At 37.1% G+C, this 72,089-nt stretch overlaps 1 protein-coding gene across 1 annotated transcript; it reads left to right on the forward strand.

Annotated features, from left to right (window-relative positions):
- Positions 1-3,128: 3,128 nt before the first annotated feature.
- VPS35 (VPS35 retromer complex component) lies at positions 3,129-33,818 on the forward strand (the record flags this gene model as incomplete). Its single annotated transcript, XM_080703540.1, has 17 exons — positions 3,129-3,137; positions 5,435-5,533; positions 7,785-7,881; positions 9,669-9,792; positions 10,408-10,590; positions 13,845-14,058; positions 15,907-15,990; positions 16,497-16,606; positions 20,176-20,272; positions 20,810-20,958; positions 23,237-23,444; positions 24,269-24,424; positions 26,774-26,896; positions 31,641-31,820; positions 32,327-32,566; positions 32,953-33,096; positions 33,639-33,818. 17 exons carry the CDS (start codon positions 3,129-3,131, stop codon positions 33,816-33,818), a joined length of 2,397 nt encoding a protein of 798 aa, XP_080559666.1.
- Positions 33,819-72,089: the final 38,271 nt, after the last annotated feature.

Raw genomic sequence — 72,089 nt, forward strand, 5'->3', positions numbered from 1 at the left:
TGTGTGTGTGTGTGTGTGTGTGTGTGTGTGTGGAACTGGGGATTGAACCCAGGGGCATTCTACCTTCTGAGCTACACCCCAGCCCTATTTTTTATTGTTTATTTTGAAACAGGGTTTCACTAAGTTGCAGATGGCCTCACTAGCCGAGGCTGACCAGGAACCTGTGATCCTCCTGTCTCAGCCTCCCAAGTACTGGGATTACAAGCGTGTGCCACCATGCCTGGCTACAAGGTCATCTTTATTTCTCAGAATTTTTACAGTTGGGAAATGATATATAAGACCAGTGTAAAAATCTAACTTTAGAATATGTCTGTTGCTCGATGTGTATGGGTCATTTTAATGTTTGTAATGGAAAGCACTTAATTGAGGGTACACTCTGTTGTTGTACTGGGTGAACCATACTGGAGCAGTGAGCCAGACATGGTCCAGTCTTCATAAATTTGAGAAAGGAAACTTAGGTATCAGTCATGTCTCAAGCCACTGTCTCTGATTTGGGAAAGTACTCAGTCTTTGAGTCCACTTTTGCTTCTGAAAATATGTTGGTCTCTTTGGCCCTTGACCGTACTAAAAAATCTAGAGACCAATTAAGTCTTTTATGTGCTGCTTTCAGTGTCATGAATTGTGGTAGGCACTGGAGATAAGCTAGTGGAAGAGACATGCTTGTGGAACTTATTGTCAGATGATGTGAGGATTGCTTCATAGCATTGTCAATTCAGTGCTTTGGGGATAGTTTTGCCTAGGGAGCTTGGGAAAAGTACAGGAAACAATGTGAACAGTGTTCGTTCGTTCTTTCTTTCTTTCTTTCTTTCTTTCTTTCTTTCTTTCTTTCTTTCATTTTGGTGGTACTGGGGATGGAACCCTTCTCCCTCCAGGCTACAGTCCCAGAGCTATTTTATATTTTATTTGGAAACAGGGTCTCTTAAGCCAGCAAGGCTGGCTTTGAACCAGTGCGATCCTCCTGTCTCCGCCTCCCAAGCACGGGGATTACAAGCGTGTGCTTGTGAACAGATTCTAGAAGAGTAGGCAGAAATTTTCTGCACAGAGAGAAAGGGTATTGCCTAAAGATGAAGCTAGAAGTGAAGGTTCATGATGTGCTTTATCATAGGGAATTTGTTAGTAAATTAGCACCAGTTTGGCATTCAAATTTGTGTGTGTGTGTGTGTGTGTGTGTGTGTGTGTGTGTGTGTGTGTGTGTTTGCAGTGCTGGGGATCAAATCCAGGGCTTCAAGCATTCTATGGCAATACTCTACAACTGAGCTGTACCCCTAACCCAAATTATGTTTTGAAGTTCCTGTCACCTCATCATTCTTAATTTTCCCTACAAATTGTTAATTTGTGCCATGTCATCATTTTTAAAGTAGCACTTTTGTTAACATGTTAAAATTCTGTATCTTTGTGGGATAAGTTTTTATTTTACAGTTGATTTGCATTATATTGTAAGATTACATATGCTGCCTATAAGTGGGGATATTGATCAACAATAGATTCTTCAGTGGTTGGAGATTATTGCTTGTATGAAGGGGACATAATAAAGATTGTAACAATTACTAAGTGATTACTAAGTACCAGGCATACCTTATCTGCGTCCATATCATTTATTCCTCATAATGTGATCAGTTCATGGTAATCTTTGCCCTTCTTTGTATCTTGTAACAGTGTAGACTTTCAGGGAGCCATTTGTGGGTTTCAGGGTAACATGGGGCTAATCACAATGTTAATTTGATCCTAATTCTATAGTGTACCTTTTGTGTGTGATTGGGGGTGGAACTAGGGGTTGAATCCAGAAGCTTCTACCTCCACTCCACAGCCCCAACTGTATATTTTATTTTTTATTTTGAAACAGGGCTCACTAAATTGCTGAGGCTGTCCTAGAACCTTCTGTCTCAGTTTCCCAAGTACTGGGAGTTGCAGGCATGAGCTACCACACCTAGCTATGATTCCCCTTTTCTCTGATCTAGGAGCTGTTAAGTACAGAGGTATTTGCAGATAAAAACACTTCCATGAATGAGGAGACATTGGTTATTTGAGTTGTGTTTAATGATAAAAGATTCTTGATAAAACTTCCTGCTCAATGTGACACTTCCCTGAAAGGACATCAAAAAGATGCTACAGTACCCAATCATAGTTACACTGTCTTAGGTAATATGTGAAAATATATTTCTTTATTATAGCTTTCTTTTTTCATTTTGTAGTATACTTTGTAACAATTTGTCTTCTGTAAATTTCTACTTTTTGTATTTATATTTCTGTTAACTTGAAGCACAATTGATACAGAAGAACTTTGGTAAAATTTGGTTTGTTTATAGATTACTGAATCTTTTTTTTTGTGTGTGTGTGGTACTGGAGATGGAACCCAGGGGCATTCTACCTCTGAACTAAACTCCCAGCCCTATATTTTATTCTTTACTTTGAAACAGGGTCTCACTGAGTTGCAGAGGGCCTCACTAAATAGTTGAGGCTGTCCATGAACTTTGATTCTCCTGTCTCAGCCTCCCAAATGCTGGGATTACAAGCAGGTGCCACCATGCCCTGCTTCATTGAATCTTTTTACTCATTATTTGCAAATTACTAGAAATATTTGTAATATATATATATATGTGTGTGTGTGTGTGTGTGTGTGTGTGTGTGTGTGTGTGTGTGTGTCTGGGGATGGAACCCAGGGGCATTCAACCTCCGAGGTACACCCCCTGCCCTATTTTTTATTCTTTATTTTGAAACAGGGTCTCACTGAGTTGCAAAGGGCTCAAGTAGCTGAGGCTGGCCATGAGCTGCAATCCCCCGATCTCAGCCTCCCAAATGCTGGGATTATAAGCGTGCACCACCACGCCCGGCTAGAACTATTTGTAATCTCTTTATAGCCCAGTTTTATTTACTATATAAGGTGGAAATAACTCATTTCCATAGATGCATGAATGAATAAACCAAATGTGACAAACATACAGTAGAATGTTACCCAACTTTAAAAAGGAGTGAAATTCTGACATATGCTAAAACATAGATGAACCTTGATGCTATTATGTTAAGAGAAATAAACAAGACACAAATGGAAAAATATCATATGACTCCACTTATATGAAGTACCTAGAGCAGTCAAACATAGGGAAAAAAAAAAGGAATTGCCATAGGTTATGGGTATGGTATGGTGTAGTGGTGGTATTGTAGTTTTATGGATAGTTTCCATTGTTTAGTTTTCTTTCTTTTTGGCGCTGGGGATTGAACCCCGAGGGCTTTCTACCTCCAATCTAAATCCCCAGCTTTTTTTTTTTTTTTTTGTGGCACTGGGGGTGGAACCCAGGGGTTTTTCTACCTCTGGGCTATATTCCCAAACCTGTTTTATACTTTATTTGGAAACAGGGTCTCACTAAGTTTCTGAGAGCCTCACTAAAGCCTCACTGGCTTTGAACCTGTGCGATCCTCCTGTCTCAGCTTCCCAAGTGCTGGGATTACAAGCATGTGCCACCATGCCTGGCTTAAATCCCCAGCTTTTTAAAATTGTTTTGAATTAGGGTTTTGCCAAGTTGCTGAGTCTGGCCTTGAACCTGTAACTCTCCTGTCTCAGCCTTCCAAGTACTGGGATTATGGACACAGCTATTATACCTGGCTGATAGTTTCCATTTAGAAAGCTGAAAAAGTTGTGGAAGTGGCAGATGTTGATGATTGTACAGCATGGTGAATGTACTTGCTGCTACAACACTATACATAAAAGTATTGAAAATGCTAAATTTCATGTATATCTTACCACAATGAAAAACAAGTATTACAAGAATGTCCTGATAACACTACTAATCTCTAAATTGACCATTTGACGTTAATGAAAACCATTGATTCTAATTATTATGAAACGATTCCATCCAGAGATGAGGAGCTAAAAAAAATCTAAACAATAGGTTGATTTCACTAAAGTTCTCATGAAGCAGACAAGAAGATTGCAGTTTTGAGGACAACCTTAGCAAATAGTGAGACTCTCAACCTAGTGTGATCCTTCTTTGTTCCCCTTCTCACCCTCTAGTATTGGGGGTCAACCCCAGAGGCATTCTACCTCCAAGCTGCACTCCCAGACCTATTTTTTATTTATTTTGAAACAGGATCTCACTGTTATGGATGACCTCAGTAAGTAGCTGAGGCTGGCCATAAGCCTGTGATCTTCCTATCTCTGGCTCCCAAGTACTGGAATTACAGCATGGGCCATCATGCCTGGCTTGCCAGACCCTCTTTAAAGTAAAATAGGACATAAAGATTATCATTATTCAAGCTGGGCAGTATGATGAACATCTGTAATGCCAGTAGTTGGGAGGTTGAGAAAGGAGGATTAAAGGTTTGAGGCCACCATATGATAATTTAGCAAGACCCTGTTTCAAGCTGGGCGTGGTGGTGCACGCTTGTAATCCCAGCATTTGGGAGGCTGAGACCGGAGGTTTGTGGTTCGCGGACAGCCTCAGCTACTTAGTGAGGCCCTCCACAACTTAGTGAGACCCAGTTTCAAATTAAAGAATAAAAAGCTAGGGCAGGTGGTATAGCTTGGAGGTCAAAAGCTCCCGGGTTCCATCCCCAGACCTGCAAAAAAAAAAAAAAACAAAAAAAAAAACAAAAAAAAACCCTGTTTCGAAATAAAAAATAAAATAGGGCTGGAGATGTAGCTCAGTGTTAGAACACCACTAGGTTAATAAATCTCCAGTAGCTCTCTCTCCTCCCCACAAAAATGATCATCATTTATAATTGTAATGTAATGCATGTTGTCATAGGGATTTAAACATGGTATTTAAACAGCGTGGAGGAGTGGTTAGTTATACTTGACAGCAAGAAGTGATCTGTTGTACAGTCAGATTTTTGCTGATGGCAAAGAAGGGTAGATATATTTTGTCCATTATAGCTGTACATCTGTGTATTTTAAATGATACAAAGTAGGTATTTGAGGAAAGAACTATTGTTTTCTACTATAAGCCACTAATAATAATTTAAGATATTTTATTTCTAAGCTGTTTAGCTCCTTATATATGGTGGTGGTGAAGTCAGTATTTTCATAAACCAGTTTCTTGGTCTACCACTAGCCTAAAGTACAGTTGAAAAGTAGTCTAAAGGGAAAGAGGCTGTTTGAGAATTGAGTTATGCTTTTCCTGTCACAAGTATTAGATTGCCCGGATGGCTAACTTCTGCTTGGATTCAGAGTGTTTTAGCAGAATACAGCCATAAAGTACCACAAGTTTCTTTGAGGCCAACCTGCTATAAGAATGTTGAATCAGTTTAGTTGTCAAAAATTGATAAATTAGTTTGAGCTGTAGAGCTGGAATGATCCTTGGAAGCAGACTATGGTTGGATGGTTGTAGCTAAAGAATTAAGAAATTTGCTAGAAGAAAATGCTTCTGAGACATTAATGGAAAAATAATCCTCTTCCCTTTTTTTTTTTTTTTTTTTGGTGGTCCTGGGAAAATTCCAGCCTACAACACAGCAGTCACCTCAGGATGAGCAGGAAAAGCTCTTGGATGAAGCCATACAGGCTGTGAAGGTCCAGTCATTCCAGATGAAGAGATGCCTGGTAAGAAAGAAAACTTGAGAGTCACAGTCGTAGACTACTAGTCCTTAAGAAAGCATCTGTAGTGCTTTCTAATGCTGCTGCTTCTGGTAAATCTAATCTTTTCAGTGCCACTAGCATCTTTCTTTAATCCTACCTATTTCAAGCACTATGTAGAACAGTTCAACAGAAAACCCTGTTTACTCATAGTTGTATTTATAGTTTAAGATTGCCTGTCTTTCATATTCAAATGTATGCTTTTTACTTACACATCATCATCTCATTAATATCTGACCCGAATTACTAGCCTTTCTGATATTATACCTCAAATCCGAGAAGTACTTGGCCTATAACAGGTGTTCAGTAAATATTTGTTGAAGAAATGGATTTAAATGATTTTAGTTTGAATTATTCAGCTCCCCAATATCTTGAAACCTTTTATTTTCATCCTGAATATATATTTACGTATTATTTACATATTATATACATATATTATACATTTACATCTATATTGTACATTTTATATATATATATATATATATATATATATATATATTTATTTATTTATTTATTTTGGTGGTACTGGGGTTCCTGGAAACCCTTCTACCTCCCGGTAACAGTCCTAGACCATTGTTTTCTTTTTTTTTTTTTTTTTTAAACAGGGTCTCTTAAGCCAGCGTGGCTGGCTTCAAACCTGCACGATCCTCCTGTCTTTGCCTCCCAAGCGCGGGGATTATAAGCGTGTGCCACCACGCCTGGCTATATTATATATTTTTAATATATTTTATTTTTTGTGGCATTGGGGGATTGAACCAGAGGCATTCCACCTCTGAGCTACATACTCCAGCTCTATTTATTTATTTATTTGTTTGTTTGTTTATTTATTTATGATGGCAACTAGCTTAAAAATTATACCTGTTTGTTCCAGTATTTGGGAAACTGAGACAGGAGGATCCAGGTTTGAGGCCAGCCTAGGCAATTTAGTGAGACTTTCAAAACAAAAAAGTAAAATAGGGCTAAGGGTGTAACTCAGACGTAGAATGTCCCTGGATTCAATCCTCAATACCACCAAAAAAAGGAAAGAAAGAAATTATACCTCTTTATGTATTTTTATATTCTGAAAGGAAATAATCTGTATAGATACTGTGGATCTTCTGGATTAAAATGAAGGAATCAAATGGGTTATTTCAATGCATAAATTGCTGTGGTAATGATGATACTCTCTTACCTCTGCAAAGTGTCTTATGTTTTCTTTTTTTTTGGTACTGGGGATTGAACCTAGAGGCATTCTACCTCCAAGATACACCCCCCCAGCCCAATTTTACTTCTTTATTTGAAAGCAGGATCTCACTAGGTTTCTGAGTTATGTTGCCAAGGCTAGTTTTGAACCTGTTGATCCTCCTGTCTCAGCCTCCCAAGTACTGGGATTATAAGGGTGTGTCACCAGGCCTGGCATCTTATGTTTTCTAAAGTGTAGTATTGTGCTCTTATATTATACTCTTTTGGTTTCCTTACAAATTTAGAAAGAAAATAGATTTCTTAGAATGGAGAAAGTCGGTTTTTTATTGCTTGCTTCTTTCTTTTTCTGTGGATGAATAGTGTTTCTTGTATCTCAAGAATTATCTGTATGAGTTAAACAGGACATGGGACATTATGAGGGTCTGGAGAGTACAGGAGGAATGCACACTTAAATGGATAGTTAGTGTGTCAGTTCTCTTAATTGCAGGTTAGACTGCAAATTAATGAAGGTAGTTTTCTAGTCTCTGAAATTTGAAAAGATTAAAGTTATACCAAGAAGCCTGTAGTCCCAGATAGATAATGCTTATTAAGCTTTGCATCACTGGTGAGAAACCATGTATCATTTTCTTTTCCACAGAAAGAAGGGAAAACTATCTAAAGTTAACTTTTATGTTGCTAAAATAACTTTAAGTGCTATATGCTTTTTTTTGGAGGGGTGGTTTTGGGGATTGAACCTCAGGACATTCTACCTCTGAGTTACACCCCTCCCCCTGTTTTAGTATTTATTTTGAAACAGGGTCGCACTAAGTTGTAGAGGGCCTCACTGAGTTGTTGAGGCTGACTGTGAACCTGTGTTCCTCCTGTCTCAGCCTCCCAGTACAAGGAAGGATTGTAAGCATGCAGCCACTATGCCCCACTGTGCTGTATACTTTTAACACTGTGTAACAGATCCTTGGTGTAAAGAGTTTATATAATAACCAAGATAAATGTTTATTTAAATTAAGGATGCTCATTAATTCTTTTGGTATTTTTGTAGGACAAAAACAAGCTCATGGATGCTCTGAAACATGCTTCTAACATGCTGGGTGAGCTCCGGACGTCCATGTTATCACCAAAGAGCTACTATGAGCTTTGTATCTTTTGAATGTTGAAGAATAACCAACTTATCAAGAATAACCATACTTATTTCTTGATAAGGCTAATTTTGTTTGTTCTCTTAAAATTTTTGGAGTTACTCTTCGTTGTCTTAATTAAATGAGAATTTTTGCAGATGTACTAAATGAGAAAAAGGAAAACTAACTTTTAGAATACCTTTTTTTTTTTTTTTTTTTTGTGGTACTGGGTATGGAACCCAGGGGCATTCTGCCTCCGAGCGACACCCCCAGCCCTATTTTTTAAATTCTTTCTTTCCTTATTTTGGTGGTACTGGGGGTGGAACCCAGAGGCGTTCTACCTCCAAGCTATACTCCGAGACCTTTTTTATATTTTATTTGGAAACAGGGTCTTACTAAGTTGCTGGAAGCCTCACTGAGTAGCTGAGGCTGGCTTTGAACCCGTGCGATCTTCCTGTCTCAGCCTCTCAAGCGCGGGGATTACAAGCGTGCGCCACCACGCCCGGCTAGAATACCTTTTTATTCTTAAATCCTCCCTCCCCCACCGTGTTGGGGAACAAACCCAGGGCCACATGCAGGCTGCTGTAGCACTGAGCTAAACTCCCCAGCCCTATGCTTTAACTTATTTGAATAGGTTGTTACTATCTCAATTTTCAGACCTTTCTTGAAGGATATTGAGCTTATTAGACAGTTGGGTGTTTTTTGTTTTTAATCTTTTCGGTACGGGGGATTAACTCAGACATTCTACCTTTGAGCTGTGTTCCTAAGGGTCTTGCTGCATTACTGAGGGTGGCCTCAAATGTGTGATCCTCATCTCTCAGCCTCCCAAATACTGGGATTATAGTGGTGTGCCATCATGCCTGGCTGGCAGTGGTTCTTTTCCTTCCTTCCTTCTTTTTCTTTTTCTTTTTCTTTTTCTTTTTCTTTTTCTTTTTCTTTTTCTTTCTTTTTCTTTTTCTTTTTCCAGTACTAGGAATGGAACTCAGGGGCATTGTACCTCTGAGTGACAGCCCCAGCCCGATTTTTATTATTATTATTATTATTATTATTATTATTATTTATTATTTTTTTTTGTGGTACTGGGGTTCCTGGAAACCCTTCTACCTCCAGGCTACACTCCCAGACCTATTTTTTATATTTTTATTTAGAAACAGGGTGTCTCAAGGCAGCGTGGCTGGCTTCGAACTTGCGTGATCCTCCTGTCTCCGCCTCCCAAGCGCGGGGATTACAAGCATGCATCACCACGCCCGGCTAGTCTTTTTATTTTTGAAGCAGGGTCTCACTGAGTTGTGAAGGGCCTTACTATGTAGCTGAGGCTGTCCATGACCCACAATCCTCCAGCCTCTGCCTCCCAAATGCTGGGATTACAAGTGTGCACCACCACGCCTGGCTTGTCAGTGGTTCTTTAATGTGTAGATTTAGTTACGTAGGACTCTGAAATAAAAAGGAATTCAGTCATTTGTCGTTTTAGTGAACTATTCAGAAGTCTGACAAGTAGCTATGGCATTTATTGCTTTGCTTCACTAAAAATATATATATATTTTAAACTGAGACCAGTTCTCACTGTGTTACCCAGGTTGGTCTTGAACTCTTGGTACCTCAAGTGATTCTCCTGCCTCAACCTGTTGTGTAGGTGGGACTAAAAGCAAGCAATACTGTCCCTGGCCAAAAATCTTTAAAGTAAGGAAAGCTCATCTAAAATTCTATCTTTTCTTTGAACTCTCTGTGAAGAGGCCTAAATTCAAGTTACAGAGTTGTTTAAGTTGGCTTATCTTTTAAAAAAAAAAATCCTTAATCATAATGAAAAGATATGGCTATTTCTGATGAACTACACTATTTGGAGGTCTACCTGACAGATGAGTTTGCTAAAGGAAGAAAAGTGGCAGATCTCTATGAACTTGTGCAATATGCTGGAAATATTATCCCAAGGCTGTAAGTAATTAGAACCAGAGGACTTTGACATTTTTGTTCTAACTTTGTTATATCCTTTACTTGAAAAAACAATTTTAAGAGTACTTATTATCTTAACAAATTGAAATAAACATTTTGGTCCCTATTTTGTTATCTAGAGTTTTTAGTAAATTTCATCTTGTAGGAATTGTATCATCTCATATCATCATAAGGGTGAGTACAGTGTAATAAGATGATAGGAACCATACTTATATAACTTATTACAGCATATTGATATAGTTCTTTTATTAGTTACTGTTAACCTCTACTGTGCCTAGTTTATAAATTAAACTGTATCATAAATATACCTGTGTAGAAAAAAACATCAGGGATCAACTCAGGATCCTGGAACATATCTTCCATGGATAAGGGGACGGTAGTTATATGTTCTTAGAAGTCATTTTGGTGTATATTTTATTTTTGTTTTCTTTTTTATATTTTTAATGGTTATATTTAGAATCAGATGGTTTAATAATACATAAAACAACAAGGTTTTCATCTTGTTTATTTAATATGCTGTATACTGTGTATTTAGACATGATAAAATTTTTGACTTAAATATTTTATTTCTAATCAAATGTCTCTTTATAATTCTAGTTATCTGTTGATAACAGTTGGAGTTGTATATGTCAAGTCATTTCCTCAGTCCAGGAAAGATATTTTGAAAGATTTGGTAGAAATGTGTCGTGGTGTGCAACATCCATTGAGGGGTTTATTTCTTCGAAATTATCTTCTTCAGTGCACTAGAAACATTTTACCTGATGAAGGAGAGCCAACAGAGTAAGTAATTTTGTCCCATGGTCTAGTTGTAATATTTTTCAGTATAGACTACTTTAAAGTGTGCAGAAATAGAAAATAAACATCAATAATTTTCCAGCCACTTAGTCACTGGTAGCATTTTGTATATGGATTTTCATTATTATATAATTGATGTTGGTATATGTGTTATGATCCAAAATGTACTGTTATGCAAATTATATCTGGATTATTAGAATCTGCTTTTTTCATTTAATATAATTTAGAGCTTTTTTTTTTTCAGTACTGGAGATGGAACTCAAGGGGCATTCTACCTCAGAACTACATCCCCAGCCCTATTTTTTATTCTTTATTTTATTTTATTCTTTATTTTATTCTGAGTTGCAAAGGGCCTCACTAAGTAGCTGAGACTGCCCACAAACCACGATCCTCCTGTCTCAGCCTCCCAGATGCTGAGATTGCAAATGTGCACCACCACACCTGGCTAGAGCTTTTTATTTTTTATTACATTAAATATTCCTTAAAAAGTATTACTTTTGGGTTAGGGGTACTAAGGACTGAACCCCAGGGATATACTACCTCTGAGCTACACCTCCAACCCCGTTTTTATTTTTTATTTTGAAACAAGGTTTCTCTAGGTTGCTGAGAGTCTTGTAAAGTCTCTGAGGTTACTCTCTAATCTGTGATCCTTCTTTCCCTCTCACTCCTGCCCCTCCTAGAACTAGGATTACAAGTATGTGCCACCATACCCAGACAAAGAATAACAAAGTATAAAATAGGTCTGGGAGTGTAGCCCAGATGTAGAAGGGTTTCCAGGAACCCCAGTACCACCAAATAAATAAATAATTAAATAAATAAAATGCATAAAAAAAGAATAGGTCTGGGAGTATAGCTCGGAGATAGAAAGCCTCTGGGCTCCACCCCCAGTACCACCAAAAATAAATAAATAAATAAATAAATAGCTATTAGCTTAATTGAAAAATAACACAGACCAAAAAACTGGCATAGTTAAGCCCCATTAAGTTTTTTTTTTTTTTTTTTTTTTTGGTGGTACTGGGAGTGGATGTGCTATGATTATTCTAGTAAATTGTTTCCCCCTTTAGATCTTTTTTTTTTTTTTCCCTTTGGAGGGTCTGGGGATGGAACCCAGGGGCATTTGACCTCCGAGCTATACCCCCTGCCCTGTTTTTAATTCTTTATTTTTGAAACAGGGTCTCACTAAGTTGTGGAGGGCCTCACTAAGTAGCTGAGGCTATCCACGAACTGCCATCCTCTCATCTCAGCCTCCCAAATGCTGAGATTACAAGTGTGCGCCACCTTGCCCAGCTTAAGATTAACTTTTAAAATGAGTTACAGTTTGAAAACTATATTTGTAATGAAATAATGAGGTGTGCTTAACTTTTTCTATGAGCCAGCCAGTTTTCATTTTTTTGTTTTGTTTTAGTACTAGGGATTGAACCCAGGGGCATTCTACTTTTTGTGTGTATGTGTGTGTGTGTGTGTGGTGCTGGAGATTGAACCCAGGGCATTCTATCTCCGAGCTAGACGCCCAGCCTAATTTTTAATTCTTTATTTGGAAACAGGGTTGCACTAAGTTGCGGAGGGCCTGAGGCTGTCTGCAAACCATGATCCTCCTGTCTCAGCTTCCCAAATACTGGGATTACAAGCATGCACCACCATGCCTAGCTCCCCAGCTCTTTTTAATTTTTGTTTTTTGAAATAGTATTTTGTTAGGTTTTAAGAATCTTGCTACTTTGCTGAGACTGTCCTCAAACCTCTTGTCTTGGCCTCCCAAGTACTAGGGATATAGATGTGTAGCACCATGCCTAGCTGAGTCCCCCAGTTTTTATAATTGTTTCTTGAATGTCTGTCAGTTTTATAATTTCTGGACTGCTAGTTACCCTAGAATATAAGTGATTTTATTTTATTTTTGTATACAAGCTAGTTATTGCCAAAATAATAAAAAATCAACAAAAACAAAAGCCATTCAGAGGCACCTCTATTTCTTGTGTGACCAGTATTCTAGCAACCAAGTCTACTGTACTTTTTTCCTGAATAGCAATTTGATAGCATTTTCCTGAATAGCAAAATGATAGATGGTCAGCTACCTGTTGTGATCTTCAAATTTTACTAACTCTCTCTTTTTTTTTTTTTTTTTTTTTTTTGCGGGTCTGGGGATGAAACCCAGGGGCATTTGACCTCCGAGCTGTACCCCCCTGCCCTGTTTTTTATTCTGTAGTTTGAAACAGGGTCTCACTAAGTTACAGAGTGCCTCACTAAGCAGCTGAGGCTGTCTGTGCACTGTGATCCTCCAGTCTCAGCCTCCCAAATGCTGGGATTACAAGTGTGCACCATCATGCCCAGCCAAACTGTATTAACTCTTAATGTGATGGCTCGGCTCCCTGTATTAAAGAACTGAATTTCTCAAGTACTGGGATTAAAAGCGTGCCCATCATGCCTGGCTCATCAATTTCTTTTTAAAAGAAAAATATTTACCATTCTTGTGACAAGAAAGCTAAACAGTACAAAAAAAAGGTAAAAATTTAATAGTATAAGCTGGTGTGGTGGTGCTTGTGCATAATCTCTGTACTTGGGAGTCTGAGACAGGAGGTTCACAGACTCAAGGTCAGCTTCAGCAACTTAGCAAGACCCGGTTTTAAAATTCTAAAAATTTTTAAAAGAGCTGGGGGTGTAGCTTGGAGGTAGAATGCCTCTGGGTTCATGTATCTGGTACTAGAAAAATGTATCCAGTACTAGAAGAAAAAAAATTAACAGTGTAGAGAAGATGATATGGTTTTATTATGATTTGATTCTGTTTTGAGTAATTAGGCAATCAAAACATTTTGGAAACTGCTAAGTTCCCCATCCTAGGAAATTTAGAAATGTAAGGTAAGACATACATGCTCTTTCTTCATACAAAATTTACATTGCAGTTGAAAACAAAATATTCAACTATAAAATGATGTAGTTAGTACCTATAAGTATTCAATTTTTAGGTTTTTTGAATTAAGCGAGTTACGATAAGAGCAAGTTCAGTTAGCCCAGGATAGTGATCTGGGAGTTCCTTAAAACTGTATGCCCTCTCCATGGGATTATTTCCCCTAGATTCTGTTCCTCTTGAAACTTAACACTAAGCTGGTGAAATTGAAAATTTTTTAAAAATAAATTATTGGTGTATTATGGAAGCAAGAAGAAAATGAACAAAGAAAGAGATAATATTAAGTTGGTCTTACTAATTTAAGTCCTGTATAAAGATATTTCCAATTGTTTCTTTGCAGTGAAGAAACAACTGGCGATATCAGTGATTCCATGGATTTTGTACTACTCAACTTTGCAGAAATGAACAAGCTCTGGGTGCGAATGCAACATCAGGGTCATAGCCGAGATAGAGAGAAAAGAGAACGAGAAAGACAAGAACTAAGAATTTTAGTGGGAACAAATTTGGTGCGCCTCAGCCAGTTGGAAGGTGTAAATGTGGAACGTTACAAACAGGTTTATATTTATTGCTTGTCACTTTTTCTTATATTGTGAGATCTAAACTGAAATCTGATCTTTAAAATTAGAAGTATTTTTGTCTTAACAAAAATATTACAAATGATATTACATTGAAGAATATTTTTAATGCCTAATCAAAGAAGACCTAAATAAACTGATATAAATTGTGAATCAGAAGGCTCAATATTGTCAAGATAGCAGTTTTCCTTGGGCTTATGTATAAATTCAGTGTAATCTCAGTCAAAAACCCAGCAAGCTTTTTCATAGAATTAACAGATTCTAAAATTTATATGAAAAAGCAAAGATCCTACAACAACCAATTTTTTTTTTTTTTTTTTTTTTTTGGTGGTACTGGGGGTGGAACCCAGAGGCTTTCTACCTCCGGGCTATACTCCTAGACCTTTTTTATATTTTATTTGGAAACAGAGTCTCACTAAGTTGCTGAGAACCTCACTAAGTAGCTGAGGCTGGCTTCGAACCTGTGCGATCCTCCTGTCTCAGCCTCCCAAGCGCAGGGATTACAAGTGTGTGCCACCACGCCTGGCTGGACAACCAGACAATTTTGAAAGAGAAGAATGAAGTCGGAGTACTCAGACAATCTGAGTTCACAGTTTATTCTAAAGTGAAGATAGTGTGTGGTATTGGTGAAAGGGGTAGACACAAAAGTCAGTGGAGGGGAGTAGAGCAGAGATCAGCACACTTTCCTTATGAAAGAACAGACGGTAAATATTTTTTGTCTTTGTAAGGTATTAAGTAGTATACAGCTAATAAATTCAACAGGTATAGTGCAAAAGCAGCCACAGGCAATATGGAAGTTAATAGACAAAACTGTTCTAATAAAACTCAATTTGCAAAAACAGATAGCTAGTTATGCTGATCCCTGGATTATAGACATTATAGAAATCCATTATAGACATATATATATATGACTTTTTTGTTTGTTTGTGGTACTGGGGTTCCTGGAAACCCTTTTACCTCCGGGCTACACTCCCAGACCTATTTTATGCTTTTTTTTTTTCTTTTTTTCTTTTTGGAAACAGAGTCTCTTAAGCCAGCTGAGGCTGGCTTTGAACCTGCACGATCTTCCTGTCTCCGCCTCCCAAGCACAGGGATTATAAGCGTGCACCACCACACCAGGCTTATATATGATTATTTTTGATAAAGGTGCAAAGACAACCTTTTCAACAAATGGTTCTGGAATAAATGGACATCTTTGTGCAAAAAAAAAAAAAAAGCTACATCTTGACCCATCTCTCACATCATGTAGAAAAATAAAAAAAATGGATCAGAGACAAATATAAAACCTTTTGGAAAAAATCACAGGAAATCTTTATGACCTTGGATGAGATAAAGATTTCATTTTATATTTTATTTAAAAAAAATTTTATTGGTGCATTGTAGTCATACATCATCTCAGTGGGGTACAAGATGGTAGAGGCATACATGCACACATTACTCCTTTAGCCCTTACTAATTCCTACCCCATTCCCTTCTTCCTCTCCCTCCTCATGTATGGCTTTGATATGTTTATGAATGTACATCATGTACATCAGGGAATTTCCCTCTTCTCCCCTCCCATCCCCCTCGGTTAGGTCACCTTATTTGCTTTTCTGTGGTTTCTCCTTCATCTAGAGTTCCTCCTATGACCCTTTTTCTCTCTAGCTTCTGTTATATGAATTTTAAATAGGAACCCAGAATTTTTTATTTAAAGAATTTGTAAAAAAAATTTTGAGGTTTAGAAATGAGATATAGGTGACAACAATTAAAAATATGATTTTCAAGTATGTATAATTTAGATTTTGAAAATGATTTTTTAACCCTTACATGTTTTTTCCCCTTTATTAGATTGTATTGACTGGCATATTGGAGCAAGTTGTGAATTGTAGAGATGCTTTGGCTCAAGAATATCTCATGGAGTGTATTATTCAGGTAGGTGGGAACATTTATTTCAGTTTTTAAAAGGACTCATTTTATTTTTCATTATTTTGAGAAATCGCTGTTGTCTAAGCTAATCTGGAGGCTGAGGCAAGGGAATCACTTGAGCTCAGTTCAGGGATTGTCTGGGCAATATAACGAGTGCTGTTTCAAAAAAAAGAAAAAATCTTAATCAAATAGAAAATAAACTTTCCTGAATAAAGAATTTTTCTTTTTCAGAAATCTTGGTTTTTAATGATGTTTTTCCCCTCAAATTTAGGAAAAGTGATTTCTGAGTTTTCCAAGTCTTACTGGTTTTAGTTAACTATAGGTGTATTTTGGCTAGTAGAATATCTCTATCTGGGCTAATGTTTAGAGGGGTTAAAAAATAATATATTTAAATATTGAATTAGATTAAAATGATTTTTTTCCACAAATAACTCTAAAAATCACATGAGTTTAGAATATTATATAAAGTACTTTTACTTGTATTGATCAATTATTGCTTGATTTTTCTTCAGGTTTTTCCTGATGAATTCCACCTCCAGACTTTGAATCCCTTTCTTCGGGCCTGTGCTGAGTTACACCAAAATGTAAATGTGAAAAACATAATCATTGCTTTAATTGATAGGTAAGACCTTCCAACACTGGAGGGCAAGTGCTTTGACCACGGGATAATGAACTTAAAACATTTTTATGAATTATTTGAAGCTGGTGTGGTGGTGCACGCTTGTAATCCCAGTACTTGGGAGGCTGAGACAATAGGTTTGAGGACAGCATCGGTAGGTAGTGAGACTCGGATGAGACCATGTTTGAAAATAAGAATAAAATAGGGCTGGGAGTGTGGGAGCGTATGCAACTCGGAGATAGAATGCCTTTTGAGTTTAATCCCTGGAAACACACACACACACACACACACACACACACACACACACACACACACAGAATTAATTTAATGTAGCTATGTTATAATTTAGCTCTGTGAGTATAAGTAGACTAGGTGCTTGCCTGATTTAGGTATTGAGGAGGTTTAACTTTAATTGAAAAGGAGGCATGGTAGTAACAAGTATTTTTAACATGTGAATTTAATTGCCACATAGACCTTTGTTGTATATGTCTATTATTTAAGTCTTAAAAATTTAAAGATCATTGAAAAACAAATTTTATTTTTTCTCTATAAGTTGTCTTTTTTTTTTTTTTTTTTTTTTCTTTTTTGGTGGTACTGGGGTTCCTGGAAGCCCTTCTACCTCCGGGCTACACTCCCAGACCTATTTTGTATTTCTGAAACAGGGTCTCTTACGCCAACGCGGCTGGCTCCGAACCTGCGCGATCCTCCTGTCTCCGCCTCCCAAGCGCGGGGATTACAAGCGTGCGCCACCACGCCCGGCCTATAAGTTGTCTTTTAATGGAAACTAATTTGATTTAGTAGCCATAAGGTATCAGTGATTAAGAATGTTCGAGTAATTATTTTGCTATCATGTTTTCTTAAAGAGGAATTTTTACTTATCATGTATGTTCAGTAGGTTTTATTTTCTTAGCTATTGGTCTTGGTTGGTTAAAAGCATAAAACTTGGCCTTTGGGGCTGGAGGTTAGCTTGATGGTAGATCATTTACATAGCATGCAGATGCCCCTGGTGTGATCCCCAGCACCATAAAACAAAACCCAAAGCCTTGTTCTGGGTGAGGCTGTAGTGAGTGGCTGCTTGGTAACTTGGCCGTACAGAAGTGCCTAATACACATCCTAGTGTCAGTATGAATGGTTTCTACAAATAACTTTTGTTAGGTTCTTTAAACTGTCTAATTATTAGTCTGAGATTTTACCACAGAATTCTCTAAATAGCACCTCTGTCTAGGCAGCAAAAGTGACATGCTTATTGGGCCCACCCTTAAAGGAAACTAGAGTAAGCCGGGGTTTTCTGTGTTGGATGTAATCTAGTTTACCTATGTGATAGTGATTATTTTGTGCATGACAAATGTGGATGCATTTCTGATCTTGACAGACACATAATGAATGATAATGGAACAGATATGATTTTGAACAGTTTAAGCAGTGAGAAATAAAAGATAACTTTATTACTTTTGGAATCAGTTCTGTTTCAGACTTTACAGTAGTAAAATACAGTATCTTTTTTGTTGTTGTGGTATTGGAATTGAATCCAACAGTGCTTTACTGCCAAGCTACATCCCCAGCCCCATTATTTATTTATTTATTTATTTATTTATTTATTTATTTATTTATTTTGAGACAGAGTCTCCAAATTGCTGAGGCTGGACTCAAACCTATAATCTTCCTGTCTCAGCCTCTCAAATCTTGGGATTACAGGTGTGTACTACCATACCTGGATAAAAATATGGTATCTTAGCTAGGCATAGTAGCATATGCCTATAATCCCAGGATTTAGGAAGCTGAGACAAAGAGGATCACAGGTTTGAGGCCAGCATGCTTAACATAGCAAGACCATGTTTCAAAAAAAAAATAATAATTAAATAGGACTGGGGTTATAGCTCAGAGGTAAAATGTCCTGGATTTAATCCTCAGTACCAATAAATAAATAAATAAATAAATAAATAAATAAATAAATGCATAGTGTCTTAAAATAGTTTCTTTTATCTTTTAGGTATTATTTATTTAAATCATGGCTGTTGGATACATTTATGACTTTAATGCATTTCTATCATGTCTACTTTAATTAGGCTTCAAAAAGTTTGGGAGGTACATGTTTGTAATCCCAGTACTTAGGAGGCTGAGAGAGCAGGATCACAGGTTTAAAGCCAACCTCAGCAACTTAGTGATTCTCTCAGCAACTTAATGAGACCCTGTTCCCAAATAAAAAATAAAATAGGTCTGGGGGTATAGCTTGGAGGTAAAAGGTCCATAGGTACTACACACACAAACACACACACACACATACACACACACACTTTGGGAAAATTAGCCTGTTAAAAATTTGTCTAGTATGGTAAAATGTATGAAAGCTAGTAAAAGGCATCAGCAAAACTGTTTAATTAAAAATTGAGGGAATGATCATTAACACTCATTTTCCTCTTTTTAAAAAATACTTTTTTCTTTTTGTGGTACTGGGCATGGAATCTAGGGATATTCTACCTCTAAGCTATACCCCTATCCCTATTTTATTTTTTATTTGGAAACAGAGTTACTGAGGCTGGCATGAACCTGCAATCTTCTTTTTCATCCTTCCAAGTACTGGGGTTATAAACATATGCTAACATGCCCAGATAAAAATCTTTTTTAAAACACTCATGAAAATACAGAAAAGTGGGGCCGGGATGTAGCTCAGTGGCAAACCCCTGCTTTGCAGGTGTGGTGCTCTGGGTTTGATCCCCGGTTTCCAAAAAAAACCAAAAAACCAAAACAAAAACAAAAAGAACCCCTTAAAAAAAATAAGCTAAGGAAATACAGAAAAGTATTTTCTGTAGCTAGGTGTGGTGGTACACACCTGTATAACAGTATTTGGAAGGCTGAGGCAGGAGGATTTCAGGTTCATTGTCAACATCAGCAACTTAGTGAGGTCCTCAGCAACTTTGACCCTGTTTCAAACTAAAAAATAAGATAGGGCTGAGGATGTAGCTCAATGGTAGAACACCCTTGGGTTCAATCCCCGATACCACACATGCACAAAAGAAAATACAGAAAAGTGCCAGGTGTGGTGGCATACACTTGTAATCCCAGTATTTAGGAGGTTGAGACAGGAAGGTTACAGATTTGAGGGCAATGTGTGATAACTTATTGAGACCTGATTTAAAAATAAAAGAATAAAGGAGGTCTGGAAATGTAGCTTAGTGGTAGAGCACACTGGATTTGATCCCCATTACCACAAAAAAGAAAGTATAGAAAAGAAATAAAGAATAAAATGTTTGCCAGGCATGATGATACATGCCTGTAATCCCAGTATTTGGGAGGCTGAGATAGGAGGATCTCAGCTCCGATGACAGCTTCATCAGCCTCATCAATGTAGTGAGACTGTTTCAAAATAAACAAAGGTCAAAAGTTATTGGGGTATAGCCTCATTGGTAGACTGTCTCTAGTCTTTCTCTCTCTCTCTCTCCCTCTCTCTGTCTCTCTCTCTCTCTCTCTCTCTCTCACACACACACACACACACACACAGAATAAATTGTTATTTATGATCTCACTACCCAAATCGCTATATCTTTTAAAATAAAGGTTGTTTTCATTTTCAGATTAGCTTTATTTGCTCATCGTGAAGATGGACCTGGAATCCCAGCAGATATTAAACTCTTTGACATTTTTTCACAGCAGGTGGCTACAGTGATACAGGTTTGTATAGCTTTTCTCCTAAGTTCTCAAAATTTGAAACTTCTTTGCTGATAGATCCTTTTGTAATTGTTTAAAATAAATTCTGTGATCTGGGCATGGTGATACATGCTTTAATATTAGTACTTGGGAGGCTGAGACACAAGAATTGCAGGATCATGGCTAGGCTCAGCTACTTAGTGAGGCCCTCTGCAACTTAATGAGACCCTGTTTCAAAATAAAGAATAAAAAATAGGGCTGGGAGTATAGCTCAGAGGTAGAATGTCTTAGAGTTTAGTCCCCAGTACTGTAGTACGTACATATGTACATACATACATACATACATACATACATACATACATTCTATGAATTGAGCATAACAGTGCATATAACTTAGACCCTCCACAATTTAATAAGACCCTGTTTCAACAACAAAAAGTAAAATAGGACTTGGGGTATATCTTGGAGGTAGAAGGCCTCTGAGTTTAGCTCTTAATAACACGTGCGTGCACTTTAAAAGCTAAAATGAAGTAAATTGTGTGATTTTTCTACACATTTCAGTCTAGACAAGACATGCCTTCAGAGGATGTTGTATCGTTACAAGTCTCTCTTATTAATCTTGCCATGAAATGTTACCCTGATCGTGTGGACTATGTTGATAAAGTTCTAGAAACAACAGTGGAGATATTCAATAAGCTCAACCTTGAACAGTAAGTCTGTTACATTCTTACAAAAATCCGTATAAAGCACTTTTTGTCCTAAACTTGATTTCCTTTCTTATTATTTGAAATGTTGTCATTTTCTCTTTTTATCTATTTGTTAAAATTGTCATGCTGTGGCTGGACATGGTCGCACACACTTGTAATCCCAGTGCTTGGAAGGTTGAGATAGGAAGATAACAGGTTCATAGCCAGCCTCAGCAATTTTGTGAGGCCCTATGCAACTTAGCAAGACCCTATTTCAAAATAAAGACTAAAATAGGGGTTGGGGGTGTAGCTCAGAAGTAGAATGCTTCTATAGGCTGAATCCCTAATACTCCCCCCCCCCACACACACACAGTTGTCATGCTGCATGCCATGGTACATGCCTATAATTCCAGTATTTGGGAGGCTGAGACAGGAGGATCACAGGTTTGAGGCCAGCCTCAGTAGTTTAGTGAAACCCTGCTTCAAAATTAGACAATTTTAAATGTTGATGGCTGTAGTTCAGAGGTAAATGACTCCTGCTTCAATCCCCAGTACCCAAAATAAAAGATTGTTATGCTTGGTACAAATCAGGTCAGAATGTCACCACCAGTTACTTGATTGTGCACATTAATGAAGTAGTAACACTCATGGACCAACTGTAGGCAGTCTTCAGTGGCCAGTATCTCCAATTCAGACCACTTCCTATATTTGAGCTGACTTAAACTGGTAAGGAAGCTTTACTCAATATTTCTGAAAGAACTAGTTTCCTAAAGGTGGGTAAATTGTGAAAAACTAGTGATATATATATTTCAGGTGAAAAAATAGGGGTATATGTATATTTAAGGTATAGAAATTAAGTTGATATAAATATTTTTCTATTTTGAGCTTTGATTTTGATACCATTAGGGGAATTACACTACTGCTAGCTACTTGAAGCTTCCTTGAATCTGCTGTGTTGGATCTGTCGTGCCCTCTAGTGACACTGGGCAGTTTTGATCCTGTAACTCCAACAGCTCCCTACAGTCCATTCCTCACTGCTTCTGAATTTGTGTTAAGCCAGGTCCCCCTTCTTATCCCCTTTTTATTAATAATTTTACCTCATATAATTTTATTTTTTTCTGTCCTCCGTTTCAGGGTTCTGTTATACCAGGAAAGTTTCTTCTTTTTCCTTTACCTCTTATTACCCTTTTTTCTTTTGATTATTTCCATTTTGTGTGTGTGAACTAAAACCAGTCCAGATCTTAAGTGATAAGTATTAGAGAAAATTAAATGATGCTAACAAGTGAGTTTTAGGCAAAAGTAGATAAAATAAGCCAGGCATGGTGGTGCACGCTTGTAATCCCAGCATTTGGGAAGCTGAGATTGGAAGAAGATTGTGGTTCACACACAGCCTCAGCTACTTAGTGAGGTCCTCTATAACTTAGTGAGACTCTGTTTCAAAATAAAGAATAAAACAATAGGGCAGGGGGTGTGGCTCGAAGGTTGAATATCCCTTGGTTCCATCCCCAGACCCGTAAAAAAAATAGTAGACAAATAATTAGAAATCCCAATTTCTAAAGGTCTCATAAATGCCTAGATATGCTTTAGCTGCCACGGAGTGGTGCTACAAAATTCAGCCTGATGTTCATTACCAACATTTGCTACAAATTTAATTTATGTATTTTTCCATTTATTTTGTAGTGGTCTGGGTTTTTTTCCTACTTATTTTCATCATGAATATGGAATATTTGTTGGCAGCCCCGGGAACTAAACTACCATTTAAAATACATTCCTTAGAAATGTCAAATTCTGCCGGGCATGGTGGTGCACACTTGTAATCCCCATGCTTGGGAGACTGAGACAGGTGGATGGCACAGGTTTGAAGCCAGCCTCAGCTACTTAGTGAGGCTCTCAGCAACTTAGTGAGACCCTGTTTCCAAATAAAGTATAAAATGGGTCTGGGAGTATAGCCTGGAGGTAGCCTCTGGGTTCCACCCCCAGTACCACCAAAAAATAAAAAAATTAAAAAAAAGAAATGTCAAATTCTAGACAGTTACCTTTTCATCCATATAACTTGTTCATTAGTTGGAGACTACTATATATTTTGTATCAACTGAACAGGAATAGATGAGTAAATGTTTATGTTTAGATAGGCATCTTTATCCACCTGAAAGGAGGTAATTGGCGTATTTGGGGATAGTATGATTCACTTGACTCATTTCTTTTAATATGTAAATGAATATTAAAAATTTTTGTGAAACAAGTGCTATTTATGTTTAAAGTTTATTTTATTCATTAAAGGGATATTATTTTTCTTTTGTAGTATTGCTACCAGTAGTGCAGTTTCAAAGGAACTTACCAGACTTTTGAAGATACCTGTTGATACTTACAACAATATTTTAACAGTTTTGAAATTAAAACATTTCCACCCACTCTTTGAATATTTTGACTACGAGTCCAGAAAGAGCATGAGTTGTTATGTCCTTAGTAATGTTCTGGATTATAACACAGAAATTGTCTCTCAAGACCAGGTAAGAGAATACTAACGTGCTGTTTAGGGGAATAGAAAATGCATTTATAATTTTAGACCTTGAGACCTAGACATGTAAGATAGAGGAGGGTAATTTTGTTTGTTTTTGTTTTATAGTGCTAGGGATTCAACTCAGGGGCATTCTACCTTTGAGCTACATCTCCAGCCCTATTTTATTTGTCATTTGGAAACAGGGTTTCACTAAGTTGCTGAAGCTGGTTTTGAATCTGTGATCTTCCTGTCTCAGACTCCCAAGTACTGGGATTATAGACATCTGTCACCACACTCAACTAGAAGAGGGTAATATACTAAAAAAAGTTACAGCTGGGTATGGTGGAGTGTACCTGTAAATCCTAGATCTTGGGAGGCTGAGACAAGAAGGTCACAGGTTTTAGGCTAGCCTCAACAACTTCTTAGCAAGACCCTGTTTCAAGATAAAAATAAATAAATAAATAAAAAGAGCTGGGGGTGTAGTTCACAGGGTAGAATGCCCCTGAGTTAATCCCCAGTAACCCAAAAGAAAAAAATTACAAATAGCTTCTTCATAATATAAAATTAGAAAATTAAAAAAGTATACAGAAGAACTATAAAACATTTACAGTTCTAACAGAAGGAGAATAACCATTGTTGATTAACATTTGGTGAATGTCTTTCAGACTTTTGTCCATGTATGTATGTATTGACACACATGAACCAACTTTCTTTCAAAAATCAATGATTTGACTGACTTATTTTGTAACTTTATATAACTATAAACACTTTTGACAGTGGTTTTATATGCTGATGCTTCAACCTAACAGGTTGCATGTGTTTCCCATATTATAGGTGGATTCTATAATGAATTTAGTATCCACGTTGATTCAAGACCAGCCAGACCAACCTGTAGAAGACCCTGATCCTGAAGACTTTGCTGATGAGCAGAGCCTTGTGGGCCGATTCATTCATCTTCTGAGGTCTGAGGACCCTGACCAACAGTACTTGGTATGAACCAGCTTTTACTAAAACACTTTATAAATTCCCAGTAAAGTCACATATGTGTTTAAAGTGGTGTAATGCAGTTTATAGTCATGGGTAGAAGGTTTTGAAATATTTGCAGCTGAATTAAAGTTTCATGGCATCCATGGGCTTTTACTTTTATTTATTTATTATTATTATTATTATTATTATTAGTAGTAGTAGTAGTAGTAGTAGTAGTACTGGGGGTGGAACCCAGAAGAGGCTTTCTACCTCCAGGCTATACTCCTAGACCTTTTTTATATTTTATTTGGAAACAGGGTCTCACTAAGTTGGTGAAAGCCTTACTAAGTAGCTGAGGCTGGCTTCGAACCCGTGCGATCCTCCTGTCTCAGCCTCCCAAGCGCAGGGATTACAAGTATGTGCCACCACGCCCGGCACGGGCTTTTACTTTTATATAAATGAATAATTGTTTATAAATTTTTGGAGCTTATAAAGTACAAGGCAGGTACTCTAGTTTCTTTTGAAGATCTCTTGAGAATTGCAGAAAAGCTCGTCTTCCTTTAGTTGGCTATCTCATAATTTATGTTCATTTCCTTTTTGAATTGTGTACTACTTTAGAAATGTTCAGTTGCTTATCATTAACTTTCAAAGCTTAAGAAATGTAATCTTTATGTTCACTTTTATTTATCCTAGGTTTACAAATGTAAGTTGTATTTATCACATTGAAAATATGTGAAGGACTTTAAAATTCAATTTGCTTCTTCTTTAACCTTTATTTTCTAATACAGAGTAGTCAAGTGATATTCCATCTTTTATCATTAGTCCTCAGTTAATCTTTGTGAAATATATAAAAGCATGTTGCCTGAGGAGGGTTTTTGGCAATGGGTATCGGATAGTTTATTTTAATTAAATGTAGTCTAGTTACCTGCCTAATTGTTGTTTAGGTAAAGTAGTTAAGCCATTGTTGGATGCATAAGACAGTTATACAAAAACACCTTCATTTGAGGATGAATCATTTCTCCTGTTGACTTTTACTTGTATTCCTTCATATTTAATATGATATAAGAAGTGGATAGTGATAGTCTGCATTGATAGCATGATACTTATTGAGTGTGACAGTCTTTGAGTTGGCTTAATGACAAACATTCTGAGCATTGTGTTGTGTCTGTACACTGTTTGATCTGTATAGTGACTGCTTGTTGAAGTGTTTTAAACAATTCCTTCACATTTTTGTGTGAAATTGTGTGTATGTTTGTGTTTTCATTATCTGTTAGGTACCAAATTTAGTAGTTAAGAAGCATGCCTTCCTCATGTAGCCAATTGGTTATGCCCATGGATGGAGACTTTAAAGATAGAATCATTATCTCCAAGTACCTCAAGGGGAAATGCATTCACTTATCAATGTACCATATCAGAGAAATCTACAAAACCTGAATATATTACACATTTTATTAAATATATTAACAAGTGTTTCATGAATTCTATGATTTTAATTTTTCCTGAGACATCCATACATTTGTTTCACAATGGCTCATTTAAAGTGTATTGACATTTCCCTGGATTTATATGGGCTTAATATTTTTCTGAATTAGCAATATAATATTTCTGAATTCAGCAATATAAAGTAATAGGCAGCTGGGCATGGTGGTGCATGCCAGTGATCCCAGTACTTGGGAGGCTGAGACAGGAGGATTGCAGGTTCTAGGACAGCCTCAGCAACATAGTCAGACTCTCAGCAACCTAATCATACCCTGTTTCCCAAAAAAAAAAAGTAAAATAGGGTGCAGGTATAGTTTGAAGGTAGAATGACCCTGGGTTCAATCCCCAGTACCACAAAAAAAGAGAGAGGAGAGTAATGGCCATTATTTTCTGAGCACATGCCTTATGCCAGTTGCTCATAACACTTCACGTGTGTCATTTGAGCTTCCCCCAAACCCAGGAGCATATTATTCCAGTTTTTTCAAATGAAACTTGTGGCTTGGAGAAGGTAAATAATTTGCCCAGGATCACATAGGTAGTTAAGGTTACTTTCAAATGTATGGTTCTACTTTAGAACCTGCATTCTCTGTCAGATGTATAATTTGCAGTGTGTGTATGAAAATATATTTAAATACATCTCTGCTCCTGACTAGCTACTTTTGTTAGGTTATACAACCTCTCTGAACCTCAAGCTTCTGCATTTGTAAAATGGAGTTACTATCTATCTCTAGGGTGATTGTGACAACTTGAGCATGTAAGTAGAGTTCCTACAACCATCAAGCCTGGTACATTCGGTATTCACACATTGGAATGACAGTGATTAGAGCCATCATTTGATTTTTGTAAAAGATTAATCATAGTGTGGAAAATATTTAAAACTTTTTTTTTGGTCAGATTTTAAACACGGCACGAAAACATTTTGGAGCTGGTGGAAATCAACGAATTCGCTTCACACTGCCACCTTTGGTATTTGCAGCTTATCAGCTGGCTTTTCGCTATAAAGAGAATTCTAAAGTGGTGAGTTTATTTTTTAAGTATGTCACTACCTTCTTTTCTTTTTTTCCTCTTAGTTTTGTATTACTGAAATTTCAGATACATGTAAAAAAATAGTGGTATAGTAAAATCCTATTTATAGTAACTCTTAATTGATTACTCATCTTGTGTTAAGTGTTTCTAACAGTGATGTTGGTAAATCACGCACTAGCTGAGAGATCAAAAAAATGTACCTTAAGTTGGGTGAGGTGGCACATATTGAAGTCCTAGCTTATTTGGAGGCTGGTGGAAGGATCACTTCAGCTCATAAATTTAAGACTAGCCTAAGAAGCATAGTAAATCTTGTCTAAAGAGCTGGGCGTGGTGGTGCACGCTTGTAATCCCCATGCTTGGGAGGCTGAGACAGGAGGATCGCACAGGTTCAAAGCCAGCCTCAGCTACTGAGTGAGGTCTCAGCAACTTAGTGAGATCCTGTTTCCAAATAAAATATAAAAAAGGTCTGGGAGTATAGCCTGGAGGTTAGAATGCCCCTGGGTTCCACCCCAGTACCACCAAAAAAAAAAAAAAATCTTATCTAAAAATAAAAAAAGAAAAGAAAAGTCAAAGATTAAAAGAATTTAAATGTATGCTAAAGCTTTTCTTTATGTTTTGTATTAGGTTATCTTCTGAAATGAAGGGCTTAGTATTACCTAATCTCTTCTCTAAAAGCATGTAATTGAATAAGGTCACGAGTTGTGCAATTGTTTTATGAGCTTATTCTTTCTCAAACAGAATCATAGTTTATGTCTTCATTGCTGTAGTTTCATTTTTATTTGGTTTGGATTTGTTTTTTTATGTTGGTTTATTATTTATTTATTTACTTATTTATTTTGTGGGACTGCAAATTGAACCCAGGGGTGTTTTACCTTTGAGCTACATTCCCAGCCCTATTTTATTTTATTTTTGGTACTGGTGATGGAACCCAGGGGCATTCTGCCTCCAAGCAATACCCCCAGCCCTTTGCTTTGAAACAGGGTCTCATTGAATTGTAGAGGGCCTCACTAAGCAGCTGAGGCTGGCTACGAACCTGCAATCCTTCTGATTCAGCTTCCCAAGTACTGGGATTACAAGTGTGCACCACCATGCCCAGCTGCTCTATTTTATTTTTTATTTTGAAACAGGGTCCCACTAAGTTGCGGAAGGCCTCATTAAGTTGCTGAGGCTGGCCTTGAATCTGTGGTCCTCCTGTCTCAGCCTTTCAAGTACTGGGATTATAGGTGTGTGTCACCATGCTGGGCTCCTTTTCATTTTTTGTATTGAGACAGATTCTTGCTAAATTGCTGAAGCTTGCCTCAAACTTGCGATCGTCCTACCTCAGACTCTGAGTATCTGGGTTTATTATAGGTATGGGCCATCATGCTTGGCTTAGTCAACTAATCTTAATTTTTATCAGAATGCCAAGAATATAATGGGGAAAGGATAGTTTCTTCAGTGGATGGTGTTGAAGAAGTAGATACCCATATACAAAAGAATGGAATTGGACATTTTTCATATATCATATACAAAATTTAACTTGAAATGGATTAAAGACTTACACAAAACTTGAAACCATAAAACTCCTAGGAGAAAACAGGGAAAAACCTCCTTAGCATTGGTCTTGGCAGTGATTTTTTGGAGGTGACACCAGACGAACAGGCAGCAGAAGCTAAAATAGACAAGTGGATTATATCAAACACAAGCTTCTTCAAAGTAAAGGAGAAAACCAACAGAAACAACCTGTAGACTGGGAGAAAATATTTGCAAACCATACATCTGAAGAGTTATATCCAAAATATCTAAGGAACTCAGTTCAGTATTAGAAAAAACTTAGTTTAAAAAATGGATAAAGGACCCTAACAATAAAGTTATACATATCAAGTTATACATACATAGTTTCCAATAAAGTTATACATATTGCCAATAGGTATATCAAAAGGTACTCAACATCAGTAATTATCTGGGAAATGTAAATCAAAACCATAATGAGCTATTATCTCACACCTGTTTGGATGGCTATTATAAAAAAAGCAGGAAATGACAAATGTAGGTAAGAGTGTGGAGAAGGGAACACCGTTTGTGGGAATATAAATTGGTATGATTATATAAGTACTGTTCACTAATGGATTGTACCACTGGAGCTCCTGGTATGATTGTTAAAACAGTATGGAGATTCCTCAAAAAATTAAAAACAGAACTACCATATAATGCTGTAATCCCACTGCTAGGTATCCAAAGTAAACAAAATCAATGTTGAAGTGATCAAGGCATTCTCATGTTTATTATAGTATTATTTACAATGTCCAAGATATGACACAACCTAAGTGTCCATCGGTGGATAAATAAAGAAAATGTGGCCGGGTGTGGTGGTGCATGCCTGTAATCCCAGGACTTGGGAGATTGAGACAGGAGGATTGCAAGTTCAAGGCCAGTCTTAGCAACTTAGCAAGACTCTGTTTCAAAATAAAAAATAGAAAGGGCTGGGATGTTGCTTGGAGGAAGAATGCCCCTGGGTTCAATTTCCAGTACCAAAAGAAAAGGAAGAAAATGTTATATATACACATACACAATAAAATATTATTCAACCATAAAAATGAAAGATATTCTGCCACTTGGTACAGCAGAGATGAATCTTGAAGGCATTATGCTAACTGAAATAAGCTAAATACAGAATGACAAACACTGTCTTTCTACTTATATGTGAAATCTAAAAGTCAAATTCATAGTTATAGGATGAAGGAATTCTGGAGAGTAAAAATAAAAATGAGACAAAAAAAGTAGCTACTAAAATTTACTTACTATTGTGTTTAATCCTTATACAAGTATATGACTACCACCTTTTTAAAATGAAGAGAGAGGCATGGTGGTGCGTGTGTGTAATCCCAGTTCTTGGAATGCTGAGACAGGAGGATCACAGGTTTGATACTAGCCTCTGCAACTTAGTGAGACCTTGTTTCAAAACAAAAATAAAAGGGCTGGGGGTATAGCTCAGAGGTAGAATACTTCTAGGTTTAATCCCAAGTACTCCCCCCACGTCAAACAAACAGAACTGATTGCTTTAACAAGAAATTTAAATGGTTTGAACATAGGAAAATATTTAACCTCACTAGTAGTTATAACAGTGAACTCTTATAAATGAAATTGGCCAAGAAAAAGATATCATCAGTGGCAATATGATGAGAATTCATTCTTATTTAACAATGGTAGGAATGTGAATTCAGACTTTCTAGAAAACTGGCAATATGTAACTATAGCATTAAAAATTGAATAATCCTACTAATAAGAATTTATACTAAGGAAATAATTAGGTCTTGATAAAGCATTGTATATGTAGATCCTTTACTACAGTATTACAGATTGTTTCTAAAGGACAGTAGTTAAACATTGTGCTATAAATCCAGTTGGTAGAATATTTTCTTGTCACCAGTATAGTAAATAACTTTTAGTGTTGTGAAGCAAATTGTTATGACAAAATAAGTGAACAAAATTAGTTTGGATACAAATTATTTGCATTAGGAACCAATTTTATTTAATTCTTTCAGTTTTTCATTGAGCTTTAAAGTAGAAAACAAAATCATACTGAAAGGTCCCAGTTATATTTTCATAGAATAAAGAAAGGAGGTCAATAACAGATTATTACTTATGATTATTGCTAGGTGGTAGATTTAGGGATGTTTAAATTGGGGGGTGGTGATTGAAGCCAGACCATTCTACCTCCAAGCTATACTCCCAGCCCTTTTAATTTTTTATTTTGAAACAGGGCTTTACTAAATTGCTAAGGAGGAATGATTTAGTTTTTTTTAATTCTATTATGGTTCTTCTAATTTTCTCCAGTTGAGGATGTGTTATTTTCTGATCAGATAAAACAGATATAAGCTGGGTGGTGGTGTACACCTATAATCCCAGTACTTGGGAGGCTGAGATAGGATCACAAGTTCAGGGACAGCCTCAGCAAGTAGTGAGACTCTTAATCAACCCAGCAAGATCCTATTCCAAAATAAAATAGGGCTGGGAGTATAGCTCGAAATAGAATGCCCTTGGGTTCAATCCCTAGTAGTAAAAAGGAAAAAGGCAAATATATAAAAATTATAAAGGCAGTAGCCTCAAATGGATGTTTTGAGAAAACATCCTGTTTGGCTTATATGTATGCTTCATAAGTCATAGAGAAGGAAAAAGACAGGAAAACTCTTTAAGTCAAGTTTACTGCTTTCACTGTTATTCTATTAAGAATGGTTTTAAATAAAATAAATATTCTTTTAAGTTAATCTTGAACTTAAGGGCATTTATTTTTTTTGTGTGGTACGGGGGACTGAACCCAGGAGTCTTCTACCTCTGAGGTACACCCTCAGCCCTATGTGTTATCCTTTATTTAGAAACAGGGTTTCACTAAGTTGTCAAGAGCCTCACTAAGTAGCTCAGACTGGCCACAAACCTGTGATCTTCCTGTCTGTACTGGAATTACAAGCGTGTGCCACCATGCCCAGCTGAATTTAAGGTAATTTAAAATATATTTTTCTTGCCGAGCATGGTGGTGCACCCTTCTAATCCCACCATTCTGGAGGCTGAGACTGGAGGATCGTGGTTCATGGACAGCTTTAGTTACTTAGTGAGGCCCTCCACAACTTAGTGAGACCCTATTTCAAAATAAAGAATAAAAAATAGGGCAGAGGTGTAGCTCAGAGGTTGAATGCTCTTGGGTTCCATCCCCAGACCCACAAAAAAATAAAAAATAAAATATGTTTTCTTGTTTTAGGATGACAAATGGGAAAAGAAATGCCAGAAGATTTTTTCATTTGCGCACCAGACTATCAGTGCTTTGATCAAAGCAGAACTGGCAGAATTACCCTTAAGACTTTTCCTTCAAGGAGCACTAGCTGCTGGAGAAATTGGTTTTGAAAATCATGAAACAGTAGCATATGAATTTATGTCCCAGGTGAAGATGTCTTCCTTTCTGTGTTGTCTAATCAGATTAGTTTTATTGAGTTTAGTAATTTGTTTGTAGGTATGGTAGTAGTATACATTGTCTTAACTCTTTTCATTGATTATATAATTACGCTTTTCTACTGACTTGGAATATATTCCATTACAGCCATATTGACTAATGTGGAGCAACAAAATTATTCAGTTGCTGGGTGCTAATAAAGCCTGAAGATTTCCAAATGGTTCTAAATAATGAAAGTGTTTGATGGGGAAAAAAGACCCTTTGTCAATTTATTTTGGGAACCCAGAGTTGAAATAGAGTTCTTTATTGTAACTTGTTAGCATCTTCACCATCTTGATTGTGTCTTGTGCCTCTCCAAGAATGGGTATAGCATGTTTTCATATGAAAGGGTTGGGCAGTATCTCACAGGATAAAGGTTTAGTGGGAAGTACTTTAAAAAGGGCTCAAGTGAATGGTTGGTTGGTCCCTAAAAGGCCTTTCTGTTTTGTATCCACCAGGCATTTTCTCTTTATGAAGATGAAATCAGTGATTCCAAAGCACAGCTGGCTGCCATAACATTGATCATTGGTACTTTTGAGAGGATGAAATGCTTTAGTGAAGAGAATCATGAACCCTTGAGAACCCAATGTGCACTTGCTGCATCCAAACTTCTGAAAAAACCGGATCAGGGCCGAGCTGTAAGCACCTGTACACATCTCTTCTGGTCTGGCAGGAACACAGACAAAAATGGGGAGGAGGTAAGGTCTTTCCTGACCATGTTATAGGAGGTGAGATTATTAGTGAGAATTTTTTGCTGTGGCCTTTGCTTTGGAGATAAAACATTTGGAATGCTTGGAAATGTGACAAAAAATATTGCTTTTGTTTTATTAAGAGGAATGAAATGAACGGTAATGTGGAGACCCTAAGCCTATGCTGAAGCCTCCACTTTCAAGAAATTGTAACATAGCAAGTTACAAGTTACACTAGATATAGTGATATAATTCTTAAAATAGAAGAATAGAATAGAGAATGTTTTATCTCTGTAAATTGTGAAAAAGCATTGCAGTGTTATGTTTCTTTGTGTGAAAATGGGACATTTGCAGCTAATTCATCACTTCCGTATCTCCTTTCCCTTTTATTTTAGCTTCATGGAGGCAAGAGGGTAATGGAGTGCCTAAAGAAAGCTCTGAAAATAGCAAATCAGTGCATGGACCCCTCTCTACAAGTGCAGCTTTTTATAGAAATCCTGAACAGATATATCTATTTTTATGAAAAGGAAAATGATGCGGTAAGTGAACTATTTAAGTATTCTTGGTGAATGTTTTCCCTTCCTGCTCTTACGGAGATTTGATACATATGAAGGTTTATCACTGTGATATTTTCGGTTTATTTTACAACAGAGTTTGCAGAGTCCACCTACAGATTTCTTTCATTCTCCAAATCCTTTCTGTCAACATTAGTTGATCTCTATAATGATTGTGCAGTTGAAAAATACAAAATAATTTATACTTTGCTAAGTAGTAGGCTAACTTGTCATCATTTCCTAATTTAGAATAATTTCTAAATGCATGATCTTTTTTAGCAGTACAGTTTTGGTCAAGATTTGTAGGTTAAGTAAAATTTTATTTTTGTTCTTTTACTAGTTTGAGTTACTCTGTATTTTAAGTTGCTTGTGTTTATTGATGATTAGCCAATAGTTATTGCTCACACTAGGAATTATGTTTCATCTCTCTTAATTACTCAAGTAATTGATTAGAATAACACGTTTCCCAGAATAATTTTTTTTTGTGATACACATTTGATCATGAAATTATACATACTATTTTGTAGGTAACAATTCAGGTTTTGAACCAGCTTATCCAAAAGATTCGAGAAGACCTTCCAAATCTTGAATCCAGCGAAGAAACAGAGCAGATTAACAAACACTTTCACAACACACTGGAGCATTTGCGTTTGAGGAGAGAATCACCAGAGTCTGAAGGGCCAATTTATGAAGGGCTCGTCCTTTAAAAAGTAAACAGCTCATCATATTTCTTTCCATGTACATCCAGTAAGGATTTTAATTAAACTAGGTCTCCCTTCCATAGATTGTGCCTTTCAGAAATGCTGAGGTAGGTTTCCCATTTCTTACCTGTGATATGTTTTACCCAGCACCTCCAGACACTCACCTACAGGACCTTAATAAAGTTTTTCACTTCATAAGTGTTGAAGTCTGTCTGATCACCCCAAGTAGCATGACTGATTTGCTATTTAAAATTCCTGTGATCTCTAAAACACACTCACACTTATCTCAGCTTCTAATAACACTCTCTTTTCATTTTCTTTCATTGTTGATTGTGTATTTTCTTCATTTCTGGGAATTACTAACCCAAAAGTATCTGTCTCATTTTTCTCCAGTCCAATTTGAGATTAATTTAGAGAAAAGGAATACCATATGTGAATTCAGCTTGGGTTTTTTCCCAAAATAAGGCCATGTGTAATATTTTCCCTAAAACTAGAATATATTAATGCATGCTTGAGAATTATAAAGCACCATGATCAAAATCAGAAACTATATTTTGCATATTTGGACATGGCCATTCATTAACAACCTATGTTATCTCTTAGATATGTGTATCAAAATAATTTGGTTCTGAATAGTATAAAATAAAATTTACAATCTATATAATTTATGTATACCCATCATTATTGTAAATTTAATGGGAAATGCATCACAATTACAATTTTTTTTGCACCAGTGAAACAATAAAGTTGCTATTAACAATTTTGTATCTTTTTATTTTTTCTTACTAGCTAGTTTAATAAAAGAATACTTGTGTAGTTTCATGCATTCTCATAGGTTTACAGAGGTCACTTAAACTCTAGTTTTCAGCACTTATTGAGCAAGGCACCATCTACTCTTTGTCATTATACCCATTTCTTTCTTCAGTCTTACCCTGCTTTTCTTAAAGCACATGAGTTATTTAACTCCTTGGATCACCTGTATTTATCTATCTACTGTTTGACAAGTTATCACTAAACCCTGTGTCTTAAAAAGAACATTTTTCCTACATTTCTCTATATCAGGAATTTGGGAGTAGCTTTGCTGATAGTTCTGAGTCAGGGGTCTTACGGTTGTCATTGGGATTTTAGCTGGGACTGGTGTCATCTGAAGGTTTAAGTGGACTGGTGTCATCTGAAGGTTTAAGTGAGGCTGACTTTTAAGATAACTCACATAGCTGTTAGCTAGAAACTTCAGTTTCTTTCCTTGTGGTCCTTTCCAGAGGAGAGCTTGAGTGTCTTCATAACATGCCAATTGGCTTCCCTAGAGTGAATGATCCCAGAGAAAAAGAATGGTGGAAATCACAGTGTTTTTTATAATCTGATCTTGGAAGTGATACATTGTTATTTTTTTCTTTTTCTGCTTATTAGAAAAAGAGTCATTAAGTCTAGCCCATACTCAAGGGTAAGGGGATTAAGCTTCACCTCTTGAAGGGAGAAGTAGCAATGAATTTGTAATTCAAGCCACCACATTATTTAACACTTCAATATCTGCCCTTCCATTCCCAGATGTGTAAAAATTTTTAGGTTTTATAAGAGTAAATGCTTCCAAAGTTATAAAATTAGAATCCAGCAAATATGCTAAGGATGGCCCAGGAAACCCTTTCTGTTCTTTGCATGTATTGTTTTACCCAGATTATGGATGAGAGGTTGACATGTCTGTTTTATTTATGTTCTGTAAAATATATCTGGAAAAGCAAAACAGACATGACTCAGTACTTCAGTTTAAACTCAGTTGAAGAGGATAGATCAAAGGCTAAAATCTGTGTAATCATGTTTTCTGAGTAGAAGTAAAAATCTGTGTAATCATGTTTTCTGAGTAGAAAAATCATTTTTTAAAAGGGAAATACAGAAATTAAAGTGCTGCTAATCTTAATTTGTAGGTTTCTTTATTGAACAGAAATTGAGCAGCACCTACCATATGCCAGATATAGTTAGGCACTGAATTTAAAGGTGAACAGGATCTGGTTTATAGATTCAACAACTTTAGTCTGGTGTGAGGATTGATCCATAATTACAGAATATGATAGAAGTATATACTCAGGATAGCTCTAAGGAAGGACTTTTGGGGGCTGGGGTATTGAGGGAAGTCCTGGAGAGGGTTAAATGGATTTTCAAGTAACTGTTTAGTCTTGGGGAGTCTAATGCCTGATCTGCAGTCCTGTGTTTGTAACAGAGCCAGGCTCAAAGAGTGATTCATTGACAAAGCAAGTTGCCTGTTTATGGTAAGTATTAAAAAGTTGACCAGGCATTCAAAACCTTTTATAGCAGTTTGATAATTTTTTCTCTGTTGAGTAAGTATATAAAAAATAGGGAGTTTGTATGTTTTTATGATACTGTGATTGAACACAGGGCCTCCCACAGATCTCCATAAGATACCCAGGATAGCCTCAAACTTGTGATTGTCCCGTCTTAGCCTCCCAAGTAGTTGGGATTACAGGTGTATGCCACCACACCTGGCTGAGTTTGTATTTTGTATGTCTGCTAACCCTTTCCCTCATTTTCTGGTAGTTTTTATTGCATTTCACATAAAATTAACTATCCTTAATAGTTGAGGGGAAAATCATTGACAAATGGATAAAAGAACTGAGGCAGGGCAGGCATGGTTGCTGAATGGCATTAAATCCCAAGACTAGAGAACAGTCATAGGGGTACACGTATAGGAAAATGATCCAAGTGGATGAGAGGTAACTTTTGTGTCAGTACTTTCCAGTTAGGAAATTCACTGATTTATTTAGAGTCCAAGCAATTGCTTTTTCATCTAGAAATTTGTGCTTCTGTATGGTACTGAAGCCCTGACATCAGTGGCCATCAGGTTAGTGAACTGAACACAACCTTATTGATGGGCTTACATAGGTTGTTGACTTATACATGTAGCTTAAAAGAGGAGGCAGGGGTTTAAATTGATCAGGCATGGTAAAGGAGAATGATGAGCAATTGAACACGTGCAACTCTCAGAGCCATTGAGAAATGTGACAGACCATAAAGAATAGGCACTGGGAGGGGATTTAAATACAAGAGACTAGGTTTATTTGCTTTCTCATTCTGAGAATCTCATGATTTCAAGTAGCATGATTTGAATGATTTAAAAGGGTTTTGAAATAGTTATCTTTGATAATGGGAATTCATATTGTACATTAAAGGTACTGGATGGGGAAATCTAGAGAAGAAGGCTTTCCTGTGCTACCATTCGCCCTATGGAGATACACTGGGGATGAACAGTAGACACAGTTACCAAGATCTACACATATGTTGCACAATTGAGTTACCTAGGTTTGATTAAAGACAAACTTCTTGGCATGTGTTAGTTTAAAATGACATTTAGAAGTGGGCTGGAAATCAGATGCTTTCCCTGATATGTGAGAGCTAAGGAGAAATGGGTCATAGGAGGAACTCTAGATGAAAATGGAAATCGTATAGAGGAGCAAACAAGACAACCTAAAGGAGGAGAAAGGAGGGGGGAAGAAGGAAAATCTCTAAAACACACAATGTACATATCGAAGTCAACCACTCAGCCAAGCAAGGGAAGGAGAGATGGGGAGGGAATGGGGTGGGAATTGGGTAGGGTTTAAATTAGTGATGTGTACATGTGTGTACACACAAGTTTTTTACCCCAATATGATGTATGAATATAATGCACCAATAAAAAATTAAAAAAAGAAGTAGGCTGGAATAGATCTTTTATTGCTATTCACTTTTCAACAGAATATTTCAACCAGAAAATTAAGGAGGAAATTGAGACTTTAAGAAATAAAAAAGAGGCCTTGAATGAAATGAGTGAATAAATGAATTGAAGACAGCAATAGAAAACAATTTTGGAAGGCTAAATGAAATATAAAACAGTATCACTCTTAGAAGACAGTTAATTCAAAACTTCAAGCCCAGTCAACAGTATACAGAAGATTACTAAGCCTGGCATGGTGGCGCACACTTGTAATCCGAGTGCTTGAGATGCTGAGACAGGAGGATCACACAGGTTCGATTAGGCTCTCAGCAACTTAGTGAGACCGTTTCCAAATCAAGTATAAAAAAGGTCTGGGAGTATAGCCCAGAGGTAGTAAAGTCCTTGGGTTCTGCCCTCAGTACCACCAAAAAATAAACAAAAAAACAAAAAAATTACAATAACCTAAACATCCAACTTTTGTGGAGCAATATGAAATGTTCTAACTTATGGATAAAAGGCATTGAAAAAGGGATAGAGGCACAGACCAAGGTTATTCATAATCTTTTCAGAGAAGTAATTTCAGAGAATTTTCCAAATATAGAAAAAGACTTGGACATCCATGTGCAGGAGACATACAGAACACCATTAAGATCATATCAACAGAAGCTGAAAACGCATGTGACAAAATCCAGCACCCTTTCATATTAAAAACATTGCAGGAAATTGGAATTGAAGGAATGTATCTAAACATCATTAAGGCAATATACAATAAACTCAAAGCCAACATATCAAATGGGGACAAACTGCAGGAATTCCCTCTAAAAGCAGAAATAAGAATGTCCACTGTCACCATGCCTTTTTAATAGAGTCCTTGAGACTCTTACCAGAGCAGTAAGAGAAGAGATGAATATCAAAGGAATTCAAATAGGAAAAGAATTTAAATTATTTTTGTTTGTAAATGATATGGTCCTATATCTAGAAGACCCAAAAAGCTTAACCAAAAGACTACTAGAGCTGATTAACCAATGCAGCCAATTAGCAGGATACAAAGTCAACTTAAAGAAGTCAGTAGCTTTTCTATTTGCCCACCATGAATCCACAGAGAAAGAAATACAGAAAAAACAATTCCACTTACAATAACCTCAAAACCAATAAAATACCTAGGAATAAACCTAACCAAAGAGGTAAAAGACTCTAAAATGAAAATTATAAAACACTAAAGAAAAATTGAAGAACACCTTAGAAGACAGAAAGATTTCCCATGTTCTTGGATAGGCAGAATAACTATCATAAAAATGGCCATTTTAGCTGGGTGTGGTGGCGCACACTTGTGATCCTAGCATTTGGGAGGCTGAGACCAGAGGATCGTGGTTCGTGGACAGCCTCAGCTACTTAGTGAGGCCCTCTGCAACTCGGTGAGACCTGGTTTCAAAATAAAGAATTAAAAAAAAAAATAGGGCAGGGGGTGTAGCTCGGAGGTCGAATGCCCCTGGGTTCCATCCCCATACCCGCAAAAACAAAACAAAAACAACAACACAACAACAACAACAACAAAAATGGCCATTCTACCAAAAGTGATCTACAGAATCAATGCAATCTCTATCAAAATACCAATGTCATTCATAGACCTAGAAAAATCAGTCATAAACCTCATATGGAGAAACAAAAGACCCAGAATATCCAAAGCAATTTTCAGCAACAAGAACCACGCAGGAAGCATCACAATTCCTCACTTCAAATGATACTACAGAGCCATAGTAATTAAAATAGCATAGTATTTGCACAAAAACAGACACACAGACCAATGAAACAGAAGATACAGAAACTAATACACGCACTTGTAGTCAATTGATCTTCAACAAAGGGGTCAAATACATATGCTGGAGAAAAGACAGCCTTTTCAACAAATGGTGCTGGAAAAATTGGTATCCATTTGTAGAAAAATGGAACTAAGTCCTTACTTCTAAACCTGCATAGGAATCAACTTGAGGAACACTTTCCTAAAACACACATGGCAGAGTGGGTACAGAATAGGGTTGATAGCTGAATTCAACTGGAGGAACCAGAACAATGTCTCATGGACAGTGCTGGATGCATGTCCCATGGCAGACAGCTCAGATGATTATAAGTGAAGTGTAGGGTGCCCAGCAAAGGCCAAACATAAACAGTGATGTCCAGAAACTTGGCCACTTGCTTATCCTGGGAGAGCTGCAGGTTGCTGACCATAGTGCTAACAAGGTCTGACTGCCTCTGGGCATTGCAGGTGCTTTTGCTGGGCTTGTAGTGGTTCCACTGATGCCATGCTATTTGGTTCTGAGGTCATCTGTGAAGGTGGTTAAATCTTGAGTACCAGGCATATTCAAGAAAAGACCCTTGTGGCAGAGGGAGAAGCTCTGGTTTCTTCTTTTCCTACTCCTTCTCTCAACAGGTCTAACAACAACAACAAAAAATGTGATGTGTTTCTTTTTTCTTCCCTGGAAGTTCATCTCTAAGCCATCAACTGGGAGCAATGTTGTTATTCCTCAAGGAGATACACTTCTGAAAGTTGATATAGATGCTGAAGTTGAAGTAAGTGATGCTGATGAAGGGGGTGAAGAATCGAATGATGGAAGCTGCCATCAGGAAATGCCAGTTTTAGAATAACTTAGCCTACCACTTCCCCACCCCTGGCAGGATGCCCATAGAGAAGAATCGCTGCCACCTGTACCAGTGCCATCTTGAAGACAACATTCTTGGTCATGTCCTTCTGAACCCTGTAAGTGTTTCCCTCTTGTGGAGAGGGAAACAGCACAGGCCAGTGGGAGGAGAGGTTGAGGCAGCTTTACTCACTCAGGCTGGTCTAGCACAATGCTATCAATGAAGCTGAAAATTAGTTCTCAATATAGTTACATCTGGGGGATGAGGGCTGCTCCTTCCATATCAGGTAACTCTTCCCTGGTTGTACTACACCACTTCAGGTAGCCTACTTGCAATAGCCTCATGAGGAGATGGTTCAAGGTCTATCTCTTTGAACATTAATAGTATATTTGAAAATATATATAAAACCCTCCAGAACATCTGTACATTAATTCAGTCAACATCTACATGTGTGCTGTGCCGCATTGCATTTCCTCCTCCAACTTTTAAACACATACCATAACTTTCTGTACTCAAACATTATTTTTACTCAATACCAATTTAGGCTCCACTATGTTCCTGTAGGTGGCACTGTGTCTCAATGGCAAGAGCAGAGCTGAGTCAACTGGCTTGTACTCAAATGCTCACACCACTTGCTAGCTGCTAGTCCTAGGCAACTTACTGCCTCTGACGGCTTTAGTTTTTTCATGTGTAAAATGAGGTACTATTGCCAGGTGTGGTGGCACATGCTTGTAATCCCAGCATTTGGGAAGCTGAGACAGGAGGATTGCAGTTCGTGGACAGCCTCAGCTACTTAGGCCCTCTGCAACTCAGTGAGACCCTGTTTCAAAATAAAGAATAATAAGCTGAGTGTGGTGGTGCATGCTTATAATCCCAGTACTTGGGAGGCTGAGACAGGAGGATCTGGGTTTGCGGACAGCCTCAGCTACTCACTGAAGCCCTTTGCAACTTAGTGAGACCCTGTTTCAAAGTAAAGAACAGAAATTTAGGGCTGGGACATAGCTCAGAGGTAGAATGCCCCTTGCTTCCAATCCTAGTACTGCCAAAAAATAAATAAATAAAATAGGGATGGGGGTGTAGCTCAGAGGTAGAATGCCCCTGGTTTTCTGCTACAGCATCTCTTGCAGATATTGAGAAAGCTCGATCAGGGGATCCGCAATGGCATAGATCCCCCATAAAAAATGTCTAGCATTCCTTTCTGCATAAAATTATTTTAGGATTATTTTGGATTAATATATATATCATTAAAATTTTATGTATAAACATTATAACTAAAACTGATGGGCAGCGGCTTGTGAGATACTCAGACAACAAAGATTTTTTCCCAAGGATAGAGATATTGGGCCAAACATGAAGTTCAAACTGACCTTAATTAAAGCTACTGTATAAGATTAAGTTTGGGTCAGCGTTGTGAAGTGAGACAAAGCATACTATGATTATTTAAATGTCTGGAACCCTTGCCCTAAACTTTATAACAAGTAATAACTTTTCCCCGTTCTTAAAAATCCTACTTATATGGCTATGCCCTTGTTTTTCTGACAAAAAAAATATAAAAATTATAACAAATCCTAAATAAAATAAAAAAGGTTAAATCTAATTCATGTGGTCATTCTTCTTTGATTTTCGACCTCGGCTTCCCCTCATCAACACATGAACCTCGACTCTGCTAGGGCTGGACCTCGACATAATGGCACCCAACGTGGGGCAAAATTGGTGAGTAGTCTCCCTCATTTTCAAAAAGCCAGATAAATTGCTCAAGAGTGCTACAGACCCCCTGTTTCGTAGAACAAATAAAAAAAGGACAATGACGTTAAAGATAAAACATACTAACTCAAAAAAGGTTTCTTCATTAATATTACATATACTATTGCTAAACATAAAAAAAGGTATTTCAGTTTTTACTAAACAACTTAGGCACTTTCTCTCCTTTCTACAAGAATGTTCTCCTTATTTTCCTAAAAAAATAACTTTAAACTTAAAACAAAACAAGTTATAAAAAGAAAACTATATTATACTAATCATGGACCAAAAAGGGTCCCTGTAAAAGCTTTTTCTCTACTGAATCTTTTAAAAAATGCCTTAAATCCAACTCATGAGGCAGTTTGTCTGGCTACCTGGGAGCAAACACCTCTGCTCTCTTCTAAAACAAAATCTGATATTTTATTAACCTTTGGCCATCAATTAATTCACCATTATGCTACATTGCCCCCTGCCTCTCATTCCACCTTGCCCATATCCACAAACTTTCTGGACAATGGCTGACCATCATAAACACAAATTTACTAATCTTAATCTTCATTCACCACAACAGGCTCAAACAACTCACTCACATTCTGATTTATTGTTGTTTCTTTTCCTGAAAATATCTTGCCTGTGATTCTTTTCTAAATCTGAATCTGCGGGAATTCTCATCATCCTCCCCCCATTCTAAATTTTCCTATGTTCCTTCCCTCCTCCCTTCATCGGGGGGCACTTAAGAACAGCACCACACAAATCCACTCATTCTGTTCAGGTTTTATAATCTGTATGTATTAAAGCTGTATAACTTCTTAGTCTTTCCTTTGTTCAAAAAGCCCAACAAAAACAGAGTTAAACAAATTCCTTTTGGGGGGTAACCACTAAAAAGTTTTTTTCAGCCTCAAAACAAAAAAAAAAATTCAGTGTCCTACCTCCCTCACTCATAAAAATAAGCCTTAAAAATTACACAGTTTAAGATTACAACATGGGTTTATGTTTTTAGTTATCTCCCCTCTCTCATCCTGCTTGACAAAAAGTTTTTCTTTTTCCAAATGTAGCTGCAGGTCCACTAATTATTTTTGTCTCTTACATTAAATTTATAATAAAACATATTAATTGGCAAAGTCAGAAGTTACATGGTACATTCCCACTTTAAAGTTTGAGACATGTACTGTCCACCTGTATCCTTGGTGGGTTTTAGCCTTTTTTCATCTATCTGCTAAAAGTAGTTTTTATGTCAAAAGCTCAGTTTATAAAGATAAAACATACAAAAAAATAGTTCCTTAAAATATAAAAATTATAAAATAAAGCTCTTTTGTATAATTAATAATTAAAATTAGATTAATACAGCTTGATTTTTATATATTAACTTTAGCCTAAACTATTATAAAAATATAATACTTCATCTAAATAACAGTGTTTGTGTTTTTGGAGTCAACTAAAATAACAACCAACTTTTAGCTGACCAAGGTCAATACTAGCTACAGCTCTTAGCTATCAGAGACAAAAAAAAAAAAGGATTTTATTGCCTTGCCTATGTATAAAAGTTTTATTCTTATTACATATTAGTTCATATGGCTTAAATTTTTTAAAGGTTTAAGTTTGTTAAAAATTTCAAAATTGTCACTAAAAATTAACACACTTTGTTTTCTTCAGGCTAAAACAACTATCATTGGCTTCCTGGTAATAGATGTTTAAATTATAATATCATTCTAAGAATTTATTTTGTTAAAATAATAGTTTAATCTATTGGCTAATTAGTTAAAAAATAAGTTAATAAATAAATATAAATAAACAAATTGTGTCTAAATAAGAAGCTAAACATCAACAGCCAAATATAAAATATATACCAATAATCATAGCTATATTTACATCTAAAAACTAAATATACTGTATATCTAAAGTCATCTAAATGTGCTAAAAAATTTCAAAAATCAAAAGTTAAAGGTTAAAAATGTATAAGTTTTATATTATATGAGAGCTAACAAATAAATTTTTTTTATCATCTTAGTTCAACAGTAAGACCTGGTTAACATCTGTTTCTCCTAACTAAATAAATGTCTCATTATTATACAAAAAAATCATCTGTCAAATAACAAGTTTATTTTTATTAATGTTATCCTCTAAAATTATAAAATCTAAAGCTATCTAATTTTTATTAATACTGTCAGCTTACATAAAATTAGTTATAGTTACCAATATGTGTAGTCTAATATAAAAATGGGTCAATATACAAAAAACCTTGATGGATATATTAATAAATTTCACAAGGTGGCTACTATGTTTAATCTAAAAATTAAGATGCATTTTAACAAATATATTTTATTGCGTTTCTGGGACTCTGGCTCCCATTAATCAGCTTTTAAGTTTGACAATTGGGGTGTCTCAACAACAAAAATAAAATAAACAAAATCACATTTAAATTCCAAACTTTGCTGTTCATTCAAGGTTGTTTAAAACATTACTATTTCAGTCAGTTCTAACTAAAATATAAACATCTAAAAAAGAAAACTTTAACTCTTTAAAGTCCAAGCCAATATAAAACTTAAATTGGTGATGTTAATTTTTTTATTAAAGTATACAAATTATTTCAAAATGTAAATTCAAAAAAATTATAACAAAAAACCAATATATAAAAATAAAAAATATAGCCGGGAGTGGTGGCACAAACCTGTAATCCCCGCGCTTGGGAGGCAGAGACAGGAGGATCACGCAGGTTCGAAGCCAGCTGCGTGTGCTGGCTTAGGAGACCCTGTTTCCAAATAAAAATGTAAAAAATAGGTCTGGGAGTGTAGCCCGGAGGTAGAAGGGCTTCCAGGAACCCCAGTACCACCACCACCAAAATAATAATAATAATAATTAATAATAATAATAAAATAAAAAATATAAAAAGTATATAGTTATAAAAATTTTAATAAAAAACAAAAAATAAAAGTATCTTACATAATAAAAAGTTTATCCTAAAATTATCCCAAATAAAAAATAAAATAAAATAATATCAAAAAACTAAAAACAAGTTACAAAAGTTTTAAACATGTTAAAAAAATAATTGGGTAAAATTAAGTTTATAAATAATATTACATGTAATAAAAATGGTTATATTAAAATTATTCAAAAGGTTTACAATAAAATTAAAATAATTTTCTATTTTTTATTTTCTATAAATATCTATATATAAATCAATATTAAAACAAAACATCAGTTTATCACAGCTGCCTAAAGCCAACAACCTCAAAGCCAACTGTTTCAAAAACAACCCACCAGACTGCTTATGAAAATCTATATGGTTCCTCATAAATAATAAGCCTCCTAAAACTGCATTATAAATTTTGTTTCTCACAAACTTATGCTGTCAAACTCCAGATGATGCTAGTATTCTAGATAAACAGCTATAAAAACAAATGCCCATGGACCCACGTTTGCTGCTCAACATCTTTGGTTTAAAAATAACAACATTAATTTCAATACCTAAAAACAAGTTCAAACACATCTCTTAAAAATATAAAATAATACACAATTGGCCCTAATTTAAAAAGGTTACAAAAACAAATTCAAATACTTAATAAAGCCCATTTAGATGTTAGTTCAACTGCTAATCCGGCCTCTCAGTTTGTATCTAAATTCCAGTCAATTTTAAATATACATTTTTGGTAAAGTTACACAGCTTCCTTGAAAATGTTTTACATAAGCCGGGCGTGGTGGCGCATGCTTGTAATCCCTGCGCTTGGGAGGCAGAGACAGGAGGATCGCGCAGGTTCGAAACCAGCCGTGCGCGCTGGCTTAGGAGACCCTGTTTCCAAATAAAAATATAAAAATAGGTCTGGGAGTGTAGCCCGGAAGTAGAAGGGCTTCCAGGAACCCCAGTACCACCAAAAAAAAAAAAAAAGAAAGAAAATGTTTTACATAATAATCATCCTTCTTTGCTTATGTCTTCCAGTCCTCATCCGCCTCACCACCCAAAAAATAAGAGCGTTAACAATTAAAATAAAAATTCTCGAATTAAAAAATAATTTAAAAAATGCTACCACACCTCTTACAGATCTTAAAAAAGTTCAATCAGGGAATCCACAATGACATAGATCCCCCATAAAAAATGTCTAACATTCCTTTCTTCATAAAATTATTTTAGTATTATTTTAGATTGACATATAATTAAAATTTTATATATAAACATTATAACTAAAACTAATGGACAGCGGCTTGTGAGAGACTCAGAAAACAAAGATTTTTTTCCCCAAAATAAAAATATTGGGCCAAACATGAAGTTCAAACTGACCTTAATTAAAGCCACTATATAAGATTAAGTTTGAGTCAGCCTTGTAAAGTGAGACAAAACATACTATGATTATTTAAATGCCTAAAACCCTTACCCTAAACTTTTGTAACAAATAATAACTTTTTCCTGTCCTTAAGAATCCTACTTATATGGCTATGCCCTTGTTTTTCTGCCAAAAAATAAAATATAAAAATTATAACAAATCCTAAATAAAATAAAAAAGGTTAAATCTAATTCATGTGGTCATTCTTTCATTTTCAAACCTCGGCTTTCCCTCATCAACACACAAACTTCGACTCTGCTAGGGCTAAACCCCGACAGGTTCCATCCTCAGTACTGCAAAGAGAGAGAGAGAGAAGAGAGAAGAGAGAAGAAAGAGAAAAGAGAGATTATTTCTCCTAGACCCTAAAAATTAGTCACCACTATTATTGGGTATAAAAATATCTGTAAAGGAGGAGCATGAAATAAAAAGTATTTACTCTTTTTCTCTCTGTACCTTTGGTTTGCAGAAAAGTTCTAAGAAGGTAGAAATTTACTAGGAAAATGAAAGGCGCTTTGTACATATGGGAGAGGGAAGTTTCCCCCAACTGGGCTGCCTGCCATACTGCAGATATTTTAGGAATGTGTGTTACAGCAAAACACCCAGCTCTCCACTTAGTCAGTGCAGAGCTATTAGGTGATTTGACTTCATATATCTGAATTCAAAGCCTTGCATTTAGAACAAAGGAAACCTAATCACCAAGGGAGGATTTCAAGAAAGTGAACCCATTTGGACACTATGGCTCATGCCTGTAATCCCAATACTTGGGAGACTGAGATAGCAGGTTTGAGGATGGCTTAAGCAACTTTGCCAGACTCTCAGTAATCTAGCAAACCCCAGTTTCAAAATAGAATGGGTCTGGGGGTATAGCTTAGTGGTAGAACACACCTGAGTTCAATCCTCAGTACCAAGAAAAGAAAGAGAGAGTTTGAACCCAAGCAATATATTGTCTGGGCTTCTGGAAAATTAGAAAACTCCACTTTAGACAGTACTTGTATAAAGGAAATGATTTTGGTTAAATATAGTGGGAATATATGAAGCAATAGCAGGAATGGGAGACAAGAAAGAGCTATGCTGGAGCCACTGTGTGTGTGTGTGTGTGTGTGTGTGTGTGTGTGTGTGTGTGTATGCACAGTGTGAGGATTGAACCTGGAGAATTCTACCTCTGAGATACACTCCCAGCCCTATTTTTATGTTTTATTTTGAAACAGTGTCTCACTAAGTTATTGATTCACAAGGTTGCTGAGTCTGGCTTTGAACCTGCGATCCTACAGTCTCAGCTTCTTGAGTACTGGGATTACAAGCGTACACCACTATGCCTAGCTGAAGTCCTTGGTTTTCATTTTCAGCTTGCCTTAGAATCACCCAAGGCATTTTTTAAGTGCCACTACCTTTCCCACCCCCCAAGCCAATTAAATCCAAAGTGAGTTGAGAACTGCAGGAATAAATAAAGCAAAGTGTATGGCTGCCACAGTGTGCCCCTGCTTCTGAGATGGGGTTGGGAAGAAGCTGGATTTCTTAGACTATGATGAGGTCTCTTGGGTATTGAGAAGCCAAAAGATTGTTGCTATTTTCTAAATTTCCTTCTTTTTTTTTGTTGTACTGTGGCATTCTACCTCCAAACTATACCCTCAGCCCAACTTTTTTATTCTTTAATTTGAAACAGGGTCTCGCTGAGTTGCAAAGGGCCCAATAAGTAGCTGAGGCTGTCTGCGAACCTGGATCCTCCGTCTCAGCTTCCTAAATGCTGGGATTACAAGCGTGCACCACTATGCCCAGCTTTATTTTCTAAATTTTCTATAGTGAGCATGGATTATCTTTTGTGTAAAGAGAAAAGTGATTTTTTTATGTCCAAAATTAAGTTCCCCTTTGCTTTTACTGATTTCATCTTTTGCCTTTTAAGACCCACTTCTGCCACAACCAGTTAATTTCTTTAAGTGTTACTATCCCATCTGTAAAACGAGGGCAAAGAAACTTAGGTTTCTACTTATCTTACAGGGAGGAAAGGACCAAATGAATTAGTTAGCCAGCATAGAGGTTAGAACAAAAGGGCTCTTAACCTGCATGATCTTCCTGTCTCAGCCTCATAGGTACTGGGATTACAAGCATGTGCCACCATGCCCATCTTCAAAAATACTAAATTAAAAAAATAGGCAAAAGACTTGAATAGACATTTCTTCAAAGAAGTTGTACAAATGGCCATTAATCACATGAAAAGATGCTCAACATCATTAGTCATTGAGAAAATTTAAATCAAAACTATAATGAGATACCACTTCACACTTAGTAAAATGGCTATAATAAAAAATAGTGTTGGTAAGAATGTGAGAAATTGGAATTCTCCTGCACAACTGTTGGGAATGTAAAATTGTGCAGCTGCTGTGAAAAATAGTTGGTGCAGTTTCTCCAAAAGCTAAACATAAAATTAGCATGTGGTCCAGCAATTTCACTCTTAGGTAAGAACTCAAAGAAATTTAAAGTAGAGACTTGTCTTTCTTTCTTTCTTTCTTTTTTTTTTTTTTTTTTTTTGTGGTACCGGGGGTGGAACCCAGAGGCTTTCTACCTCCAGGCTATACTCCCAGCCCTATTTTATGTTTTATTTTGAAACAGGGTCTCACTAAGTTGCTGAGAGCCTCACTAAGTAGCTGAGGCTGGCTTCGAACCTGTGTGATCCTCCTGTCTCAGCCTCCCAAGCGCGGGGATTACAAACGTGTGCCACCACGTCTGGCTTAGAGACTTGTATTTCAATGTACAAGTTTATATTTGTTTGCTAGCTAAAAAGTAGAAATAGGCTGGATGTGGTGGTGCACACCTGTAATTCCAGTACTTGGAAGGATGACATAGGGGAATTCCAAGTTCAAAGCCAGCCTCATCAATTTAGCAAGACCCTCAGAAACTTAGGGAGACTCTAATTCAAAATAAAAATGTGGCTGGGTGTGGTGGCACACACAGAAATAAAAAAGAAGTATGAAAGCCAATTGTCTGTGGTGTTGACACACCATGCTGAAGCACTCTGTAGCTCTTGAATATGGAAATCTTACGATCCCAAAATTTAATTCTCCTCAACCTTAGGGAGGTCTCCATCTGTCTATTGGCTTCTGGGTCTAACTTGATCATTTCTACATTGACACTTTTGTCTGTCAAGCATTCAGTCCTTTCTGATAACCATACTTTGCTTTTTCTTTGGCAAGCCAGTTTGCTTCCCCTCTCAGCAAGCATGTGTCACTGGATGACAGATGAATCTGTGATTCTTTAAAAAATTTTTTATTGGTGCATTGTATTCATGCATCATACTGGGGTAAAAAACTTATGTGGACATATAGGTGAATCTGTGATTTGTTGGGTCAATAAGGTCAAGGTGATATCACTTGACCCCTGAATGCCACCGTGCCTGTTGAGGTCAACATGCCCTGAACTTCTCAGTTATGTGAGACGATACTGTTCTTTTGATTAAACAATTTTGAGTTTTTGTTACTTCAAAGATTGTTTTCGGAATTTTCATGTTATTTACACTAGAGATACAATACATACAATACTTGTTTTATTTTATTTTATTTTATTTTTTTGAGACAAGATCTTGCTATGTTTCCCAAGTTGATCTCAAACTACTGGGATCAAGCTTCCAAAGCAGCTGGTACTACAGGCATGCACCATTGTGCCTGGCTTTAGATATATTTGAGGTTAGCTGTCATGGTAGAGAGCAGCTACTTCTTTAATGCCTTTTCTTTAAAAAAAAATGGGAGTTTTTTTGGGGGTACTGGGGATTGAATCCAGGGGGCACTCTACCACTGAGCTATATTGCCTGTTTTCTTTATTTTATTTTTGGAATGAGGTCTTGGTAATTTGCTTTTGCTGTCCTGGAATTTTCCTGTCTCAGCTTTTCACATGCTGAGACCACAGGCATCAGCTGGCAATATGAGATTTTTAAATCAGCTACTGATGTATAATTTACATAGCACAAATTAGTACACTTTAAATGTACAAGTCAGAATTTTTAATAAATTTGTGCAGTTGCAAAATTTACTTTTAAAAAGTTTCCATTGACCCAGAAGATTTCTTATGTCCATTTACACTCATTGCTATTCCTACCTCTAGCCTGAGGTAACCACTAATCTACCATTTGTCTGTAGATTTGCATTTTCTGAGCATTTCATGTAAATATAATTATACATGTGATTTTTGTGTCTAGTTTCTTTCACTTAGCATAATGATTTTTAGGTTCATTTATGTTGTAGCTTACACCAGTACATTCCTTTTTATTGTTGAGTAGTCCATATAACATGAGTATGGCCATTTTTAATTAATTTATTTATATTGTTTGTTTATACATAAATATGGGTATGGCCATATTTTATTTACCCATAGTTTAGTTATCCATTCACTGATTGGTGAACATGTGGATTTTTTCCATTTTTTGGATTCTATGAATAAAAATTCCATGGACATTTAAATATGGGTATTTGTGTGTCCATACCTTTCCATTTCTCTTGAGGTCTACCCAGAGGTATAATTGCTGAGTCATATGGTTACGTTTTATCTTTACCTATTTTTTGTGTGTAGAACTAGGGATTGAACCCAGGGGCATTCTACTCTGAGCTACATCCCCAGTCCTATTTTATTCTTTATTTTGAAACAGGGTCTCACTAAGTTGTGCAGGGCCAAACTAAGTAGCTGAGGCTGGCCATGAACCTGTGATCCTTCTGCCTCAGCTTCTCAAGTACTGAGATTACAGGCATGTGCCACCACACCCAACTTATGCTTAACTTTTAAAAATATTTTATTAATGCATTGCAATTATAGTTCAGTGTGATATAAACACAAATGTATAGAGCTCTGGGTTGTTTCCCTCCACATCCCGCTCCACTCCCCCCTTCCCTCCCCAACATGTTAGTGAAATTGGTTGTAATACTCTCACATATTGCCATAGTATTACTTGAACTATTTAACTTTTTAGGAACTTCTGAACTGTTTTTCCAAAGTGGCTGCACCAATAATGTGTGAAGAGTATATTTTCTCCACATCCTCATCAGCACTTGTTATTTTATTTTTTCAGTACTGGGGATGGAACCCAGGGGTATTCTAACTCCGAGCTACACCCCAAGCCCTATTTTTCTTTTAATCTTTATTTTGAAACAGGGTCTCATTGAGTTGCTAAGGGCCTCACTAAGTAGCTGAGGCTGTCCACGAACCATGATCCTCCTGTCTCAGCCTCCCAAATGCTGGGATTACAAGAGTGTACCACCACATCTGGCTTTTTTTAAATTTTAAGACTTCTAGTAGGTGTGCAGAAGTATCTCACTTTGTTTTAAAATTTATTTTCTTCTCCTCTTCCTGCTGCTCCTCCTCCTCCTCCTCCTCCTTCTTCTTCTTCTTCTTCTTCTTCTTCTTCTTCTTCTTCTTCTTCTTCTTCTTCTTCGTCTTCTTTTCCTCTCTTCCTCTCTCTCTCTCTCTCTCTCTCTCTCTCTCTCTCTCTGTCTTTCTCTCTTCTCTTCTCTCTCTCTCTCTCTCTCTCTCTCTCTCTCTCTCTCTCTCGGTACTGGGAATTGAGCACAGGGGCATTCTACCTCTGAGATATACTCTCATTCTGATTTTATTTCTTATTTGGAAACAGGGTCTCACTAGGTTTCTGAGAGTCTCATTATTTGCTGAGGCTGTTCTTGAACCTGTGATCCTCCTGTCTTAGTCTCCACAATACTGGGATTACAGGCATGTGCCACCACTCACACCTTCATTGTGATTTTAATTTTAATTTTCCTAATAACCAATGTTATTGAACATCCTGTCATGTGCTTACTAGCCATTATGTATTTTCTTAGGTGAAATACATATTCAAATCCTTCACCCACTTTAAAAATTGAGTTGCATGTAAAACAGCTGTCCAAGGTTTTAAATATTGCTGTAACTAACACATATAAAAAATTAAACTAAATGTTATATTAATCCTAACCCTAACTGTAATCTCAATTCTAATCGTATGTGAAACTCTTACAATACACTGAAATTGAACATAATTGCACATATATATATGGCATGTAAAACAGTTTTCCGAGCTTTTAAACAGTTATAACTACACATTTAAGAAATTGAACTAAATGTTATATTAGTCCTAACACTAACTGTAATCTTCAATTTCAGTTTTTTGTAAGAGTTTCACATACGTTTAGAATTAGGATTACAGTTAGCGATAGAACTAATATAACATTTAGTTCAATTTCTTAAATGCGTTAGTTACAGCTATGTTTAAAAGCTTGGAAAACTGTTTTACATGATATATATGTGCAATGGTGTTCAATTTCAGTGTAGTGTAAGTTTCACATAGGTTTAGAATTAGGATTGCAGTTAGTGTTAGGACTAATATAACATTTAGTTTAATTTCTTAAGTGCGTTAGTTACAGCTATGTTTAAAAGCTCGGAAAACTGTTTTACATATTATTATATCTGCAATTATGTTCAATTTCAGTGTATTGTAAGAGTTTCACATAGGTTTAGAATTAGGATTACAGTTAGCGTTAGAACTAATATAACATTTAGTTTAATTTCTTAAATGTGTTAGTTACAGCTATGTTTAAAAGCTCGGAAAAGAATTAACTCCCGACTTCCGGGAAGATGGCGACCGAGAAAAGCGGGGCTTAAGAGTCCCGCTAACAACCAATCTCCATTACCACAAAAAGAGCGCCTTTCATAGCCAGAAAACACCATCACCAGAAAAACAAAAAAAACCACCAGGCTCCAGAGAGAAAGTGGACTGAGAACAGAGCTCAGGGCCACAGAGGAGACACACGAGCCCGAGGATGCGGCAGCAGCGCCATACTGCCGGCGGCAGCGGCGAACTCAACGGACGGCTACAGCAAGCCAGGTGAGCCGCTGCGGAACAGCCAGGCAGGATCTTTCGGCGCAGACAGCATTTAAAGCTCCCAGTGGCTGAGCTCAGCACATGCTGCAGGGATTCAGAGTGGAAATCAAAACCAGAGAAGAAAAAATACGCCAGCCTCATGGCCGAGGGCGTGGCAGAGGCGCCATATTGCCACCGGCGGCGGCAGCAGCAGTGAATTCACCGAGTCCAGTACAGCTACATCTGCGTACTCAAGAACAGTGAGTCAAATTGCGGGCCACAGAGGAGAAATCGCAGTATTGGGCCTCCTGGAACTTGACCCAGTGAGGGAGTGGTGGTGGCAGAGATATCACACCATAGGAGAACGTGCAACCTGGCACCCCCCATAGTTTAAAGCAGCCTCTATTGACTCCCTGGGTCGGAGACTCTGTAATAGAACCCAGTAAAGGAGTAGTGGGGTCTGAGATAATACAGACTCGAGATCCAGAGCACCTTAAGTGAAGCCATAGTGACCCAAGGGAAGAACCCAGAGAAGGCACAAACCTCCGAAATCATGGGAAAGAGGAATAACACTGGAGTAATGAATGTGCACAACCCCACAACATCAGAACCTGATAAAACAGAAAATCAGAGATTTCTAGAAGATCAAATCAGGAAAATAACTGTAGAAATAATAGAGGTGCTTCAAAAAGAACTCAGAGAGAGCCAAAAAGAGATAAAGGATGCAATTAATGAAGTAAAGGCCTCAATTCAAAGCACAAACAACCGATTAGACCACATGGAGAACAGAATCTCGCTCTTAGAAGATGAGCAATCCAAAAATGAATGCATAGTTTCTAATCTAGAAAAAAATATCCAACAGCAGGAATCTGACATTGAAGAAATATGGGCCCATCTTAAGAGAGCTAACCTAAGAATAATTGGAATAGAGGAGGGAAAAGAAAGTGATACCAAAGGGATCAACAATCTCTTCAAGGAAGTAATAGCAGAAAATTTTCCAAATATAGAGCAAGAGGTTGATACACAGATCCAGGAAACTTATAGAACTCCCTTTAGACAGGATCGGAGAAGAGGATCCCCACGCCATATAATTGTCAAAATGACCAATGTGGAAGCCAAGCAGAGAATCTTAAAGGCAACAAAAACAAAGGGCCAACTGACATTCAGAGGCAAACCAATTAGAATCACTCCAGACTTCCCAAACCAAGTCATGAGAGCCAGAAGGGCTTGGAGTAACATATTCCAAACTCTGAAAGAAAACAACTTCCAGCCAAAAATTTCCTATCCAGCAAAACTTTCTATCAAATTAGATGGAGAAATAAGAAGCTTCCATGACAAACAGAAACTGAAGGAATTTATGTCTTCAAAACCAGCGCTAGAGAAAATACTCAAAGAGATTAACTACAAAGAAGAAATAGGTAACACTCACCAGAACCAGAGAAACAAGATTTTCCATCCAACAGACAACTAAGATTGGTTATCTGTGGAGATTCATTATTTATGTTAGTCTTTTACCTATCTCTAAGTTGTATTGTTTGCCTTTATTGTTGTTAATTTTTAGGATTTCTAGTTGGAATATTAATATACCTTCAGATATAGCATTTGGAAATATTTTATCCAATTCTATTAGTAACTTTTAACTCTGTTTACATTGTCTTTGGATATACAATATTTTCTTTTATTTTTTAGGGAGTTTGTATATTCTTCTGTTGCCTGTGCCATTGAAATCATATCCAAGAAATCACTGCCAATATCAATGTTGTGAGGTTTTATGACCCAGATTTTCTCCTAAAAGTTTATAGTCTTAAGATTTATATTTAGGTCTTTTATCTATTTTGAGTTAATACTTGTATATGGGATTAGGTAAAGGTCCAATTTTATTCTTTTCCATGTAATTATTATTTTTCAACAATATTTAGTTAAAAGATTATTATTTCCACCACCAAATGTTCGTGGAAACCTTGTCAAAAATAACTTGACAATATAGGGAAGAATTTAGCTCTAGGCTTGTATTTAACTCCAATGGTCTATATATCTGCCTTTAGAACAGTACTACACTGTTTCAATTATTGTAGCTTTATATGGTTTGAAATCAGAAAATATATATCTGCTAGCTTTGTTCTTTTTCAAGATAGTTTTGGGTATCTAGAATTCATATTCCATATTAGGATAGATTTTTTTCTGAAAAATAAATATATAAATATATGATAGTTTCACCTAAAAAAACAGAAAAAATATGCTCTAGTAAGAAAGAAAGCAAAAAGAAATATTGAAATGCTATCTTTAAATCATCAAACACTTGGTATCAGACAAATGAAACTGTTATGTGAGATTATCATTTTTAATTTTGGATAAATTGCTATAATACTAGATGTCAACCACTAAGCCAAGCATGGGAAGGAGGGATTGGGAGAGAATGGGGTGGGGATCGGGTGGGGGCTGACTGGGCGATGTGTGCATGTATGTCTACAAAAGTTTGTATCCCACTATGATGTATGAATACAGTGCACCAATAAAATAAAATTAAAAAAAAAAAGCTCGGAAAAGTATTTTACATGTCATATATATGTGCAATTATGTTCAAAAAATAAAATATATATTAAAAATTGAGTTGTCTTCATACTGTGATGAAGTGTTCTTCATATAAATCTTTTATCATATAGGTCTATAAATATTTGGGAGATGGGATTTTAATCTAGAATCTAATGGTTTATACCTATTTCTTCATGCCCAGGGTAGAGTCTGGCATAATGGATAAAGTCTGCTCTTGAATACTTAGTTAATGGATATATGTCCTACTTCCAAGCTGTGTTCCTCTCTTCCAGAACTAGACCTTTACCTTAGTTTACTTGCTGCAAGTTATAGAAATCCACTCTGCTAAACTAAGTAAGGGGATACTTTTTTGAAGAACTGAATTTCAAGCCAAGCTTAGGTCATATGCCCATTCCCTGGCTGTGCAGAGGTGAAAGGGAAAAGACCTGGCTACTTTGGCTGTCTTAGTGGGAGGTGAATTCCTTGATTGTGCTTCTTCTAAGATTCCACAGCATGGAGAAGAAATCATTCCCCAAGAGTAAATTATTTGCTGTTAAATGGTATAAGTTTGTGCTGAACAGCAATAAATAATAGTGTACACTATAGAGCTGTCACCATCAGGGAAGGCTGGAATTTTCTAACAATAACTTCAGTTTGGCCCCTTCCTTCCTTCCTTCCTTCCTTCCTTCCTTCCTTCCTTCCTTCCTTCCTTCCTTCCTTGCATGCTGGGGATTGAAGCCAGGTGCATTCTACTTCTGAGCTACACCCCCAGCCCTATTTTATTTTTATTTGAAAACAGGGTCTTGCTAAATTGTTGAGGCTGGCTCTTACAATCCTCCTGTCTCAGCCTTCCAAGGGCGCACCACCATGCCCAACTATCATCAGTCTTTTTGTGCCTTCACACTCAGACCCAGGCTAGAACTTACACCATTGTTCCTGCTGCTCCTCAGGCATTTAGATTTGGGCTGGAACTGTATCAGCAGATCTTTTGGCTTTCTAGATTATTTACTGAAGCTCTTGGGTCATTTAGCCTTCATAATCATTGAACCAACTCCGAATTGATTCAGTGAATATCTATCTATGTCTCTTCTTGTATATCCACACAATTGGTTCTGTTTCCCCTTAGAGCCCTGACTTGGGATCAGAGGCACAAAGGGCCAGGTGACCTCTCAATGTCTTCTCATTATAAAGCCAAGCCTCTGGAGGTATCTGCACCTTAGGATTTGGCTGCTGACCTGTTCTCCCAGACTCAGAAAATACTCATCTGTTTCTGTTTTCCTTTCTTTATTATATATTCTTAGTCTATTATTTTAAGTACTGAGCTTAAATCACAGGGTAGACTTATTAGTAATATAAAGAGGTATTGCTGGGCTCCCAGTCAGGCAAACAGGTAGAGACAAAAGGCTTTTGTGTTTTGTTCTTTTGGGGCATGAAAAATGAACTTGTTGGTGAAGCAGCACCTGGGAGAGAGAATGGGACTAGAACAAAAAGACAGTCCTCCCGTGTCTTCCTGGCTGCTGCTGGCTTTTTCTCACTCTTCTTCTTTCTCTCTGTTCTAGTTAAGTGACACCCCCACCCCATTGGTTTTGTCCATAACTTGAGAGGGTGGAGGGGCATAGGAGACATGTATCGATCATATAAGAGGAGGATAGAGGGAGATGTGAGTGGTTTGGCTTGGCACTACATTGTTTAGTGGCCCCTGGTCCTCTCTGATGCTATAGGCTAGGGCCACCAGCTAGGTGGACATTCAGATGACCCTGAGTGATCTTTGCCACTAATTAGCTGTGTGGCCTTTGACAGGTCTCCTTCCTCCAAGCCTTGATCTCTGATATTTGAAATGAGGTTTTTGCATGGTAGTTTCACTTGGCAGTTAACATGAGCATGAGGTATAGAAGTTAGAAGGGATTTTTTTTTTTTTTTAGCAGCACAAGGGATGGAACACAGGGGCATTCAACCTCTGAGCTATACCCTCAGGCCTATTTTTTTATTCTTTATTTGGAAACTGGGTCTCACTGAGTTGCAAAGAATCTCACTAAGTAGCTGAGGCTATCTGTGAACCGTGATCCTCCTGTCTCAACCTCCCAAATGTTGGGACTACAAGCGTGCACCACCACACTTGTCAGTCCTGTCTCTACCTCAATCATACTGAGTTTCAGTTGCACAATGAGTCGCTGGAAACTCTTAAAAACTACTTATGCCTAGTTCTCATTCCCAGACATTCTCATTTATTTGGTATGCAGTATAGCTAGACATTAAGAGTTTAAAATTCCTCAGGTGATTATTTATTGGTATTAGGGATTGAATCCAGGGGCAGTCTACCTTTGAGCTATACCCTCAGTCCTACTTTATTTTTTAATTTGAAACAGGGTCTTACTAAATTGCAGAGGGCTTCACTAAGTTGCTCAGGCTAGCCTGGAACCCATGATCCTCTTGTCTCAGCCTCCCAAGTACAGGGATTACAAGCATGCACCACCACATCTGTCTACAATATCAATTTAAATTTAAAATGCACCTACCTTTTTGCCTAACAATTCCACTTCTAAACCTCTTCTGTATACACATGTGTATATATATATATATATATATATATATATATATATATATATGTATACACACACACATACACACTCATATGACATGGACACTACACAAAATTATTCAAAAGAGTAGAAATAACCCAAAATGTTCAGTAGTACAGAAATGCTTAAATAAATGATTTCACATGATGAAATTATATCTGGCTATAGAAAGAATGAACTAGGAGCTGGTTATGGCAGCACATGCCTATAATCTCAGTACTTGGGAGGCTGAGACAGGAGGATCACAGGTTCCAGGCCAGCTTCAGCAATTTAATGCTGAAGCATTAAACTTCCTGCAAGTTAGTGAGACTCTGTTTTTATTTATTTATTTATTTATTTATTTATTTATTTATTTATTTATTTATTTATTTATTTTTGCGGGTCTGGAGATGGAACCCAGAGGCATTTGACCTCTGAGCTACACCCCTGCCCTATTTTTTTTTATTCTTTATTTTGAAATAGGGTCTCACTAAGTTGCGGAGGGCCTAAGTAACTGAGGCTGTCCACGAACAGGGATCCTCTGGTCTCAGCTTCCCGAATGCTGAGATTAACAAGCGTGTGCCATGACGCCCAGCTTGAGACTCTGTTTAAAAAAATAATAATAATAAATAAAATGGGGCTTGGGGTTTAGCTTGGAGGTAGAATGTCCCTGGGTTCAACTCCTAGTCTCTCTCTCTCTCTCTCTCTCTCTCTCTCTCTCTCTCTCTCTCTCTCTGTCTCTCTCTCTGTCTCTCTCTCTGTCTCTGTCTCTCTCTCTCTCTCTCTCTCTCACACACACACACACACACACACACACACACTTCTCTCTCACATACACAAGAAAGTACGAATGAACTAACAGAGAATAATTTCAAAGAGATATAAAGTAAAAATGGCAAGCCATTCACATGTATTTGCTTTAGTATGCATAAACTCATAAATGATCTCTGGAAGAATATAAAAGAAAAGTTATTTGTGGAAAGGGAAACTGGCTGACTGAGGAATAGGTGTAGTATGGGAACATTTTTTTTTCCTGGAAGGACATTTACACTTTTAAAATTGTAACCTGTAGTTAATTATTTAATTAAAACATTTAAATAACAGCCAGGTATGGTGGTGCACACTTGTAATCCCAATACTTGGGAGGCTGAGACATGAAGACTGCAGGTTTAAGGATGGCCTTAGTAATTTAGTGTGGCTTTCTACAACTTAGTGACAACCTGTTTCAAAATAAAAAATAAAATAGGGCTGGGGGTATAGCTCAGAGATAGAACATCACTGAATTCAATCTCCAGTCACATGCACACACACACACACACACACACACACACACACACACACTTAAATAACAAAAGACCGAGCATAGTGCCTGGCACACAGTATCTATTCAATACATGAAAGCTTATTATTTACTTAGACCTTGTCCAATTTGGAATCAGATGTGAAAATCAAAGGCAATTATAATATAAGAATATTATGAGGAAAGTGTATTTTGAGGTTTTTGCTCTTTAAAAAGGGCAATTGAGCACAAAAATTTGGACTTTGGCACTTGAGGTGGACATAATTTTTTTAAATGCTTATTCTTAAGCCATCTAGAGAGAATTCTGAGTGGTCTCTGTCCATCACAATGAAATGTGTGTCGACTGCCTGATTGAGGATGCAGAAGAAAAGCAGCCTAATGGAGCGTGACAGTCAGAGCAAGCTGAGAAGATTGTGATCTAATGGGGCCCAACATTTGATAATAATAGACCCCTCAGTTGCCATAGAAACAAATTACATATTCAAAAAAGATACTGATGGGGCTAGAAAAACACATATTTTAAAAAAGACTAAATTAAAATGATAGCACAGAATGGCAACAAAAGCTCCAGAAATCACTCTATCTGGATAAATGAGGAGAACATACAGATTTCGGGTGCTGTAGAATGATGACATCTAATTCAAGCTGAATGAAGCAGATGTCAAACTGCAAAATATGAAAAAAAAGTTTGAATTTTGGGGCTCTTCTTTTGTGACCAGGTCCTAGATACTGGTTTTCTCTGTAATTGTGAATGGGTGAGCCACCTTAGGGGTTAGGAGACAGGGCATATTAAAGAAGGTCTAGATAATGTAATGGAAGAGAAACTGAGAGAGACAGAGATAGACAAAGGGATAAAAACAGAAAGAGAGAGATGGGAGGGTGAGAAAGAGAGGAAAGAGAACTTGTTGCCAATAATTGAGTCGGTTGATGTGGGAGCCTGCTTATCAGGAGGGCAATTAGTTAACACCACTGAGAACCTTGAAAAAGTTGTCAGAGGGAACATGGGGCTTGATGGGTTTCACAACTACAGTTACATGGGTCTCACAAGCACAGCTGCATTATGATAATGCAGGGCAGTCTGACCCAGTCTTAGGAGCAGTTACCAAAAACAAGAAAACAGTCACAAAAGGCAACATTTCAACCCTGACCATCAAAGCCAGCCTCCACCACCTGAGAACAACTGAGTTTGGCTGTTCCTGGGACCAGGCATCACCCCCTCCCTTGCTCTCTCAACCAGAGACTACACCTCCTTTGTTCCCCTGATATAAAAAAAAAATCACTTCCCCTTAACTCTGCTGCTCTCCTGTGTGAGACAGTTCAGCAGCTAACCTTGCCTGCAATAAATTTTCCCTAATTGGACCTGTCTCTGGGGTCTCTAGTTTCTTAGGTCAGGCCGATCACCTTACATCTGGTGCAGAAATCCAGAATGGTCCTGTGTCCCTGGACCACCTGGTGCTCAGACCAGCTCTCCACTAGGTGCATAACCTTGAGACACCCGGTAGTTGCTACTTCTCCCAGCCGCTCCAATCCTTGGCCCTTGTTGGTACCTGGCTCTGCACTCATCACCTGTTTGGGCCTGTAGGATCTCCTCGCCTTCCTAACTCCTTTCTGACCGCTGATGGTGGGTAAGTTCTCTCACTTCAGAGACTGTCTGCTTACAGTCTGTAAATTGTACTGGTATACCAGTAGTCTCCTTTCACCCTGTGTGGGGTGCCACTCATCCAGCCAGGGATGCTTGGTCTGGGTGACCTGGGCATTCTCAGGAGCCTGCTTCTCTTGTATTGGGACACCCTTAAGAGACAGGGGCCTCTTCCCATCTAGGTTCTTGCCTGCCCCGTTGATCCTCTTCTGGGGTCTGACTCTCATTTTCTCTTTCTCATCTTCTTTATCTCCCCTAACATGGGGACCTCTTCAGTAAACCTCCCTCAGATTCCCCTTCTCCTGCCTTCTCAAATCCCTCTCTGCTCTGGGACTTCAGGATTATATTATAGCATGCCACCTCATTTTTTTTTACTGCAACATTGTTTGGCATCAGTACAAACTTGATAACTGGTTCCAATGGCCTGAAAACCGCACCTTAGATGTTTAAGTTCTAACATTATTGATAATTTCTGCCACTGTACCAGCAAGTGGCCCAAAGTTCTTTGTGTCCAAGCATTCTTTGCTTTGTGGTCCTGACTCCTTCTCTGCACCTCCTACTCTCCCCAAGACCACCATCTCACAAACCTGCCATCTGCTTTTACCCCTGATATCGAGGATGGGGATTCTCTTGTTCCTCCCTCAAATCTCCCTGTACCCTCTCAACCCTCCACATCTCCTGCTCCTTACCTCCCTTAGTCCACTGAGAACCCAAGCTTGAGCTCTTCAGAATTTACCTTTTCCCTACCTTCCTCCAAAACCTGTTCATGCACTGATGGTCTTTACCCTTTTTGAGAAGTGGCCAGAGCCTGAGGAGTCATCCAGGTATATGTACCTTTTGCTATGACTGACCTCTCTCAAATCAAAATAAGACTCTGCTTTATTCCCATGACCATTCCACCTTTATTAAAATTTTATAAAATCTCACCCAGGCATGCAATTGTACCTGGCATAATCTATATGTCATTCTGACTTCTACCTTGACTCCCAACAAAAAGAAGCAGGTCTGAACAGCTACAGAGGCTCATGCAGATGAAACACTTTGGTCTGATAACACTTTTCTGGTAGGGGCTGTGGCTGTCTTCCAGGTTGAATCCAGTTGGACATACCAAATTAACCTAGAAGATGATGAGATCAAATGCCCAGGACAAGCTGCCCCAAACTGCATGACCATAAGGGCCATTAGAAAGTTGATTGTCCCTCCCTGTGTCACCAGGGAAGGCCAATCTCACCCTCTTCAACCTCCTCCCAAGTGGACTTCAGCTTTACATCTGACTGATGGAGCCCTGAGTCTCCAGCTCCTGACCCCTCCATAGCATTCATGCCAGAGGAGTGAAGGGTAACTCTAGGTTGCTGGTAAGTCACTTAGTTTTTCTTTTAAATTAATATTGGGACACCTGGTCTGTTCTTCCCTTATTTAATGGTCAGGCTTTTCCATCTCAGGTTACTGTTACGGGGGTTGATGGCCATGTTCAACAACCTTGAGCCACAGGTTCCCTTGAATTCTCAATATGAAATTACCCCTTCACCCATTCATTTTTTTGTTATGTCCAGCTGCCTGGTTCCCCTTCTTGGTAGGAAAATCTCTATAAACTTTGCCTCATCCTCTCCTATGTCCCAGGTTCCCTACCCTCCTTTCTTTTCTCGCTTTTAGACATCCTGTCCTCTGTCCCACAGTTGCCCCTTCCTTGCTTTTTTCACTATCCCCCAGAAAAAAGTTGATCCTGTAGTCTGGGATACATTGTTTCTCTCTATAGCCTTCCATCATACACCAATAAAAAATCTCCCTCAAAAACACACACAGCCAGGCGTGGTGGCGCATGCTGGTAATCCCAACATTCGGAGGTAGAGACCGGAGTGTAGCCCGGAGGTAGAAGGGCTTCCAGGAACCCCAGTACCACCAAAAAAAAAAAAAAAAAAAATCTTAAACAGTAATAAATAAATTAATATAATAAATAAAAAAGAATGTTAATTGATCTAAAAAATGTTAATAAGACTCTTCAACCCCTGGGTACATTACAGTCAGGCATACCAGCCCCATCCATGATACCCCAAGATTGGGAGACTACTATAGTTAATTTAAAAGATTGTGTCTTCTCAAAGATGGTCAGAGATCTCTTGATAATTTTCAGCCTGTAAAATGATTTCTATAGAAAGTACTGTGTCAGGATATGGCTAACTCTCCAACTATGTGTCAATATTATGTTGACACAGCATTACAGCCTATCAGAGAATTATGCCCTACAACATCTTTTTGCTACTTTAGAAAGAGAGTCTTCCTTGGATAGCCTGCAAGTGCTTACCACACAAGCAAAACAAGAGTTAAAATTGGTAGAACAAAAAATCTCTGAGACATTTGTTCAACAATATCAACCTGATAAAGAAATAGGATTATTAATTATGGGTACTTCTAATATGCCTACAGAAATTATAGTTCAGGAGGATAAGCCATTGAAATGGATATATATCCATCATAAGTGATCAAAAACAATTACCTCTTACATTGACCATTTGTCTGCAATAATTGTCTTAGGTAGAAAAAGGATTATTTCTTTTTTTTTCTTTTTCTTTTTTTTATTTAGTTATTTTAATATTTTGTTGGTGCATTGTAGTCATACATCTTTTTTATTTTTTATTGGTGCACTGTATTCATGCATCATAGTGGGATAAAAACTTTTGTAGACATACATGCACACATCGCCCAGTCAGCCCCCACCCGATCCCCACCTCATTCCCTCCCCATCCCTCCTTCCCATGCTTGGCTTAGTGGTTGACATCTAGTATTATAGCAATTTATCCAAAATTAAAAATGATAATCTCACATAACAGTTTCATTTGTCTGATACCAAGCTTTTGATAACATAAAGATAATATTTCAATATTTCTTTTTGCCTTCTTTCTTACCAGAGAATATTTTTTCTTTTTTTTTTTTTAGGTGAAACTATCATATATTTATATATTTATTTTTCAGAAAAAAAATCTATCCTATTATGGAATATGGATTCTAGATACCCAAAACGATCTCGAAAAAGAACAAAGTTAGGAGATATATATTTTCTGATTTCAAACCATATAAAGCTACAATAATTGAAACAGTGTAGTACTGTTCTAAAGGCAGATATATAAACTATTGGAGCTGAATAAGAGCCTAGAGCTAAATTCTTCCATATATTGTCAAGTTATATTTGACAAGGTTTCCACGAACATTTGGTGGAGGAAATAATAATCTTTTAACTAAATAATGTTGAAAAATTAAAATTACATGAAAACATTTCAATATTTCCTTTTGCTTTCTTTCTTACCAGAGAATATATTTTCTATTTTTTTAGGTGGAACTATCATATATTTATATATTTATTTTTCAGAAAAAAATCTATCCTAATATGGAATATGGACTCTAGATACCCAAAACGATCTTGAAAAAGAACAAAGCTAGAAGATATATATTTTCTGATTTCAAACCATATAAAGCTACAATAATTGAAACAGTGTAGTACTGTTCTAAAGGCAGATATATAAACCATTGGAGTTAAATAAAAGCCTAGAGCTAAATTCTTCCCTATATTGTCAAGTTATTTTTGACAAGGTTTCCACGAACATTTGGTGGGGGAAATAATAATCTTTTAACTAAATATTGTTGAAAAATAATACTTACATGGAAAAGAATAAAATTGGACCCCTACCAAATCCCATATACAAATATTAACTCAAAATAGATAAAAGACCTAAATATAAATCTTAAGACTATAAACTTTTAGAAGAAAATCTGGGTCATAAAACCTCACAACATTGAAATTGGCAGTGATTTCTTGGATATGATTTCAATGGCACAGGCAACAGAAGAGTATACAAACTCCCTAAAAAATAAAAAAATATTGTATATCCAAAGACAATGTAAACAGAGTTAAAAGTTACTAATAGAATGGGATAAAATATTTCCAAATGCTATATCTGAAGGTATATTAATATTCCAACTAGACATCCTAAAAATTAACAACAATAAAGGCAAACAACACAATTTAGAGATAGGTAAAAGACTAACATAAATAATGAATCTCCACAGATAACCAATCTTAGTTGTCTGTTGGATGGAAAATCTTGTTTCTCTGGTTCTGGTGTGTGTTACCTATTTCTTCTTTATAATTAATCTCTTTGAGTATTTTCTCTAGCGCTGGTTTTGAAGACATAAATTCCTTCAGTTTCTGTTTGTCATGGAAGCTTTTTATTTTTCCATCTAATTTGATAGAAAGTTTTGCTGGGTAGGAAATTTTTGGCTGGAAGTTGTTTTCTTTCAGAGTTTGGAATATGTTACTCCAAGCCCTTCTGGCTCTCATGACTTGGTTTGGGAAGTCTGGAGTGATTCTAATTGGTTTGCCTCTGAATGTCACTTGGTCCTTTTTTTTTGTTGCCTTTAGGATTCTCTGCTTGGCTTCCACATTGGTCATTTTGACAATTATGTGGCGTGGGGATCCTCTTCTCCGATCCTGTCTAAAGGGAGTTCTATAAGTTTCCTGGATCTGTGTATCAACCTCTTGCTCTATGTTTGGAAAATTTTCTGCTATTACTTCTTTGAAGAGATTGTTGATCCCTTTGGTTTCACTTTCTTTTCCCTCCTCTATTCCAATTATTCTTAGGTTAGCTCTCTTAAAATGGGCCCATATTTCTTCGATGTCAGATTCCTGCTGTCGGATATTTTTTTCTAGATTAGAAACTATGCGTTCATTTTTGGAATGATCTTCTAAGAGCGAGATTCTGTTCTCCATGTGGTCTAATCGGTTGTTCATACTTTGAATTGAGGCCTTTACTTCATTAATTGCATCCTTTATCTCTTTTTGGCTCTCTCTGAGGTCTTTTCGAAGCACCTCTATTATTTCTACAGTTATTTTCCTGATTTGATCTTCTAGAAATTTTTGATTTTCTGTTTTATCAGGTTCTGATGTTGTGGGGTTGTAGGCATTCATTGCTCCAGTGTTATTCCTCTTTCCCATGATTTTGGAAGTTTGTGCCTTCTCTGGGTTCTTCCCTTGGGTCACTATGACTTTGCTTAAGGTGCTCTGGATCTCGAGTCTGTAGTATCTCTGACCCCACTACTCCTTTACTGGGTTGTATCACAGAGTCTCCGACCCAGGGAGTCAATAGAGGCTGCTTTAGACTATGGGGGGTGCCAGGTTGCACGTTCTCCTATGGTGTGATATCTCTGCCACCGCCCCTCCCCCACTGGGTCAAGTCCCAGGGAGTACAGTACTGGGTCTTCTCCTCTGTGGCCTGCAATTTGACTCACTGTTCTTGAGTACGCAGATGCAGCTGTACTGGACTTGGTGAATTCACTGCTGCTGCCGCCGGTGGCAATATGGCGCTGCTGCCACGCCCTCAGCCATGAGCCTGGCATATTTTTTCTTCTCTGGTTTTGAGTTCCACTCTGAGTTCCTGCAGCGTGTGCTGAGCTCAGCCACTGGGAGCTTTAGATGCTTCCTGCGCCGAAAGATCCCGCCTGGCTGTTCCGCCTCGGCTCACCTCGGCTTGCTGTAGCCGTCCGGTGAATTCGCCGCTGCCGCCGGCAGTATGGCGCTGCTGCCACGTCCTCGGGTGTGAGGCCGGTGTGTCTCCTCTGTGGCTCTGAGCTCTGTTCTCAGTCCGCTTTCTCTCTGGGGCCTGGTGATTTTTTTGTTTATCTGGTGATTGTGTTTTCTGGCTATGAAAGGCGCTGATTTTGGTAATGGAGATTAATTGTTAGCGGGGCTCTTAAGCCCCGCTTTTCTTGGTCGCCATCTTCCCGGAAGTCTCAGTATTATTTCTCTCTTTAAATATTATATTAAATTTATCACTATACCATTTAATAAGGAAACTTTTAATAATCTTCTTAACCTTTATACTTCACTACAAATTGCTTTAGTTAATTTTGTTGGTGCTATTACTTTTCACTATCCTCAGGGAAAATTATGGAATTTTCTTATTAGATGTGACTGGATTATTAATTCTATTGTTGTTTCACAACCTATCCTAAAGCTCCTACTTGTTATATTGTTGATACTAAACAACAAAAGGCTGCTATTTATAGTCTGGATTTAAAATTACAAATCCCAACCCCTTGCCAATCTACCCAGAAAAATGAATTGTTCGATTTAATTGCGAAAGATGTTCTTGTACTTTAAATGTAGTATCTGATTCAGCTTATGTAGTTAACTTGTTCCCTGGTGTAGAGACTGCATATATTCCTGATGGCCCTGTGCCTATCACACAACTTTTTTTCAGGCTTCAGTGTTTAATCAGAAGTTAGTCTGTGTCCTTTTACATTACCTATATCAGATCACATTCCAATCTCCCTGGCCCATTAACACAAGGGTGAAAGCTGACGCTCTCTTGGGGACAGTTTTTTCTTCACTTCAAGAGAATGTATGTTTTTCATGCTAATGCCAATAGGTTACATGTATCATATAAAATCCTCTTTTCTCAGGCCAAGCAAATCACATGGAATTGTCTGGTGTCCTGGCCATTTCATTTAACCAAACAATCTGTGGGTGTTAACCATAGGGGTCTAAAACCTAATGATCTCTGGTAGGTAGACTTTACTCATATTTCTTTACCCCTTTACTCTCTACCTCTGGTAATTATAGATACTTATTTTTCTATCATATGGGAAGTACCTACTAAATAAAAACTTCTAAGGCAGCAAAATTTGCATTAATAAATACTTTTGCAGTTATGAGAGTGCCTCTCCAGATAAAAACAGACAATGGACCTGCTTTTACTTCCAAAGCATTTAAACAACTCATTATTAAATAAAATATTTTTCATGTTACTGAGACTCCATACAGCCCCCAAGGTCAAACTTTAGTTAAATTTGCTAATGTTACTCTTAAGATTTTTTTTTTTTTTTTTTTTTTTTTTTTTTTTTTTTTTTTTTTTTTTTAACAATTTTTTATTGAACATAAATAGTATACATTTACACTATATTTGGTGCCCTCTCCCCCCGCCCCCATTTTCTCCCCCCCCCCCACCAATGGTTGGCCAGGTTAACCATGTCTTATTCATAATTTTACACATGTTCAGGTGAAGATGCTCCTTAATCAAGATCGGCCTTTCTCCTCTCCTATCTTTCCATTAAAACTTAGCTAGTATTTCCCCTCTAATATCTGGGGTCCTACTGGTATCCTTTGTGTTTTCTAGTTTGGGCATATTAGAGGAAACATGTGTATCTTCTCCTTCTGTGCTTGGCTGATCTCACTTAACATGATGCTTTCCAGGGCTTTCCATCTTCTTGCAAATGATAAAATTTTGTTCTTCTTTATGGCTGAATAGAATTCCATTGTGTGTATTTCCCACAGTTTTGCTATCCATTCATCTGTTGATGGTGATCTGGGTTGGATCCATATTTTGGCTATTACAAATTGTGCTGCTATGAACATAGGTATGCATATGTTGCTGTATTTCTCTGAATTCAACCCTTTTGGAAAGATACCCAGGAGTGGTATAGCTGGATCATATGGTGGATCTATTCCCACCTTTCTTAGGAATCTCCACACAGATCTCCATAGTGGCTGAACTAGTTTGCACTCCCACCAACAGTGTAAAAGAGTTCCTCTTTCCCCACATCCTCGCCAGCATTTGTTGTTGTTTGATTTCTTTATGCTTGCTACTCTCACTGGGGTTAGATGGAATCTCAGTGTAGTTTTGATTTGCATCTCCCTGATGGCCAGTGATGAAGAACATCTTTTCATGTATCTATTAGCCCTTTGTATCTCTTCTTTTGTGAAGTGTCTATTTAGTTCATTTGCCCATTTCTTGATTGGGTTGTTTGTTTTGTTGGTGTAGAGCCTTTTGAGCTCTTTGTATACTCTGGATATTAGCCCCCTATCAGAATGGTGGCTGGTAAAGATCCTTTCCCATTCTGTAGGCTTCCTCTTTAGGTTATTGATAGTTTCCTTTGATGAGAAGAAACTTTTTAGTTTAATGTTATCCCACTTGTTTATTCTTGCTTTAATTTCCTGAGCTTTGGAGGTTTTGTTGAGAAAGTTACTGCCTGTGCCAATATGTTGTAGTGTTGAACCTATGTTCTCCTCTACTAACTTCACCGTCTCAGGTCTAATTTCTAAGTCTTTGATCCATCTTGAGTTGATTCCTGTGTTAGGTGAGATATAGGGGTTTAGCTTCATCTTTTTACAAATGGCTAGCCAGTTCTCCCAGCACCACTTGTTGAAAAGGCTGTCTTTTCTCCAGCGTATGTGTTTGGCCCCTTTGTCAAAGATTAATTGACTAAAGATGTGTGGGTTTGTTTCTGTATCTTCTATTCTAATCCACTGGTCAGTATATCTGTTTTTGTGCCAGTACCATGCTGTTTTTACTACTATTGCTCTATAGTATAGTTTGAAGTCTGGGATTGTAATGCCTCCTGCGTGTTTCTTGTTATTGAGAATTGCTTTGGCTATTCTAGGTCTTTTCTTTCTCCATATGAAGTTCATGATTGATTTTTCTAGGTCTCTGAAGAATGTCACTGGTATTTTAATGGGAATTGCATTGAACCTATAGATCAGTTTTGGCAGAATGGCCATTTTGATGATATTTATTCTGCCTATCCATGAGCACGGGAGATCTTTCCATCTTCCAAGGTCTTCTTCTATTTCTTTTTTTAATGTTTTATAGTTTTTGTTGTAGAGGTCTTTTACATCTTGGGTTAGGTTTATTCCTAGGTATTTTATTGGTTTTGAGGTTATAGTGAATGGAATTGTTGTTTTTGTTTCCTTCATTGTGGATTCGTTGTTGGCATAAAGAAAGGCCACTGATTTCTTTAGGTTGATTTTGTAACCTGCGACTTTGCCGAATTTGTCGATCAGCTCCAGAAGTCTTTTGGTTGAGTTCTTTGGGTCTTCCAGGTAAAGGATCATGTCATCTGCGAATAAGGATAATTTCACTTCCTCTCTTCCTATGTGGATTCCTTTGATTTCCTTCTCTTGTCTGATTGCTGCAGCAAGAGTCTCAAGGACTATATTGAAAAGGAGAGGTGAAAGTGGGCATCCTTGTCTTGTTCCTGACTGTAGCGGAAATTCTTGCAGTTTTTCCCCATTCAATATAATGTTGGCTTTGGGTTTGCAGTATATTGCCTTGATGATGTTGAAGTACTTTCCTTCTATCCCAATTTTTTGCAGTGTTTTTAACATAAATGGGTGTTGGATTTTGTCGAATGCTTTTTCAGCATCTATTGCTATGATGATGTGGTTTTTGTTCTTGGTTCTATTTATGTGGTGAATAACATGTATTGATTTGCGTATGTTGAACCAGCCTTGTTTTTCTGGGATGAAACCGACTTGGTCGTGATGAATTATTCTCTTGATATAGTTTTGAATGCGTATAGCTAGTATTTTGTTTAGAATTTTTGCATCTATGTTCATTAAGGATATTGGTCTGTAGTTTTCCTTTCTTGAGGTATCTTTATTTGGTTTGGGGATTAATGTGATACTGGCCTCATAGAAGGAATTTGGAAGAGTTCCATCTCTTTCAATTTCCCGGAACGTGTTATGAAGTATTGGTATTAGTTGTTCACTGAAGGTTTTGTAGAATTCAGCTGGGAACCCATCTGGGCCTGGGCTTTTCTTTGGTGGAAGAATTTTTATTGCCGTTTCTATTTCTTTGGTTGTTATTGGTTGGTTTAGGCTTGCTATGTCCTCTTGGTTGAGTGTAGGAAGGTTAACTGTGTTTAGAAATCTGTCAATTTCATCCAGGTTTTCAAATCTATTGGAGTATAAATTTTTAAAGTAGTTTCTGATAATGTTTTGAATTTCTTCACTATCAGTGGTGATATCTCCTTTTTCATTTCTAATTTTGGTAATTTGAGTTGATTCTCTTTTTCTTTTGGTTAGGTTGGCCAGGGGTTTATCAATTCTATTAATCTTTTCAAAGAACCAACTTTTTGTTTTATTGATTCTTTGAATTGTTTTTTTGTTCTCTATTTCATTTATTTCTGCTCTAATTTTGATGATTTCTCGTCTTCTGCTGGCTTTGGGAATGGATTGTTGCAGAATTTCTAGATCCTTGAGTTGTTTCATTAGGTTCTTTACTTGGTGGTTCTCCATCCTTTTTATGTGGGCACTCAATGCGATAAACTTTCCTCTTAGTACTGCCTTCATGGTGTCCCATAGGTTTTGGTGGGTTGTGTCTCTGTTTTCGTTTGTTTCCATAAATTTCTTTATTTCTTCCCTAATTTCTGCTCTTACCCATTCGTCATTTAGTAGTGTATCATTCATTCTCCATGAATTTGAATACTTTCTTTCGAGTTTCCTGTTGTTGATTTCTACTTTTATTCCATTGTGGTCTGAAAAGATGCATGGGATTATATTACATTTTTTGAATTTGCTGGTATTTTCTTTGTGTCCCAGGATGTGATCTATTTTGGAGAAGGTTCCATGGGCTGCTGAGAAGAAAGTGTATTCTGTAGTTCCTGGTTGAAATACTCTGAAAACGTCTATTAGGTCCATTTGGTTTATGGTTTCCTTTAGTTCTAGAGCATCTTTACTCATCTTTTGCCTCGAAGATCGATCCAGTGGTGTGAGAGGCGTATTAAAGTCTCCCAGAATTATTGTATTTGGGTCTACTTGGGATCTTATGTCCAGAAGGGTTTGTTTTACGAATGTGGTTGCACCCACATTTGGGGCATAAATATTTACTATCATTATATCTTCTTGGTGTATTGTTCCTTTTAATAAAAGGAAGTGCCCTGATTTGTCTCTTTTGATGTGTTTTATTTTAAAGTCTGTTTTGTTGGATATCAGGGTTGCTACCCCTGCTCTTTTTCGGTCACTGGTGGCATGGTATATCTTTTTCCATCCTTTCACCTTCAACCTGTGAATGTCTTTGGCTGTGAGGTGAGTTTCTTGCAGACAGCATATGTTTGGATTATGTTTCCTAATCCACATTGCCAGTCTATGTCTTTTGATTGGTGAGTTAAGTCCTTTGACATTAAGTGATATTATTGAAATATGCTTTTTGTTTTCTGCCATTTTGTGTTCTGTCTACTCTTGGGTGTTGTGATCTTT

Source organism: Muscardinus avellanarius (genome assembly GCF_963383645.1).
Source record: "Muscardinus avellanarius genome assembly, chromosome: 10".
Lineage (NCBI taxonomy): Eukaryota > Metazoa > Chordata > Mammalia > Rodentia > Gliridae > Muscardinus > Muscardinus avellanarius.